This window comes from Rhipicephalus microplus, chromosome 4, assembly GCF_043290135.1.
Source record: "Rhipicephalus microplus isolate Deutch F79 chromosome 4, USDA_Rmic, whole genome shotgun sequence".
Classification (NCBI taxonomy): Eukaryota; Metazoa; Arthropoda; class Arachnida; order Ixodida; family Ixodidae; genus Rhipicephalus; species Rhipicephalus microplus.
This window is the reverse complement of record NC_134703.1, coordinates 118,095,404-118,167,492: the sequence shown is the minus strand read 5'-3', so window position 1 is coordinate 118,167,492 and position 72,089 is coordinate 118,095,404. Positions and strand designations below refer to the sequence as shown.

The following is a 72,089-nucleotide window of genomic DNA, read 5'->3' as shown; positions in this document are numbered from 1 at the left end:
AGCTGTTGCTAACAGTTGCCGATGCCGAAGCGTGACACGGCGGGGGCTGCGGTTGCTGGGGACGCACGTGCCCGCAGCTGTTGCTATGGGAGATGGTGGTTGACAAATCCCGATGAACGCCTGACATAGCCATACTAATAAATGCATTCGCATTTAAAAAATGTGCGTCGCTGGGCTTCAGACTTACGACACCCGGCTCGCAGCGCGGCGGGTGAAGCCACTCAGCCAGAAAACGTACGTTCTTGAGCGTACAAACAGAGAGATATTTATACACAATGTGTACCTTAGGCGGCATATAAACACCGAGTACCATTGTACTCGGCAACTACACTTCGTTTTCGTCATCATTAGAGAAGTGGCTTGAATGGCGTAGTGGGCGCGCTTTAGAGGTCGTCGCCCCACGCGTTGCGATGTGCGCACCTTCACAGGGCGTGGTCAATCGTGCGCGCTTGCTTATCTAGCATTTCGTGGTGCAAGGTACGCCTTGTATACACCCTAATTGGCCTTGAAGTTGAAGGGGTTAACGAGTGCACAAAGGTCGCTTGCTTGCTGCTTCGCTAACAAATGTGACACCAGCGACTCCACTTATTCGCACTCGTCCCTCTCGTTCTGTGCATTCGTTAGTTTCGTGCCCTCGCACCGCCGCGGAGGTCCACTGGCTAAGGTACTTATGGCTGCTGAACCACACATCGCGGAGTCGAGTTCCGGCTGCGTTTCCGATGGATGCGAAAATGCTGTAGGCACGTGCGCCCAGATTTGGCTGCGCGTTAATGAAACCTAGGGGGTGGAAATTTCCGGAGCCCTCCACTACGGTGTCTTTCGTAATCATATATGGTGGTTTGGGGACGTTAAACCCCTCATGTCCACTAGCAACGTTTTGTACCGTTTTCTTTGTGTTTGAGCAGCCCTTTTTAGGTGTCGATCTGTGACAGTGGTTAAGCCACGCTCATCTTGTGTATGGTCATATTGTGTGTTTTTTCTGCTTGAGGTCACGCTGCGAGTTTCGAGCTTTTGCTGTTCCTAGCGTGACATTGCCATTTGTGGCTGTTGCATTCATTTTTTCATCCCTGTGGTGAAACAATGCACAACAAACACCTAAATACACCTTTGAGTGCACGCGTCGATTTCGTGTTATACGAATTCCTAAAAAAGATCAATTCGCCTCTTTGCTTTGCCCAAGTTTTTGTGCTGTTCAATTTTTTGTGCTTGCTTTGTGTACCCCGCGCTTTTTAAGCACTAAATCTCAGTCAATCAAGTTTTAGCCTTCACAGCATAGCTGTTACGGTTAAAGTATGCTGTTTGTTTCAGATTATTATCATTACGAACTGTAACATGCTTGATAACCACCCAATCACTTGGTGCAGATGGTTAACAAAATAAGTTCAAACATGCCACCACTCAGCGTTCGGCACACGTGCGTTCTTTGAACTTTGAGTCCACCGGTGCGATTTGCGAGGCTTGCCCAATTTTGTAACAAACACGTGTGATATTGATGTAGTGCGATCATCATTATCATTAGTAATCATGGTCATCATCATCGTTTTTTAGCCCAACGCGCTTCTGGTGCAGCCTATGCCTTGCTCGACGCGCGATCAGGCAAAACGAGTTCACAGGCCTGTCGGCGCGAACTCTGGCAGCCGTCGCCACTCTGCTTAAACCGAAGAAAAGCCGCTACATATTCACGGCTGCATAGGCCGCCTTCACACCGTCGCCTCACGTTTTATCTCTGCCTCGCTACAGGGAGAGCGAGCGTAGATATGTACAGCATAGTATTTCAAAGTAAAACTTTGTATGGCATACTGAACATACCAAGGAGTGAGAAGGAGGCAGGGAAGCCGGTACTAACCTATTCAAGCCAAGGCCAGTACCCGCTACGGTGTTCTTCTGTCTAAGCCACTAAGATGCTGCCCTGCAGGTTGCAGGGCTCGAATCAGAGCCGCATTTTTGAAGGAGACACAAACTTGCGGCCTGCAGTGTGCCTAGATTTATGTGCACGTTGAAGAACACCAGGTGGTAGAAACTTCCACAGCCTTTCACTACGACGTCTCTCATAATCATATGGTAGTTTTGGGACGTTCGACCCCAAAAACTATTATTATTCAACCGGGACCTGCTATAGGCGCCTTGCAGCTCTGCTGTAACGCAGCCTCGTGTGACTTACCGCAAGCTGCGTGATTGTTTTGGTCTTTTGGTTCTTTCACCACTTGTTTCCGCGCTATGTTTTCCAGAAGTTTCGGGTGACCCCACCTATTTTCTCTGTCTTTCTCTAGTTTTCTTTTTTAGCCATTGGAAGAGGCTAACAGGAACACCTCGTGACGACACCCTTTGAAAGCTAACATACCGAGGATTGCGAGGGGGCTTTGCCGAAGATAGGTCCTGCTATCAATACGTTGGCGAGCCTCTGCGAAGCACTTATTTGTGTTTGAGCAACTTATGTGCAAAAACACAGAACGACTATAAGGTATCATTTCATTCATTTACATTAATGAATAAAGATTTATTCATTATAAATTAATAAAAAAGTGTTTCAGCTTCGCACTAGCCGCACCAAGAATGGCAGACGAGGTCAGCTGAGTGGCATTTCTTCCATCTCGTGATTTTCTCTGATTCTTTTCATTCTCCGTTTCTGTTTCTCATATCATTTTTTTCTGTATGTTTATCGTGTCTGCTCGTTTTCTTGTGTTTCATGTGTTTTGCATTTATAGATTTTTATGTGTTTATTTTTTTTTCTCTATTTCTCTCTTTCTTTCTCTTTCTATCGCTTTCTTTGCCTCAATTTTTCTCTCGTTCGTTTTCTTTTTTTATTTTCTTTTACTTTTCATTTTCATCTCTTTTATTATCTTCTTTCTTCACGTATTTCACGTTCTACTCTTTCCAGACCATAGTTTTCGCTGAACGCTACCACATGGCTGCATTTGGTAGAGAAACATTTGCCCATTCTCTCGGGCGTTACCCAAATAAGAAGTTTCGCTTGACAGAGCACAAGTTAGCGATAACTTGAAAACATTCGCTGGTAAGAATGCTTACAAACTTCGAATAGAACTCCATCCGTAGTTGGCATAGATTCGTCATAACGGGTAAAACAACCGGCATTTGTCTTTCCTTTCTTGTGTCTCTGTTTGCATGCGCTACGCTCTATATTCAATCGCAGATTTATTTGGAGTGTGGTCACGCCTACGTTCTTTGCGCCTTGTGCAGTGTGACGTTCAGTAAATAAAGTGCATTTGCGTGCAACGATGGCTGAGTGGCGTTTCAGCGGGTGCGGGCACACGTTAATTTTTACCCAAGCACCAGCGATGACAGACTGTGGCTAGCACTTGAGCGGCCTTGCGACATGCGGGGTCACGCGAGAGCTGCGTGCTTGGCGGCTTTGCGTAACGGGGGCGAGTGAACGATGCTGACGTGCACTTACTCGGCGCTCGCCGAAACGCGCGAAGGAGCTTTACCGGGAGGATTTGCGGGGAGTGCAAGTAATTGTGGAACGAGTGCGCCTTTGTTCCCTCGAGCGTGGCGAATGCGCCGGGGAGGAAGCGGTTACGAAACGCGGGGCTGAACTGCAAGTTGGTTGCGACTATGAAATGAGGATGTAAGGGAAATAATGCAAAAGCCTGGCGCGCTCCTCTCGACGCACGATAGGGTGTTATTGTATCCGCTTAGTTCGAGTGAACTTGGTGCCATGCGTCGTTTCGTAACGTATAGGAAGGCACCCCGAGTGTCACTGTACAGCTTAATGCTCAAGGCAGACTACGGAGCTGCATCGGGGCATAGTACGTCGGAGCTCTGTTGTGTGTCCCAGGGCACTCATTAGTGGCTTCCTCTCACGTAAACGAAGAGAAGAGAAAAAGAACTGCCTTGGTAAACCAACATATTACATTATATGGTGTCTTCGGTTTCGGCACCTAATTAGTGAGTATTAAACGTCGGCTGGCGGTAGGAGCAATATTGTTTCCGTTAAGTCCAGAAAAGTGTGCGCAAATTGAAGGATGATATTTTTTTGTCGTGTTCGAAAATATTCTGGATCACAGCGGATAGATGGGCAAAACCTTATAATAGTGGGGATGCATTTTAAGCGTGAAAGAAGCGCGAACAAAGAACAAGGGCAAGTAAAAAACGACCAATATGGGCGTTGACTAGCAACTCTATGTATCTTGATAGTTAACAATGGTTAAGAGTATATTTTGGCAGATACCATGAATTGTGGAAATAGGCTTCACAAGACCGGTCAGTCACTTTTCTTTTTGAATTTCAGTGAAGCATTATGACGTGAACTGACATTATTCTGTAAACTGAATAACTGTGTGCCCAATGTTAACTTACAAGAAACTTGACTACACTGACATGTGAAAGTGTATCCAGTGCTCTACTATATCTTCAGAACTCACGCTAGAGTACAGGCATATCTTTTTGCCAAACAAAGTACGCCTTACGGTGCGAAGATAAGTAGCATTTCCTAAATACCATACGTAGTAAACGTTAGCGCATTTCTGCTGTGTAATTGAGTGCCTAAATATGTGTTGCTGAGTAACACGAGTACCCATGTAATGTTTATTCGACTCCTATAGAATAGGAGCCGACACAGGAACCAAATTGATGTTACGCAACACGACGCCTACATCATAAGAGTACACCCGTAAAGTGTATTGCCCTGTTATTTAATTCGACAGCCAGGACTGCAGCATCACTACGCTTTTTTCCATGTCAAGCCACCAGCGACAGTGAGAACAGCCGAAATAAAAACTGCGGTCTGTGCCCTCAGAAGTCTGTCGTCGCGTGCCATTCGTCAATATCAGACGCCTTGTATAGAGGGATATTTTTTAAACCTGTCACTCCACGTGTGGCTGAGTTCGCTCCTATTCTCCTGTAACCACAAAACAAACACGGCTGTAACCCTCAAATACACGCGTTACAGGCTCTAGAACCTTACAAGTAAGAATAAAGATGAAATATTTAATGAATGACACCACTGTCACCTACCCACATGACTTCCACGTGACGCTAACAAAGGGGTTCATGACGTAGCCTACATGTTCGCATTATTCTGGTCATGATCATGTGGTCATGCTTGTGATGCCTTTGTATGTCACTCTTGGTCTACAATAAGTTAAGGAGGCGACTACTACAGTATTCAGACGTAAGCGGCAAGATACGTAGACATTAATGCTGAAAGCTTTTGGTTCGCTCAGAAACGCTTCGCATTAGAAAAAAACATTCTCACGTGTACAGTGAGCAAAAGAGCAAGTCAGTGGCAAACAACGCTGAAAGACGTGGTGACTACTCGTTCACAAATCCGCAAACTGATTGGAAAGGACGATTTTTCTAGATATGGCAAAGCTTACGGAAACTCACAATTAAGCTTTTTACTCTCCACAGACATCAACAACAACAAAAGAAACTTCCTTTGCTTCAGTTTTTTTTTGCGAAGTGCCAATGCAGGTTTGCAGCTTGTCACATGGCAATGTACCGTCAAACAAGAATAGTTTTGTTAGTAAAGTTCGGCACCAGCTGCTGAATTTTGATGAGAAAACATCGACTTGTTTGCCTATGCAGATTTCATAACAAGAGCGTGAGATTCTTTACATAGCATGTGATCTACGATATACGTACTTTGTTTCATGTTTCATGTCTAACAACGCATCCTAACTTTTTAGCATACGTGATGCAATTTACCTTTTTCTCGATGGGTGAAAAAATTAAGACTAAGCTTGTAGTGAATACTTACGACTAAATCAGATCTGCATCTACTTACCACGTCTTGTATACGCGTTGGTATACGGTACACACCTGCGTTTGATGATCGACCACTATTTGATGGTTGGTAATACTGCACGAACGCGACGTGCACTTTGATCCAACTTTAAAGAGAAGAAAGTTTACGCGAAGTAGTTTCTCTTGTTGGTAGACATTTTGACTTTCCGTCCTCGAGGCATAGCCCATACGACCAAAGGTTGCGACGTTACAGATATTGCCACGCTCCCTTTTTAGAACGTTAAAAAATATCCCCAACCCAGGGTTCCGCCCCTCGGGTCACTGTGGTTTCGGCCCTGCAGCGCTGTTTGCACGCCTGAGCACCACCGACGGGCTATTCCTTCGATCAATCTCGCAGACAGCGAATCAATACTCCACAGCACGCCACGCCACCACGCCGACGACGTGCCCAGAATCGGCAGCACCATGTTTTGAATTCGGCGCCATGGTTTTCTTTTTTATTCAGGCATAGGTTGCATCATAGCCTTTCAGTAAAATGTAAAGATTTGTAAAAAATGCTGCAGAGCAACTTTAATTAGAAGTTGCTTTTACCTTCTGAACTATTGGGATATCAAATGGCATGATATCTCTCCTCTGGTAATGGAAGAAACGTTACTAAAAGTGAGAGAGATTAAAATGGCTGCAATAATTAGCACTGCCTAATTACCAGCAGGGACTGATTGGCATACAGACAGCAATCATCACCTTCTAGCTCTTAACTCAAACGCTTTTCAAAAGGAAAAAAACCGACATGGTACCTGCGTAATCACCTCAGTAAGAGTGGTTTACACGGGAACAATTTTTTTCCATTGATGCCATAATTTTCTCGAGGAAACATCTAGTTAACATAACGCTTGTCTGTCGTACATACGTCACTCGCGCGATTGTTATTGATGAACTGCCCTTCTAGTGTTTCAAATATCTCTTTCTCGCGTATGCAATAAATCTATCTATCTATCTATCTATCTATCTATCTATCTATCTATCTATCAAGCATTAGCACCCCTCATAGATTACGGGCACATCGTCGCGTGAGTAAGCATTCCATCACTCCAGGGTCTTCTCGTAACCACCATTGACTTTTTAGTTCCCAAGTACTCCCTCATTTTACGTGTTAGGGGTAAGAGAGAACTTGTTGTTGGGCTAGTTGGTAGATAATTTCGAAAAGTTAATTAGAGCGCGAAAACTTGACACAATCACTCACACACGCACACACCCATGTATCAAACACACAGCGCTCACTTCCAACTGATTTATTCATAGCTCGAAGGCTTGAATATATACAGGACACATTGTGCGCACACACACCAAAGAAGGCGCTCGCGGCCATTTCGCTAGCTTCACGTGTACCGAACTCGGTATTACGTGACGCAAACGGACAACATAGGTAAATGATACATGTAAACATGATAATCACGACATGCATGTCATATAACATGACTAAATGCCCCACTCATGATGCGCTCGTGGTCGTTTCGCTAGCTTCACATACGCCAAATTTGGTATCACAGGACGACAATGGATGCTGAAGGCATGTGACTGGTAAGCACTTAATAATCATTATATGCGTGTCATGTGAGAACATGGCTACATGCCACAGTCAAGGCGCTAATACATTTCGACATGATGCGGTGCGCGTGCTCATCGGTGTTCATTTCATCACGTCACGCCGGCGTTGCCACGCCGGCGTTGCCACTCGCAGGCGCATGCCGCGCTGCGTTGCTTCGACGCATGCACGTTTCAGCGCGTCCGGCGTCCCTTCGTTACGTAAAGCCGGTGACGCAGTGTTGTCTGAGTAACGCATCGGCATAGAGTAATATGGCATCGGCGCGAAATGCAGCATGTCACATTTCGTGCCGGTTGCCGTCGGGACGCGTCGACGGACGCCGGTCACCCCTGGCGTCGAATATAGAGTGCTCGCGTTTTGCCAACGTAGCGTCGCTGTGGCGAGCGTGCGCGCGCGTCAACGGTAGATTGGAGTATACTGGGCTCTTTATGATGCATTCGCGGCCGTTTTGCTAGCTCCACATACACCAAGTTTGATGTTACGTGACGTCAATAAATTACGAAATATATGACTGGTGCACACATAATAATCGTGACGCGCTTGTCATGTAGGAACATGACAACATACCACGCTCATAGCATGCTCGCGGCCGTCTCGCCAGCTCCAGATATACTGAATTTGGCATCACATGACATGAATAGACGACGAAGGTATCTAAACATGATAATCATGACACTAATGTCATGTATGGCATTATTTACCTCCATCTCGTAACGTTGTGCTGATTTTAAAGTGACATCTCAACATTTCTCATTCATGCTTCGCATATCACCGATTCCTAATGTACGTGGGATGTGCCATTTTTTTTTCTTATATCGTTCATAAATCCTTCGGTAATTTTTTTTTCTAGTCGTTCAAAGCGCTGTTAATGATGTACTTATACCTGTTTATTTCTTGGTGTTTGGGCTTTGGGTAACATTTATGTAAAACTTTGTTCAAGCAGTGAAACATTGTAGGAATCTACATGTACATAAAGCACATTTTCTGACAGAAGGCCCCCTTGAGCCAAGGGCTTTTAGACGCCATTCGCTGTACACTTGTGTAAGCATGCGTGTTTTATAATAAATAAACAATTAAACTGAAAACCTAAACTCAGACTTAATATGCAAGTTTCCAAAGGATGTTGACAAATAATTGGATATATATGTCTTCGGAAATCTTATGACTGGATTGCCTTGACAGAACATGATCGAGTACCTGCTTTTGCCTTCTACTTTGGTTCTAATATTTTAAGGAAACTGAAGTGTCGCTGTCTTCAAGATAGCTGACATGTTTACGTATTACAGCAAGGCTGTGTATTGCTGGCCTTTCACGTATTTTTACTTTGTGTATTCTAAAACTAACTTGTTAGACTAATTGTATGACTCCATCTACTCAAGACTGGTACGCCAAAACTGAAGAAAGGATCACACGGGCGGTAGAACACAACACATGCGCATTTCCAAAGCCACTCAACACTACGCACGCGGCATAATGAACAATTCGATAAAAAAGTGCACGTACCATGCTCCTGAATTAAAAGTGTCTGTAATATCAGGTATTGCGAATTCAGTTGAGGGTTTGCGATTGGCTATGGCTTAAAACTGTGTCACTGATTCAAAATCACAGAGAAAAACGGAGCGTAACAAAAGCCTCAAAAAGCTGAGGCATTTAATTGGGGGGTCCTCACCACCTTCTTTTGTCGGTGTTTGTATTTTACTTTCTGTTTCTTTTAGAATGAGTCGTATGCCTGTCAAGGGCCTAAATGGCTCTCCTGGGGGTCATAAATGTTATGAAACTGGAATGGCTTACAATTTTTGTGTCGGTGAATAACTTGGATTTCAGTTCCCAAACGATAACACATCTTTATTTGCACTGATCATCTGGAATAAAGTCTTTTGTGCAGTGTATGCCAATTTGTCAACTATTACTTTTTGTATTTACTCAGATTTTCATATTTACTGCTAGGTTTAAAAAATGGTGTCCCACTTTTGATCTATTTATATTTCTATATTATATTCTATGACATAGCTTTCCCGGCCCAGTTGATAGTTCAAGTGCCTCTATGTTTGTGGTATCACAGCATATAACGTTGACGTTATAGTTCCCCCAATCCAGCTGAGCTGTGCGAAAAAAAGATGTGGTTGTACGGCATTGCGTGATTTCTTCAAGTAGTGGCAAAACCTTGGTATGTGTGGTCAACTCCGCTTTCGAGCCGATTGTACTGCCTGGTGGAATGAAGCTTGCCGTGTTTAAATTTGACGTCAGGAGCAACGTTAATATTGCAGTCATTAGCAACGACAAGAAAAAGGAAAATACATCTGATGTGGCTTGTCGTAGTGAACACATACTCATGGATATGGTGAATAAATCACTATCGCCAGAGAAGAGACAAGTGTTAGTTCGAATTCTCTCCAACCATGCATCCGTTTTTGATTTCGCACTCAATAACCGCGGAATTTCTGCACCACCGTCACGCACTCGTCATGCGATTGATACTGATTCCACCCATCCCATTCGTCAGAGACCATACAGAGTATCTCTGTCGGAGCGTAAAGTTCTTGCTGAGCAGATGGGAGAAATGCTGTCTAAGAAAGTTATAAAAGAGTCGTCTAGCCACTGGTCAACACCAGTTATACTTGTAAAAACGAAGGATGGGTCTTTGAAATACTGTGTAGATTACCGGCAGCTCAACTCAAACACAAAAAAAGACGTATATCCGCCTCACTTCATTGACAACGTTATCTATTGTTTGCACTCTGCTTCATACAATTCAACGCACAGGGAAGCCGCTGCTACTGTCAGGCGACGTCGGCGTCACCACAGAAGATCATCACGCAACGTGACATCTCCCGATAGAGACCCGTCATCTCAAGCAAGAAGAACTGGCCCCCTATCGTCAAGCTCTGTGAAGACGGATACACCAAAAACAGAATCAGGGTCAAGACTCCCACCTCGTGAAAAGTGGCCATTTTTCCACGAAAACAACCTGTTTCAGAGGTGCATCGATCCCCGCCAACCTCGATGCCATCACGAACCACTGATGAAAAGACAACTGAGGATCGCCAGGTCATCAACATGTTGCAGACCCTTATAAGCGCAATGCGCATGCTCCTAAGCAACATGAACACCCCATCAGAGCAGAGCGCACTCCAAGTGCTGGACACATTGAGTCCGGTGCTTGCAGCTCTAAGGTAAAACGATGGCCCGCAACATGTTATCCTTTCGAGAGGAGGTCAAGAACGCATCTGTCCTTCAGTGGAATGCCAGAGGACTTAGGGCGCGTATGTCCGAGTTCCGGCAATATGCATTCACGAACCAGTTCTCCATAATTGTGATTTGTGAACCGAACCTGTCAGCTCAGATGAGACTGTCTGGATATGAGTGCTTTATGTCTTCTACCCACGGAGAGCGCAGCAAGGTCGTTGTGTTCATACGGCACGACTTAACTTATGTTCATCACCCTGTACCCCCTGACGAAGAAAACCAGTACGTTTGCCTAACAGTAACAAACAAGAAGACTACATTCACCATCATCGGAGCCTACTTACATCCATCAAGTCGTCTAGACCGTGAGCGCTTGCGCGGAGTTTTGAATTCAACTTTCCAGCCATGGGTGATAACTGGTGACTTCAATGCCCACCACTACTTATGGGGAAGTTCCAAGGTCAACACTAGAGGTAGACAGTTAGCGTCTTTTGCTTCTGAATGTGAACTTATCCTCGTGAATGACGGCAGCCCTACTTATCTGCGCGGATCGGCCTATAGCAGTTGACTGGACCTCACTTTCGTCTCACGCTCGTTTACACGCAGAGTGCACTGGTTTTCGGATTTGTAAACAAGGGGTAGTGACCACATCCCAACTTACCTGAAGATTGACGGCTTTCCAGATCTCAAGTCCTCCAGAGCCGTCCAGTGCACCGATTGGCAAAAATACAAGTTAATCATGGAAGACTATGTTGGCGCCTCACCTTTCAACCTAGATGACGCAATAGAGTGTGCCATACAGTCAACGAAGCGTTCGCTTCCGGTGAGTTCATCTCGCACTGATATGGACATTGATCTCGAGAAACTCCGAGCGATTCATCGTCGTGCAGAACGACGTTATAGACGCACGAGGTCACTTGATGATCTGAGAGTGGCCAGACGCACACAAAAGAAAATACAGCGTCACATGGAGAAGTTGGACAAGCAACGATGGGTATCTTTTTGCGAGTCTTTGGATCCCAGAAAGCCTCTGTCACTAATCTGGAGAACTGTCCGGGGTCTTCGTACAACCATTACTCAGCGCTACCCATTAAAATCTCTGGCACTTCACTTACGCTGCGAAGAGATTGATGTCGCAGATTCTTTCTGTCGAAGGATTGCCTGCGGCTCAAATTCAACTAGGACAAAGACGCCCGACTTTTCTGTATCCTCACGTAATCCCAAAATGGAAATTTCGTTTTCAATGGACGAACTAAATGCTGCGCTTGCTTTGTGTAGACGTTCTTCAGCGCCAGGACCTGACGGCATCACTTACCGCGCTCTGTGTCACCTAGGAGATCAAGCTCGGCAGGCACTCTTGTGGCTGTACAACGACTCCTGGCAAACTGGCATGGTTCCACAGGAATGGAAGTCAAGTCGCCTGATTCCACTTCTCAAAGCCGGTAAGTCACCCTTGGACATTTCCTCTTACCGCCCGATTGCCCTCGCGAGCTGTGTGGGAAAAGTTATGGAAAGGATGATTTTAACGGGTCTGGAATGGTACTTAGAGTTCTACGAAATATATCCAGATGCCATGTCCGGGTTCCGACGAGGCCGCTCGTCAATGGACAATGTAGTTGACTTGGTGACATATGTAGAACACCAGAAGGCTTGGAAACGGTTATCTGCTGCTCTGTTTCTTGACGTTAAAGAGGCATACGACAATGTCACCCACGAAGCCATTCTCAGCGCACTAGAAGGAGTGGGACTCGATGGAAGGATATATACGTGGGTTCAGAGTTACCTACAGAATAGATCATTTCACGTGCAGACAGAGAATGGCCCGACACCCGAGTATTACTGCAGCCGAGGAGTCCCACAAGGCGGAGTGCTAAGCCCGACGCTGTTTAACCTAACACTCATTGAACTAGTTGGCAAGCAACCAAGCAGTGTACGACTTTCCATTTATGCTGATGACATCTGTGTGTGGACATCAGGTGTGACTCGACTTCAACTTCGCGCTCGACTTCAGAGGGCAGCATTAGTGACATCGTACCACTTACGCAAACGAGGGCTTGAAATCGCAAGTGAGAAGTGTGCAGTCGTGGCTTTCACCAGAAAACCAATGTCCGCTTACGGCATATCAATTAACGGGCAGTTGGTGTCATGCAGTCGGAGTCACGGGTTCTTGGGAGTAGTAATCGACCGAAACCTGTCTTGGACACCCCACGTAAACTACGTGAAAAAGCGGCTGACTGCCATTTGTCACTTATTCAGGTTTCTTGCTGGGAAAAGTTGGGGAATGTCTGTCGAGTCTATGTTACAGCTGTACAAGGTATTATTTAATGGATTCCTGCGGTATAGCCTACCTGTTATATCTAACACGTGCAAAACGAACCTGCTCACAATCCAAAATATTCAAGCCCAAGCGCTTAGGATATGCCTTGGTTTACCCCGCTGCACATCGACAGCTGAAACAATTGCCATTGCACAGGACTACTCCATCATGACACACATCACCATTGAAACGATGCGTACGTACCTCAGGCAACATGCTAGGAATCCTTCCCACCACTTGGCACCCCTCGCTACTGAGAGGCCCCGCATGAAATTTAGTGCAATTGTCTGTGCTCATCGTGCGTCGTTAACGTCAGGTTTTACGCCTGCTGAGAAACTGGTGTATCCTCCGTGGTGCCTGACACTTCCACAAGTACGTGTTTCAATTCCAGGAATACAGAAAAAATTAAATTTGCCTTCATCAGCCCTAAAACAATTGAGCTTGAGCCATCCGCATGAAATGTACAACAACCACGTGCACATATACACTGATGGTTCAACCACAGCGTCTGGTTCTGGTGGTGCGGTGGTGATTCCAGCTAGAGGAATCACTCTGCGAATCGAACTGTCACATGTCACTACGTCCAAAACAGCAGAACTTGCGGCTTTGTGTGGCGCCCTAGAGCACATCAAATCCCAAAGACCGAGTAAATGGGCTGTGTTTTTCGACTCAAAACAAGCCCTACAGAGCATGCAGTCAGTCCTTCGATGAGGTTGCCATGAACAATTAACTTACGAAGTTGTTAAGCTTGTTCACCACGTCACTGAAACAGGCCACGAGGTCAAGTTTCAGTGGCTTCCTGGCCATTGTGGGATCAGTGGCAATGATTCCGCAGACAACGCGGCTCGCATATCACACCAAGAAGAACACACTCTTCTGATTCTTTTGTCAAGGACTGACCCTGCAAAGCAACTTCGTCACCTGACACGTAGTCTGAGTCTGCAGGAGTGGAACACCCCAAGTATAAGACATACGAGACAATACCAAATATACCCTCGACTGGAACTTTGACCTCCATCCGGACTTCGTCGACGTGAAGCTTCACTTCTTTGTCGCCTTTGGTTGGGGGTTGCCTTCACAAAAGCATATAGAACCCTCATCGAATTGACCAACAATGCGGAATGCGACGTCTGCTGCACCAAAGAAGACATCGACCATCTGATATGCCATTGCCCACGATTTGCCTCTGAAAGACAGAAGCTTTCGGACGCATTGCGACAATTTGACGATCGGCCACTCTGTGTGCAGATGCTACTGGAACACCGTCATCGCCTTTCGTCGGCTCAAAAAGCAGTCAAAGCTGTCTTGTGCTTTTTGAGGACTACAGGCCTGTGTGACCGCCTTTAACTTTTGTGTAGTGCCACCGCTGCATACGCGCCAGCCGATTGACTGACAATCCTCCTTTTTTTCTCTCTCTCTCTTTCTCTTCTCTTTCCTCTCTCTCATCTTTATGCCCCTTTCCTATTCCCCCAGCGTAGGGTAGCAAACCGAGCATGTGCCTGGTTAACCTCCCTGCCTTCCCTCTTGTTGTTTATCCCCCCCCTGCTTCATACTTTTCTTCCGTAGACTCAAGATCTGGATATTGGCAAATCCTCATGCACCCTGCTGATAAATAAAAAAATGGCTTTTATAACCCCAGATGTCTGGCAGCTGTCTTCACCGTGCACAAGTTTCGCCCGTACATATTTGGCCGCCGATTCTCCATTGTCACAAACCACCACTCACTTTGTTGGCTCACTGGTCTCCGAGCTCCAACCGGTTGTCTTGCACGATGGGTGCTCCGTTTGCAAAAATATTACTTTGATGTTTGCCTCCAGAGTGGCCACCGTCACGCGGACGCTGAATGCCTATCGCGACTTCCCCTTTCCACGATTGAATGCAACGCCAACAATTTAGACGACTGTCTGGCCACTCTTGACTCACGGTTTCCAGATTTGGAAGCGTACCGTACAGAACAACGTCAAGACCGTAGTCTAGCTCCATTTTTTCTCATCTGCCGTCGATAAGCCCCATCAGAGCCCATTCGTCATGCAGGATGGCATTGTTTACAAGCGAGATTTTGCTGCAAAGGGGGCCCGCCTACTTTTGGTTGTCTTCAAATCCTTGCAACCCAACGTGCTGCAAGCTATGCACGACGATCCAACATCTGGGTATATGGGGTGTGCCAAGACCTATCACCGCACACTGAAACGTTGCTACTGGCCCGGCATGCGTCAGGCTACAGCTAAATACGTGACCAGCTGTGAGCATCGTCAACGGTACAAGAGTCCAGCAAGTGTTCCGCCAGGATTTCTCCATCCCATACCACCTCCATGTTTTCCCTTCGAGGTCGTCGTAATTGATTTGACAGGCCCTTTCCCACGATCTATCACTGGGAACCGCTGGATTATAGTTTGTGTAGACCACCTCGCTCGGTATGCTGAAACCGCAGTGATCTCTGCCGCAACAGCCAATTACGTTTGTGACTTCCTGCTACGCTACATCATCCTCCGGCATAGGTCCCTTCGTGCCATCATCAGCGACCGTGGCCGGCAGTTTGCAGCCGAGGTAGTGGAAAAGTTGATTCGCCGGTCTGCTTCCCAGTTTCGTCACGCCACTTCATACCATCGATAGACCAACGGTTTGACTGAGCGTGTCAACACGACGCACATTAACATGCTCGCTATGTACGTTGATTCCAAGCATAAAAACTGGGACAAAGTTACAAGAGACCTCCAGCTTTAGCCCGCTTTACCTTCTTTATATCCGTGAGCCACGTACTACCCTCGACACGATTCTCCTGCCCATCACTTGCAGAGACAGTCTGTCGCGCAGAGGAGGCATGGCGCATCGTGCGTCTCCTGACTTTCGCTGCCCAAGACCGTTCAAAGGCTCGCTACGATAAGCGACATCGACATATGTCGTATATTGAAGGTGATATAGTGTGGCTGTGGACCCGATACCACAAGATTGGCTTGTATCAAACGTTTCTGGCCCGCTATACAGGCCCCTTCGTCGTTTTGTTGCGCCCTAGCGATGTTACGTACGTTACATCACGCCTAACATCTTCTGGCCATCACTCCAGAAAAACTGACGTCCTACATGTCGCCCGATTGAAGCCATACCACGCGCGACACTGACTAACTTACCCTGTGGGCATCGTCTGCAAGGGGGAAATGATACGCGACATTTGTTGAAGTGTGATAGAAGAAAATGAAGTGAACGTGTGCTGTGCCAGGTCTGACTTCTGCAACCATTTGTCATCCGGCCTGTACAATAAACTTGTTTCATCTGTAACACTATTTTTTCGATGGATTTTTTTATTGAAATACCTATTGTTCAATCGTAAATAACGTGTGGTCATAACGCAGACAATAATCTCTTAATTCGTGCCTCATTGTGTGTAAGTCCTTTCAAGCTGTCAGCTGCTCTTTTTTTCTTTCAGGCTATGAGAAATTTGGCGAAGCGGGGTATTTCTGCGATATACGTGATATTGCGGAAGAAAAAAAAATGTTAGTATTCGTATGAGCTTTTACATCATACACATGTTATATGGGAAGAGGAATACATTCGTGACGCTTGCTTTTCGTTTTTTGTTACGAGTATAGATTCTTGATTTTCGGCAGATTCACAAGTAACAAACGATGTAAAGCCGAGTCTTCCCAAAGCGTGCGCCCCTAGTGGTCCCAAAGGGCAACACAGAACCGTCACTCGTTATGGAGCTATTTCGAGTACAATGAATTTTCTTCTCTTCTTGGGCGCTTTCCGTGAGGCCATGCGAATAGTCATCGCGTCCTCAGGTTGTTCACAGATTTTGATTTTTAATAACGTCCAGTGAAAAGGTACACCACCCGCAAGCGTTACTTAAAGGCCATTATTTCCTGCAACTGCACCACAAGAATGGAGTTCCTCTTTTTAATGTGGCTTATAATTTTAACGCGAATATTTGTGGCAGGATGTTCGAGCTTATTTGTGTAAACATCGTCTTTAGCTTTTAAATTTAGGACTTGAAGTTACTCTCAGCATTATGTATTTATGGTAGATCACTTTGCGTCAATCGTTGCCGCTTTTCAGTAGAGTGTCCGGACTAAAAATTTCAGAAAGATTTTGATAACCTAGCAACTTTCCGTATCGGAGCAACCATAGCACATTAAGTCTCTTGTGAGGTTATGTGGAGTGCTTCAATAGTTCAGTTGTTGACTGACAGGTGAGAGGGCTGTAGCTGTCGTATTTAATTTGCACTGTATTCATGCTAGTCCGTGTAATATTTCAAAAGGTAGTTGTTGTTTGTTCATATTATATCAGCACAGGCGACGCAACCTCCTATTCGACATTGATTCTTCACTCAAATCTAAAGATTATTATAATCTCAGAGAAACAGGGGCGCTGAAACTCCGATGCAGCAATAAGAAACGAGCATGATGTTGTAATGATGCTGCGTTTAACAAATGCAAGGTACTAGTTGTCGAAAGAACAAGGCGTACAAAATTAGGCAGCACATACTCCACCGATAAGTCTCACAAAGGTTCCTCACTCGACGCCATCTTTACTTCTCCTGCTTTTTGTCCTACCCTCTGCTAACACAATGGTGTCGACTTAGAAACACAATGAACGTCGCTGGACGTGCAAAGAACGGGCGCTCCGGATCACTATCTCGCCACATTGTGTTGTGCGAGAACAAGTGCGACTTCCGAAATGAAAGGACGTCTGTAGTGCGCCTGCAGACCGCTAATTGTATTGCCCCAAGCTATAGAAGTGGATGTTCCCGACGACACTTCTACATAGAGAAGCGGAAGCAGTCAGCATTAAGGTACGCGTGCCGATTAACAAAAGCTCTGATTTTTTTTTCCGTTTTTAGGTACATCGTTTGCTTAGTATTATGAACAGTCATAAGTTATCAGCCTCACGGCGTCGTTTTACTACGTTGAATGCAGAGCCACAGTATAAAAACAGGAATTTGAAGGCAACATGATCATTTTCATGCTGATATGAGCACTAATTACACCGATGCAGACGGTGTTTTCTATTCTATGCCAGCATTCTTACCTTTGGGAAAGCAACATGGCACGCTGCGAGTAAAACATTTACGTAAGAACGGCCCAGTCTAGCCTAATACGCTCAGTACCACGGTGCACTTGCCTTTCGCCTCTCAAATAGCCTTACCAGCGGGGTTTCGCTTATAGCTCAAATGCTTCTTCTCTACCAATTTATACACGCCCCATAACTAAAGAATCACTCAATTAAAAAGGACAGATTCTTTTCTTAAGATAGAAAACATTCCGTGACATTGTGGTTTTCTGTTGAAACCAGTGACAGAAACACACACACACACACACACACACACACACACACACACACACACACACACACACACACACACACACACACACACACACACACACACACACACACAAAATTGGGGGACCCTTAAGCTTCGCCTTTCAGAGTTGAACGTGAAAGCGAAATGTGGTCCCTAGTGCACCCTTCAACCGCTAATGGCATACGTATTCATATATGTTTTGTTACATACACATGCACGCACACAAACACGCACACAGATTGGACCAGCGTGCGCTATTATCGCCGAATGGGCTCATTTTTGTCATGACACCTCTAGAACAATATGCGTTAAAGGGGCCCTGAAATACGTTTTCAAGTAAACGTGGAATAAATTCACTAGAAAAGCTTATTGTCTCAAAAATTCAACGCCGCAAAGCTTTTGAGAATCTGTCCAGTGCGAGTGGTGTTTCAAAGGTTCGTCGCATGCTGCAATTGCCTTCTCTTCTCTCTTGCCGACGAAAGCACTGCAAGCTAAGCAGGGAGGGGTGGCCGGGCAAAGATTATGCCACGCCTCGTGACCTTCAGCCCTTATTTGTCTTCGAGTGCGTGGCTTTCCCAGTGTGATCGCGCGCTTACGTGTGGACAAGTAGTGGCCTCCCGCGGCTGTCACGATAACTTGATTTTTCGGTCAACACGCACAGACAATTTTTTGCTCACAACGAATGAGGCCGACGCCGGCAGTGGGTTTTCTGCAACATGAGCTTTTTAACGCTGTCGCGCTAAAGTTCCGACTTGTACAGCTCGTGCAGCACAGCTTCAGCGAAAACTGAAAGAGTGTCCTTTCATAGCCGTTTCTAAACACCCTTTGGGTAACACTGGCACTCGCTGACTGCCCACTACACCATATATAATCGTAATTGTAGGGGCGAAGCTCCTATAGCGGCACCCGTTCGTCCCTCCTAGTCGTAGTTGTAGTCGTAGTGTGTAACCAGTCTTACATTTTGACCTCCAAGGTGGTGCCGGTGAGAGATATCTTCTGTGCGCTGTTGAACAATAGAAAATTCGCAGCCTGCACGTTAACTAGAAGCCGCATTCTCCTGTCTCTCATTCCCCATTAGCAGCCATTCGCATGTACATTGAGCACTACTAACAAGAAAGGGTTGCTACGTTATACTCGCTGGGCATAACCTTCTTGGTTTTAGAAATGTTCAGCGAGCGTTGGGCCACAGTGTCATGAATACAGTGAACTAGTTTATACCTTGTACTCGAGGTGATTAAAGGTCGAAAGTAGACGCGAAGTGCAAGCCGTAAGAAAGTGTGCGTGTGCCACCTCTCGTTTAGTCCTTGGAATGGGAGCTGGATGGCGGTGCATATGCGGAATATACTATAAAAATATACGAGATGGTGATACTTGGAGTGTTGAATAGATGGACAAACGGACACACAGACAGATGCATGAACGGACTCACAGATGGCTGCACCGACGGATGGACGCATGGAGGGACGCAGTGGCAGGTGCATGGACGAACGCTGGGACGGACGTACATATGGACGTGCGGACGCACGAACAGATGCACGCACGGACGGGCGAATGGACGCATAGACTGCCACACAAACGGACGCATGGACGGACGGATGCTTCGCCCCACTCTCCATCATTCACTTCGTGGATATGCTGCCATTTTTTCCTGTAGTAGGCCAGCATTCACTATGCTATCCTTCGTCATTCTTCGGAGAAGTGCGGTATTCTCTGCACACTTGCAAGGAATTTCGTGCAGTTTTTTATGCAGTGGCTGATGAAGATGAACAATTATGGCTGAAGTGCGAATGCGCCCCAGTTTATCGGTGATCAAGAACAAGTTTTTAATAGGTTTTTAAAGAAATCAACCGAAGAAAGGTGCTGAGCAGGAGCACCTTATATAGGCAGTTAATAAGCCCCTACCACGCAAAAAGTTCAGTAAGGCTTTACTACTTTCCGGTTGGATGAACTTTTTGTTGGTGTTCCAGCGCTGACTGTTTCGACATGGATGTTTCGTCAAGGTGGGCCCTTATGGCAGCTAGTGGCAATGTGAGTGCGTTTTAGCGAGGGCAGCCACAAAAGAACATGGTCTGTCACTTTGCCGCTACATTGGCCGAAAGAAAAACTGTCTTCTATGCCAGCAAGGATATACGCATGCACGCACGCACACACACGCACACACACACACACACACACGCACGCACACACACACACCCACACACACACACACAAACACACACACACACACACACAAAACAACCTCGCGCCGTTACTTAGACAAAGCGTTCATTCTAGTAACTATTACAGGGGATAAATGTAACAAAGAACGGTGTTCTTCTACTTCTAATTCCATTAGTGCAAAATGTGTACCGAAAGCAAGCATGATTGGCTCTAGGTGTGTGCTGTTTTCATGTCCTAAGGCCTCCAAGTGCTCAGTAGAATTTTTATGATACACATGGATACCCATGTTATACTGGCTTTAAATTGAACGAAAAGCTTTCAGTGAAGCCTATATCAGAGTTCTGAAATCTCTGCTTTACTTATCATGTCATCGTCATCTTTGCGCTTATTTGTCACCTCTCCAGAGGCTAAGAATATAATCACTGGGCTGTGTAAGCACCTTTCGGGAATATGAATACAATCTGAACCAAGCTTGTGCTTTTTAACCACAATGCAAAATAAAGAGAAAGGGAACAATTTTCATGAAAACATGAGTGAATATCCAGGAGTGCAATAAGCCCTGGTTAAAACCTAATTTTAGGTCATTATGTAAGTTTTTGATATCACGAAAACACAGACATATTGCGAAAACCTAATGCGAAACCAGCGTTTGAATAGTAAAAAAAAAAACTCTCCTTCCCTGACGTCACTCTAGGCACTGATAAATGCCAGAAAGACAGAAAATGTAGTGTAATTGTCACGTGAACGCAGTTTTCATCAAATGGTGTAACCAAAAAGGAGCTGGCTGAAAATTGACTTGAGCAGCAGCCACAAAAAAAAAAGAACAATTCTATGCACACGCGTGTTTTTTTTCTTTGACACATTGCCCCCTATAGACAGTTTCGCTAAACCTCGCACATATCTTTCGCATACTTATAATTTTTTATTATTCCTTAGCCCATTGATAACATTTGAATGCAACAAATTACATCTCTGTTGCAACTATGTGATAAAATATATCTCTAGAAACGAACCACGCTCAACTACCAACTATCGGCCATTCGTGTTTTATAGGCATGTGTAATGTATTAAAGTAATACTGTTATATTCATTATTTTTGTGAAGTCATTAACTCTTTCCAGCACACTGGTAACTATACAGGTAATCACCTTTTCTTCATTTTTTTTCATCTTGATACACGTGAGCAACGCGTGTCCGATTTTATATGGCGCGTATTTTAGAGCTCTCGGCAATGTGTTAGGATGTAGTAGCGTCGTTTGTGCTTCAATGTGACATGGTACGTTCTTTCGTCCGGCTGCCGTCGTCCTCAAGGCGCGCTAGACCATGGACACGAGGTATATCTCATGATGAAAAAGTAAGTAAGGTATGCGCTGTTCTAATTATGTTGACAAGGCTGGAGAGCACGTTGTATGAGTAGCTAACGCAAAGGACGATAGAAAAAAAGGAATGTACTTTCACCAATAATGACTAGTAGAGCTTACCGCACAGTGGTCTCCTCAGTTGACCACCTCATAATTTTCGAACTGAAATTAATAATTTGTTGTTTCTTGCTACAAAACCTTTTATATCCAAAATATTTTGCCATTTTCAAAGAAATTTATATTTCCCGTAAAAAATGCAGTTCTGTGCATGAAAAAGTTAGTGATTCGCTTTACAGCCTTCGTTCAATCAATAGAGCGCGAAGCTGGTCTGCTGAGTAGTCAGCAGCCGAACTTAAACATTATATAGGTCTATGATTTCTTCGTAACTAAGTTGAAACACGCTGTAACATCCCGCCCGGCGTATTTCATATTACTCGCACGTATGGGTAGCATCAGTTTCCCTGTATGCGCGGCACCCGGTGAGCAAAAAGAAAGCAAAGCACTGAAAAATGCTGTCAGCCTCTGCGCCGTGACATGTTGCATGCTATATTGGTTGAATGAAACAAGAACTAAGGCAGGAACACACAAGTTAAAACGAGCGAAGCATAATGCGAATCACAGACATGGGCGATGCTTCCCAGAGACTTAGGAACAACTTTGTACGGTTTTCCGGTGGCGCAGCTTCCGGTGGCTCGTCTTATAGCACTGGCACGCTACAGCGCCATTCATCTCTGCAAAGTGACGTTCCGAGTTCCGCCCTCCAGCCGTATGCAAGGCTGCATTGTACTCGGGGAAACGCAGCAGAAGATAACACGGAACACCACTTTCCAAAGTAGCTGGGCGTTTCCGCGTGCAGGAATTACCAGACATAGCACTGGGAGTCAGCAATACAACGCGAAAGAGAAAATGTTCTCATGCCCCAGTGTGAGCGCGTCTTTACTTTCCTGTGAGGTACAATGAAGACATAAAACGGATCCTCCAGAATACGTTTTTTTAGCGTGCGCGTCTCTTTTTGGCTGTGGCCATTTTTTATTCGACGAGAATGAGAATAAGAAGGGCGAGGAAAGAAAGAAAAAAAGGAGAGATCTCAGCCAGACGCTGGTCCGCTTAGTCATTCTGTGCGGGAGGGAAAGGAATGAAAGAAAGAGAGGAGGAGAAGACAGGTGCTCTTTGGGAAGGTGCTTTCACATGCCAACAATCTACCACTAAGGGCGAACATCTATTATGGCGAACGTTGAAATTCTCGCATGCACCCATTTGTATTGCGAGAGAGAGAGAATTATTCTAATGGAGAGCTGAAGAGGTCTGTCTGGTTTTTCACCTGACAGGCCTCTAGGTGGCTGAGCTCTAGGTGCCGGGTGATGACTATGATTGCAATATACCTATTACTGCACGCGCATTGCACCGATACACTGTTGTAGTGCAAACGCCTTAGCTGCTTAATCAAACACGTATTTCATCTGCCGTGTGCTTCTCTTTCTTTCCTTTCTTCTCTATTTTACTCTTGTATTCTCCTCCCCATGTTTATGTTAGCAAGCTGGACATGCCGTAGTTATTTTCACTACCTTTCCTGTATTTCTTCTTTTTCCTCTCCCTGAATTTCTTTTGGGGCTGAATAAGCGTTGACACGACGTGAAGTGGCAGGATGGTAGCCTCACAGGTCACCAGTTTGGAACGGTATGATGAGGTCATCATGACGTTACTGTGCCTTCACATAACTCAACGTCATATGGTGGCTCCATCACACGACAGAGAGTGTCTTGGTCAAAATGGGGTCATCACGGAGGCAATGCTGCTGACTTATATAAGGTGTAGGCAGCTTTTTGTGCATCCTAGTTGGGAGGCAATGCAAACCAGCGTTATGTCTAGAAGATTCTCTGGTAAGAGAGACGGATGAGTCCATCAACCTTAAAGATCAAGAAAAAAATGGACTTTCCCATTTGAGTCGCGTTGGTCCTACGTGTGAGAGCTTGTACTGTTTACACAGGAGCTTGTCCTCTGTATATGGCTGCTTTCGTTTCGAGTGCCCATATTTGTGTTTCAACAGCGCACTGCAAGGATCAAGCTGCAAGTTTTATAATTTGAAATTGCAATTTTTTGCTATCGAGCACTCCTTGATTAGGCCTTGTGGGGAAACGAACCTTTCTTTTCAAATATCCTCTTCAGTCACGAAATATAATAAACTGTCAGAAACACGTCGATTTTGCATGGAACAATTAAAAGGGAGTCAGTATTACACTACAAAAAAAAGAAAATGAGATCTTTCGTGTGAGTTTAAATAGTGCAGAATATTGAATATGTAACTAATTATTTAGATATTTTGCCATGAGTGAGCTTCAGTACTTACATAAAAAGAATGAGCTATTTTACCCAAAATTAATGCACAGTTTTTATTGTATTCGTTTTCAGCGCAAGAAAAAAGTTTTTTTTTCACATTGGTGATGGAACGCATCACGTCGAACGATCGTCCTGCTGCGGTGGTCTAGTGGCTAAGGTACTCCGCTGCTGACCCGCAGGTCGCGGGATCGAATGTCGGCTACGGTGGCTGCATTTTCAATGGAGGCGAAAATACTGTAGGCCCGTTTGCTCAGATTTGGGTGCAGGTTAAAAAACCCCGGGTGGTCCAAATTTCCGCAGTCCTCCACTACGGCGTCGCTCATGGTCACATGGTGGTTTTGGGACGTTAAACCCCAGATATCAAACATCAATCAACGTCAAATGATCGCGGAGCATGGTAGTGTCTCTCGCATCGTGATACTCTGCAGCAAATACGCAGCAAATTGAAACAAATGACCACCAGCTGTCCACTAAAAAAGCTTCAGGATTGTGCACACTGAGTTTCGGGTCATTCAAGAAACATAGGTTGTGTGACACACCTTGAAAATTCGCGAACATCACTGTGTACGCCGTGAAAGGTGATATTTTTGGAGGCTGTAGGACGGAGCTCTGTCTAGGCATAAAAGTCGTCTCATGCGATCGCTGTGACATCTCCTGCAGAGCTTTATTGTTGTCGCTTTCGCTAGGTTATTTGTAGAGTTCGTCTCATCATTTCGTTTCGTTATTGATCTGTGCACTGCGCGCTGACCTTGCATGCTGTATCAATGTACTGTAATGTTGAGCTAAAAACTTGAAGACGTCCTTCAAAAGTAAGACGTGATCGCACAGCTGAGGCCCGTTCATGCCGCCATCAATCATATTGCTTCTAAATTGTCACATCAATTAATAGCAACAACATAGTATCGGAGTTTTTTTACGTCTAGAAGCCACGATATGCTTATGAAGAATGCAGCTGAGGGCTTTGGAAGTTTTGATTATCTGGTGTTTTCTACAGAGCCTTGACATCTTTCATACTCGGGCCTCGTTCGCAAGTGAAGGAAGGTTTGTTCGCACAAAATGGGCGATTTTAAACTACCTTGAAACTGACCTAAATGTAGCTATTTAGGACGAAATTGAAAAGTGACATTCTGAAAGAAACAGATTGGATGTGGTGCTAAACTTTCACTTACAATATGCTGTAAAACCTTGGTGACGCGAATTTAGTGGAGTAGCGATATATATTCGTATCATCCAAAACTTGTATTAAATAAAAACACGGTGTACTAGCATTCGACAGAAGGAAGCTGCCGTAGGTTAACATTCACTGCGAACGTGACAACCTGTTCTGAATGATTGCCATTAAAGTTTTTAGATGTCAACGACCACACTTTCATTCGTAAATATGGGGTGTGCTCACGCATGTTTAATGAATGAATCAGGTGTTCTGAGACCTTCGATAACTTATTACCGGTTTCTAATATTTCTACAATTTTTAGCATGAAGCCACAGTCCTGGGGCGAAAGTGCCCTAAAGAGCACTTTGCACGCGATAGATGAAGGCGTCACAGTGTAATAACTGCTGTCCTTTGGGGATAATTTTTTCTTCGAGATATTGTTGGGGGTGTGGTTCGGGAGAATAGCGGTAATGCCTAGACAATCAGAGAGTTGGCAATCAGTGATTGTCACAAATGAATACACATGACGTTGTGAATCCTAGCTCTTTTGCTGAGACCCTCCGCTACCACTTGCGGTTCTCGTACGCTTTTCATGGAATGCCTAATGCGGGAGACATGGCTTTCATCAACGGAGAAGCCACGTTTAAACACACTACAACGACAGCAGCATGCGTTGGTGTGTAAAAAACAAATGGGTGTGCCGCCGACGCTTTCGATCATCTAAACGTGAAGACGCACAAGACACACTAACCCCCTTATTCTAGAACGTCCCTTTTCTCAACGCTTCACATTCACTCGAGAAAGCCGATGGGAGCGCTGTCTGCAGGCACGGCAAGTCACTGCATATCACCGATAATCTGCTGTGATTCTTGAGTAGCGCAGCGTCATTTTCAGCCGAGCGGTGGCGCAGTGCTCAACTCTGTTAAGTGAAGGGTGGAAGTCGAGTCGAGGAGCGTTTTTGAATACGGGGGTACGGCTTCCAATATTTGCGTGCACAATATCGGAGGCTATGACGTGTCACTGAAGGTTACCGTGGCCACGGTGTTGAAAAGCTTATTCAGTGCCGTGATTTCGACGCACTGGAGGAACAGCGAGCTTGTCCGGGTTTGAGCTTTCGCATACTCGCATGCTTATCATGTTTTGCACGACCGCGCGGCCAACGCATATCGGACCCTTCACTATAAGTTTATGTTCGTATGAAACGTCGGGGGATAAAAATTGGTTTAAAAACACCGTAATCTATTTTTTTTACGTTGCAGGCCATTGCGCCTTGCAGAGACCGAAGAAAATTTCGCATAACCCCAAAGTTTATGCGAGCCGTCAACATATCACGTACCATTGTTTTCCTGCATTCGTCCACGAAACATGCAATTGACAAGGTACGCTTCAAGCTACACAATGCCAAAAGAGGTTCCTCCTCAAGTACACCCTACAATCAAAACTAACTTTTCGATCAACTCTTCAATCTACGGATGCCACATATAACAAAATAATTATATATGCACGCTCCCTTTAAAGTATGTACATTCCTTACTAAAGAGAGAAAGCGGCACTGCGTGGAACCCTCTCGACATTGATGTAATCAATTACACCACCCCATATTATTTCTTTTAGAACCTAGAAAACAAAACAAAACTTGCTCATTCTTGAAAAAAAATATTTCTCCAAAACAAAAATCAAACATGGTTGTGTGATTTTTGTGGAGCTTGGAGCCGTCGAGAAAAAGAACCTTGACAGAGGCCATGATTGACCAAGGAAGCTTTATTTAAACATTCTTGAGGGTGACGACAAGGAAGGCATTAGATGCGGTTATGCAGCGGTTTCGTGATGAACTCGGGAAGTTGTTTTAAGACATTCCGCACTGTCAAATCCTACATAGGCTCCATTGTTGCGTACTCTAGGTCACAGCAGGAATATTTTTGTCATTTTTATCATTTCATGGCTACAAGGCCATAATGTCCTTATTTTATGTCATCTCCGTAAATCCATAAATGCTTACACCACTGAATATTGTTTTGTTCGTGGCTTTCTGAGGCACTAACTCTTAGTAAAATGCATACCTAAAAATGTCTCTTGTCCAAAATAAAACTTCCAGGGTTGAAAGTAATAAACACCTGTCAAACGTCATCTGGTGTGCGGCATGACCATCCTTATTGCACATGCGCAACGGCTATCACAAGTGATGCTAGACGCGCTCACTCGCTATCGCTTTCCGGCCTGCGGAAGTGGCTGTGTAAGAGGCCACATCCTCTTACACAGCGGGCGCCATCACACGATGACATCGGGTAACTAGATTCTACAGACGCGCGATAAACCCACGGGCATCCGCGTGCCACGGCGAAGAACCAACGTGGCAAGCTCCACGAAGAGTTTGGTATGAGTGAGGAACTACAGTGAATCCGTAGTGTACTCCACTTTTGAAGATGTGATAACGTCGGGCTAGGTACCCGTGATGAACAGAACTTTAAGGCGATGCATGACTTCAACTTCTACTCATGGTTTCCTTTAGGTGGATGTAGCGTAGGTTTTTCTTATTAGAAATGCTCCAAGTTATTCTCGGTTTGACCATCTTCGTAGCTGTAACTGGCTGAGCCCACGAATGCAATGAAGCTGCCCTGTGAACAAGCCCTATCGGCAATGGTTAGCCAGATTGTCACAAACTGTTACAGTGCTGACCACTGACCCCAGTTTGGCCTCAAATGGCGGAGAAACAAAAACTCTTATAACTATTGTAACATTCATCATCACAGTAAAATCAAATGAACCGCTTCAACAAAACATTCAACACCGACCTTGAATACCTCTTCTTTCACAGGCTCGAGCACTATTCAAGGCACTCACCATGCGGTACTTCCAGAACATTTTTCTTGGGCTCTGTGAAAAGTGCTCAAACACCAGATATAAGCGCTGCCACTGTGAGATGATGGCACACTTTCCCATGACTGCGCTGCTCACAGAGCCAATTGGTCGGCAATGCATTTTTCACTTCGAAAATGATACTTCCTGTCACAGACGTGAACTTGCCGTCAGGGACTCTTGCACGTGGCATTCTATCTACCTGGTTCATTAACTTGCAGTCTACCGAATTCGTGCCAGATTGCATGGAGCTACTGCCCATAAATTCATTGTTAAGCCTTGCAGAGTTACATAGATGCAATATTGCGTACTACAAGAGAAGGTACGAAATGTTTTGCTAGAATTCCGTAGTAGAGGCACAGCTTCAAAATATAGAATACAATATATGCCAACGGTGCTCTGTGTTATCCCTCTTTGCCTTCTGTTCTTCGCTTTGCGTAGGCTTTTCTTCTAGACTTTTCGTGCTTGTGCTGTACCCCTATTCACATAAAATTCAACCAACTATCCCGAATAGCTGCTGTTCTTCTGTGAAGTAGAACTTAGGATTTTAAAACGAACCCCTGAAGAACTGTTGCGGATTGAGAGCATCATGGATGTTCAACGCACCGCACAAAATGGATATAGAATGGGAGCGTGAAGGAGTCTGGGAGAACAACACAATAAAACATCTAGCTGATATTACTGTTTATGTACATCGAAAACCTTTTTAAAAGATGAACAAAAAAACTTGAATAACCAGCAAACTAGCAGAGCCACTATAGGAACAACATCACTTTTATCCTTCAGATACATCCTTTCAAATTTAGCATCAAGGGGCCGCCTTCGTTCTCATATTGTATTTTTGAACACGTCACTGGCCTCTCCGTGCGGTATATTACAATGAATAAAAACCTTGTATATCGCCTGTTTTGCAATTATCATCGCTAAGATGGCTCGCGAAAGTGCCATGACGCACGACTTTTCTCAAAAGGACCATGTGATGTAATTTTTTATAGCTTTGGTTTATAATAAGGCCTCTTAGCCAAGCTATTTCGTGTTTAGTATTGCCGGGAACGAGTTGGCTCGGCTACATGGTCTCAATTTCTTTTTTGCAAGGAGGTATATGAGCGACGCCAGGTAATAGGCAGACAGCCGGTAAGGAAACAAATGCTCGAGCAGTCCAGCGTCTACAGCTCGTGTACCCGCTCGCGCTTCGCACTCAGCGATGGTCCCACTAGTCATTGCCTTGCAAATTCCCCACTACACTTCAAACGTCTAGTTTAAGTGATATCAAGTAAATATAGGCTGCTTTCTACTCACAAAAGTTTTGTCGCTGCAGTTTCAAAATTGTTGAGTCCCTATTGTAACAGTGTCACTTAAATACAGTTGAAGGAATAAATGCTCCTGAAAACTATTACAGAGATTGTCGATAGAGCCAACGTTGTGAACAATGAACTTTTCCTTGTCAAGGCAATGCTGTTGGCGTGACGAAGACAAGTCAACTTGCCGAAGCACTGTTTCCAGCGACGTGTTCGAAAACTTCTTATCGCTTCAAGCCTCTCTGTGCTTCTGAACTTCAGTCTCGTTTGGTACTAAATTTCTGTAAGAAAGCTATGCGTGCCGTCATAGAAAACGTGATCTAGTCAAATACAACCTGTCCTGCTCACGATTGTTGATAATTTTTGCATTGATTCGCATATTCTGGGTTCAACGTTTGCTCGTTATGTCCATATGTCAGTTGCAAGTTAAAGCTGCTTTTATAGATTCACACTTTCACTCCACGTGTGTCTGTTTTTTTATGCAACACGTGCAATGAATGAAGGAATGAATAAAACTTATTTAAAGACTGCCAGTTTCCTTCGGGTGAGGTGGGGGAAGAGGGGATCAACGCCTGCCCCTTCCCGCCCTCCATCGATTAAGAAAGTGGTGCCTCAGGTGACCACTCGAAGTCCTTGGACCCACGCGGCATCTTCATCTTTAAAAGTTTTATTCGTGCCAATCGAGTTTCACCTTACTGAAAAATCAGTCAGCTTAACTTTCACCTCTTAAGAAAACACAACAAAATTTAAAAAAGAACTAAATTTTACGAAAGGCCGCGTTGTCAAAGTGAACAGAACACCTGAAAGAAGGCACGAGTGCATTCCTTTTGCATGCTGAGTAGGAAAGAGAGGCTTCCGTTAGCCCTCCTACTCTCTACTTCTCGTCCTTGCCCTCTATTTAGGAACGTCACCAGTTACGTGATGAAAGAAATTTTGTGTTCGTGATTCAATTTTTTTTCTAGTAGAACGCCCAGCGACCGCCAGTAGCAAAAAGAGCGCTGCCGCTGCTGACAGCGATACATAGGTAAAAGGAGCTTCCGCTCCCTGGCATTATATACACGTGAGCTTGAATATTCTTCCCCTATGATTAATAATCTAGCACACGAACAATACACACAAGCAACAGCCCGTCCTCCTCGATATTCACATTTCTTGTTTTGTGCGAGCACTAACTACTCAAATGCTATATATTTCACATTTTCAGCCATCGCTTGAAATTTCGAACGTTTCCGCTGCACCCACGTCATTTGTGCACCGGGTGTAGTTGTACGAGCAGCATTCTCTGCGTGTACGTCATACTCTTGCTGTACGCGCTCGACGTTGATATCAACTTCTAAGAGCCTTTCACAAGAGAAGATAAATAAACTTGACCTGAGCATTACTTCAGTTTGCAGAGTTTTTAGAATCTTTTTTGTTATTCTTTTTTTCTCAAAGTTGGTCTTATATAGTCCAGGTACTCAAGGGTAGCTGTTTGTGTCAATCACTTTGCGGATCTGTCTGATGCGAATTTGGTGTCCAAGGCAGTTGTCTGGAGACAGACCACGCGTCACATTGTACACGGTCCATCCGACGACGTATGTAGAAGTTCTTGAGTATTCTATGTAGTTGTAGGTCGCAAACATCTGCATAAAAGGAACGCATACACTTTTATCTACAAAACATTCGCGCAGTCGCAGCATGTCAGTTAAGGAACATTGAACGGTCGTTCGAAGTGCCCTGCAGTACTTCCATTACACTATTCGTATTACATAAGCATCGGAAACTACTATCTCGCGTACATCATGTGCTCACGCCGTTCGCATAACATAATATTGGGTACGAACGCATGCATGTACGTGTTCAGGTACGAGACAGACGGGGCCCCGCCGCGGTGGTCTAGTGGCTAAGGTACTCGGCTGCTGACCCGCCGGTCGCGGGATCTAATCCCGGCTTCGGCGGCTGCATTTCCGATGAAGGCGGAAATGTTCTATGCCCGTGTGCTCAGATTTGGGTACACGTCGAAGAACCCCCGGTGGTCGAAATTTCCAGAGCCCTCCACTACGGCGTCTCTTATAATCATGTGGTGGTTTTGGGACGTTAAACCCCACATATCAATCAGAGAGACAAACGGTGGTGATGAGCCAGTGCGGAGGTCACAGCTTTTATTTGGGACGCAGGCGTAGGCGTACTCGCCGCTGCAGCGTCAAGTCAGGTCAGCAGCTTGGCCGTTCTGAAAATAGTCGCGGCTCGCGCATCACGAGCGATGTGGCTCACTTCTTCTTTGCCGCGGGAGCTGCCCAAGACTGGCGTGGCGCTACATACGTTTTATATGACCTTACGAATGCTTACCAATTACGCATATTGCATATATCGAAAGGTTCTCATATCGCACTGGTAAACGGAAGCATGTATAGAGTTAATAAACGCCTTGAATTATGCCTGTGAAACATTTCCTTCAACTGTGTTTTCAAAGTGTCTTTAATTATTAACAAATGCCAAACATGTCGTGGCAGATGCCAGAAGTTTTAGCGTTTTTATCTACATATCTAAACGTGTACGTCTGATTGCTTTCGTGATCGCCTTCTGAAGTAGAGGTAGACCAAGAATATTGCTGAAGGGTACAAAATTTCTGGCTGGCTATGACACGAAAAACGTGAAGACCTACTCGGATATCTAATAAATGATTTCCTTTAGACGCGTGGTGGACATATACCTAACCCACAGGCTGTGGTATGCGGAACAGAGCCACAGTTGTGTGAAAACCTATTTATACTCAGGAAGAGCGAGGACAAACATGGGTAATTCGTTTGCGAGAGCGCGTTAAGCAAAGAAATGGGCAGATCCCACGTACAGTGGGAATCGACTATATGCGAAGCACGAATGAGAAAGGTTGGTATGTTACTTTAAAATTTAAACGAGGGGGAGGTAAATGATGCCGCACATGACTTCCGTATCATGATTATCATGTTTGCAGGTGTCACTTCTTTTCGTAGTCTATTGACGTCACGTGATACCAAATTTATTATATGTGGAGCTAGCGAAACGGCCGTGAGCACGCTGTTAGCGTGGTATGTTGTCATGTTCTTACATGACACGCTTTTCAGGATTATCATGTTTGCACCAGTCAAATATTTTGTCATCCATTAAAGTCACGTAACACCAAATTTGGTATACGTGGAGCCGGAAAAATGGCCGCGAGTGCATCATAAAGGGTCCAATATACTCCAATGTAGCGTTGACGCGTGCGCACGCTAGGCACAGCGACGCTACCTTAGTGAAACGCGAGCAGTCTATAGTCTGATGCCAGCCGTGACCAGCGTCCGTCAGCGTGGCCAGACGGCAATCGGCGCGAAATGCGAAATGCGGCATTTTGTGCCAATTCATTGCCCAGACAACACTGCGTCTGCCGCTTTTCATGACGGAGAGACGCCGGACACGCTGAAACGTGCATGCGCCAAAGCTACGCAGCGCAGCACGCGTCTGCCAGTATATGCCAGGACCGGCGCCTGGTGTGGCAACGCTGGCGGGACGCAGCGATATGAACGCCGGCGAGCAAGTGCACCACGTCATGACAAAACGTATTGGCGCCTTGACTTTGGCATGCAGTCATGTTCCCACAAGACACGCATCTCATGATTATCATGTTTACACCAATCACATACCTTCGTCATTCATTGACGTCACGTAATACCAAATTTGGCATATGTGAAGCTGTCGAAACGGCCGCGAGCGCATAATCAATGTGGCATGTAGTCATGTTGTTACATGACATGCGTGTCGTGATTATTGTCGCGGTTCAACGTAAGCAGTGCACCGAGACGTTGAGTCCGAGAACCGACGGCATGTGTTTTTATGCAGGAGCTAAGAGCAGGCGAGCAAAAAGATTGCCCGCAGCTTCCCTCGGGGGAACACTGAGGAGGATGCGGAGCATATAATTTGTTAACGGGGTGTTAAAGTGCGACTTACTTGGGTCGATGGCTAAATTGGTTAACGTGGTTGTGAAATGGGGTGTTAAATTGAGACTTACTTGGGTCGATGGCTAAATTGGTAAACGTGGTTGTAGGAGGGGGTGTTAAATGAGTGAACACGTACACACGTATGCGAAAGGGCGGCGCTGGTCGAAGGGACGTCGATCATTGTGTTTGTGGATTCGTTGGAATTCATTTCACCGCGACCTTGGACGTCGACGCGCCGTACAAACCAACCGACGAGCGGCAACTGAGCGAGCGAGCGCCGACCTTGAGTATATATACAGCGCGACGGCGCATGCACTGTCAGCTGTTGAATGTTCTCGAAGCGCGACGGCGCATGCGCGTCCCCTTGAGAATCAGGAGAATTGTAGAATGTTCTCGAAAGGGAGAAGCGCGCGCGGCACAGATGGTGGGTGACGGTGCATGCGCGCGTCAGCTGTCGAATGTTCGAGAAGGGGAAGAAGCGCAACGGCGCATGCACGCGCGTCAGCTGCCGATGTTCTCGAAGCGCGACGGCGCATGCGCGCTACATTATACAGCTAGCGAATGTTCGTGAAGAGGAGAAGCGCACGCGGTGTGTAGAGGAGGAAGAGTGCACAGATGGTGGAGGAGTGAAGCGCGCGCGGTGTGTAGAGGAGGAAGGGATGCACAGATGGTGGAAGAAGGAGGAGGAAGCTTGCGGACGGCGCCGCACTACAAGCCTCGAGTATTAGATGCTCCGCATCTAAAACAAAAGCACGTCGTCTTTTTCAGTCCCCCTTTTCACGAGCTGTTGGCGCGCACATCGTCTTCGTTCTTTGTTTCGGGCGCGGCATTTGCTTCCCCTTAACAGAGCATCGCCCCGATGCTATAGCTGAGACAGTAATTCCCGCATGAAGTCACTTCGTAGAAGCGACGGTGCGTCCCAGAGTCACTCGCTGACGTATGGCTTAATGCGCCCTACGTGCACAAGCTCAGGTCGGTGCTGGCGACGCCTTGAAGAGTTTGGGCTATCCGGGACGACTTCATAGGTAACGTCACTTAGTTGTCGCAGCACTCGATAAGGTCCGAAGTACCTTCTGCTCAATTTTTCGGATAGTCCCCGTCTTCGTACAGGCGTCCACACCCGTACCCTGTCCCCGGTTTTGTACGTTACAGGTGTATGACGTTGGAGATAGCGGCCTGCGTTGTACTCTTGCTTTTGGTATATTCGCAGACGTGCGAGCTGCCTGGCTTCCTCTGCGCGTTGACTAAACGCGTCAGCACTCGTTTCGTTGTTATCGCATTCGTGTGGCAGCATTGTGTCTAACATCTTTCTTACTTTTCGTCCGTGAACAAGGCTGAATGGAGTCATCCGTGTGGTTTCTTGTTTCGCAGTATTGTATGCGAACGTTATGTAAGGGAGAATCTCGTCCCAGTTTTTGTGTTCGATGTGCACATACATTGAAAACATGTCTTCCAGAGTTTTGTTAAGTCGCTCGGTCAACCTGTTTGTTTGTGGATGGTAAGCTGTCGACTTTCGATGAATAGTACCGCTGAGCACCAACACATAATCTAAAAGCGCGGCCGTGAATGCGGTTCCGCAAGCTGTTATAACAATCGATGGCGCACCATGTCTCAGCACAATGTTCTCCATGAAGAACCGGGCTACCTCCTCTGCTGTGCCTCTCTGGATGGCTTTTGTCTCAGCGTAGCGAGTAAGGTAGTCGGTCACCACTATAACCCAGCGCTTACCAACACCAGAGGTGGGAAGTGGGCCCAAAAGGTCCATTCCGATCTGGTAAAATGGCGTTGTCGGGATCTGTACAGGGTGTATCAAACCGGCTCGTTTAGTTGGAGGTGACTTGCACCGCTGGCAATCGAGGCAGGTCCGAACATGAAGCTTCACGGCAGCGGTGAGTCTAGGCCAGTAATATTTCCCTCGAACTCTGCTCAGTGTGCGCATGTAGCCTAAATGTCCGCATGTTACCTCGTTCTGGCACGCTTGCAACACCTCAGAACGAAGAGTGGTAGGGACGACAAGCAGGTAGGTGGACCCGTCTGACGAGAAGTTCATTTTGTAAAGGACATTGTTTCGCAGACAGAACGATGATATTCCTCTTGTAAAGGCTCTGGGTGCATTCTGGCTTCGTCCTTCTAAATAATTATTCAAGCCAAGTGGCTCAGGAACGTCATGCTGGTGATCTCCGATGGTTGACGTGTCGAGGATTCCGAGGAACGCTGTCTCTTTATCAAAAGCAGCAGCCAACTCTATTGGTTATCGAGATAGGCAGTCGGCGTCCGTGTGTCAATTTCCCAACTTATACACCATCGTTACATCAAACTCCTGTAGTCTAAGGCTCCAGCGTGCCAATCGCCCGGAAGTATCTTTCAGACTTGTTAACCAACATAACGAATGGTGGTCACTGATAACCTGAATGGGCGGCCGTACAGGTATGGGCGAAATTTCATAACTGCCCACACCACGGCGAGGCATTCCTTTTCAGTGGTCGAGTAATTTGCTTCTGTGCGTGACAGAGTTCTGCTTGCGTAAATGATCACTCTTTCCTCGTCGTCCTGGCGCTGCACAAGCACAACTCCGAGGCCAACATTGCTGGCGTCAGTATGCAGCACTGTAGGGGTTGTGTCATCAAAGTGGGCAAGCATGGGGGTCGTCTGTAGACGTTGCCGCAAGTCATTGAAAGCATCTTCCTGTTCGTCGCCCCAAACAAATTCAACGTCATCCCTCGTGAGACGAGTTAAAGGTGACGCAATCTGGAATAAGCCGCCGATAATATGCACAGAGACCCGGAAAATGCCTCACTGCCTTTTTATCTGATGGTGTGGGAAACTGTGCGACGGCGGCGACTTTTTCGGGGTCTGAACGAACTTTTGCGTTACTGATGACATGGCCAAGAAACTGCAGTTTCTCAAAGCAGAAGTGACGTTCCTCCGGCTTGAACGCCATGCCTGAGGCCCGTATGGCCTGCAAGACCATTTGCAATCGTTCAAGGTGTTCGTCAAATGTTGTAGAAAACACAATGACGTCGTCAAGGTATACTAGGCAGGTTCTCCATTTAAGCCCAGAGAGAACAGTATCCATGAGACGCTGGAAAGTAGCAGGTGCGGAGCACAAGCGAAATGGTAAAACCTTAAATTCGTACAGTCCGTCTGGCGTCACGAAAGCGGTTTTTTCACGACTCTGGGCTCTACTTCAGTTTGCTAATATCCGCTATTTAAGTCCATGGAAGAGAAGTAACGCGCGTTTCGAAGCCTGTTAATCGAATCATCTATGCGGGGAAGCGGGTACACATCCTTTTTTGTAACCTGATTTAGCTTTTGATAGTCCACACAGAAACGCAGGCTGCCGTCCTTCTTTTTCACTAGAACAACAGATGATGCCCAGGGGCTTTTCGACGGTTGAATAACGTCGTCTTCAAGCATTTTTGTTACCAGCTGTTCTATCGCTTCTCGTTCTTTTGAAGCCACACGGTACGGATTTTGATAGATTGGTCTAGCCGTGTCCTCTGTGATGATTCGGTGCTTGGTCAAGGACGTCCGGCCAACTTTCGAGGTCGACGCAAAACAGTCGTGGAACTCGTCTAGCAGCACAAGCAGGCGTTCCCGCTGTTGCTGAGTTAAAGCAGGGCTGACGTCAAGGTTAGGTTCTAGGTCACGTGGGTCTTGTGCAGGTGTTGCTTCAAGTGCTGAAAAGCAGTCATGAACATCTGTGATCTCTTCGAAATGTGCCAACGTTGTGCCTTTTGGAAGGTGCCGTCGCTCGGAGGTGAAATTGGTCAACAGCAAGTTCGTTCGGCCGTTGGTGACATTGACTATTCCTCGTGCTACGGAAACCCCGTGAGTGAAAAGCAGCGAAGTTAGTTGGTCGGCGACTCCTTCCCCGTCGAACGGTATGTCACATGCTACTAAAACGAAGATACATGATCGAGGCGGCACGACTATATTGTGGTCTTTGAGACGAAAGGATTTGTGGTCTGGTGATGTAGGATCAGTCAGACGAGCACTCTCGTAAAATAAAACCACGCGGTCCGGGATGTTGATTATTGCGCCATGCTCCCTGAGAAAGCCCATTCCTATAATTAAATCTTTGCAGCACTCTGGGAGAACAATGAAAGTCACGACGAAAGAAGAATCTCCTATGCTGATTCTTGCAGTGCATCTTTCAGTAGGGAGCAGCAATTGACCACCCGCTGTTCTTATATGTGGTCCTGTCCATGGCGTTTTTACTTTTTAAGATGATCAGCCAGCTTGTGACTCATTATGGAAAAATCAGCACCCGTATCGACTAAGGCCGTCACTTGCTCCCCATCAATAATTACATTGAGGTCGGCGCTCACCATTTCGTTGTTGTTAATATTCGTCGGCTTCGAGTCGTTCTGTAGCGGCAGTACTGGGGACTTTTTATCGTCTTGTGGTCGGGCTGCGACCTTACCCCGAGAGGTCACCACCTTTAGTTTCCCCGGTAAGTGTTGGGCGACCTTGTTCCCCGAAGGTCAGCAAAAGTACGTCGATTCGGTGACGATGTCTGAGCGGGAGATGGAGAGCGTGACCTGTGGGCGGAATCGGGCTGGCGATTAGGAGGCGACTCGGGATAAGGAGACCACGTTGTTGAAGATCCTCGAAAACCAGGGTCGTCATGGCGAACAATGTAGTCGTCGTTGGCACGGCGACCGTCATACCCTGGCCGACACGGGCGAAGCGATGTGTCGCGGTACCAACAATAGCGAGCTATATGGCCGGCACCACCACAGTTGAAGCAGAGAGGGCGTCGATCGACGGTGCGCCACGAGTCCGTTCTGCGAAATTGTGGGCGTGTTATGTCCTCTCGTGATGGTGAGTAAGGCGTGGCAAGTGGTGGCTGGTGGCATGGAGACATCGGAGACATGGGCCGTCGTCTGAAAGCCTCCTGCAATGGTTGCGACGAAGGTGAGGCTGTAGGTGGCTGGTAGTATGATGTAATAGGCGGGACGGGTGATGGACGGCGGACAGCGTCGGCGTAACTCAGTTGACGCTGATCGCGACCGAGATCAGCTGCTGAAAAAGCGTGCCTAAGTTCGTCACGAACGACTGCGGCAACGTCGGTCACTGGTGTATCCGCTGGAGGGGTCCAAGGTTTGTGAATTTCTTCTCGGACAATATCTCTGATCAGGTAACGTAGGGAGCCTTGATTGTCCAGAGTCACTGAAGCGGCGTTGATTGGGGTGGTAGTGGACGAGCGATCATGTTGTCTCGATCTTTGGTGCAGAGCACGCTCAGAGGCAGTGGCTTCTCTTATAAAATCGGCCACGGTAGTTGGGACATTGCGCACAAGTCCAGCGAACAGTTGTTCTTTCACGCCGCGCATAAGTTAGCGCAACTTCTTCTCCTCGGACATGTTGGGATCAGCCCGACGACAGAGGAGCGTCACGTCTTCAGCAAACGTTGCCACAGTTTCGTTAGGTTTTTGAAGCCTTAGCTCAAGCAACTGCTGGGCCCGCTCTCGACGGTGTACGCTAGCAATGGTGTCAATCAGCTGCTGATGAAACTCATCCCATGTGAATATACGGCCTTCTCGACTCTCAAGCCACGTGTGAGCGCCGTCATCGAGAGTGAAGTATGTGCGGGCGAGCTTCTGTTGACCATTCCACTGGTTAATGTCGGCAACGCGTTCGTAATGCTCAAGCCAATCTTCAACATTTTCATGTGGGGCACCACTGAAGCGATCAGGCACAAGCGGCTGAAGAAGAGTTACCTGGGCTGGATTGGAAACGAGGCTGCCTTGTATCCCTTGGACCAACTGTGGCTGGCTAGCGGAGGCCATCGGTAGAGGTACGTAATGCCTGGTAGAATGTTCGTCGAAGAAGGTCAGCTCAAGAGATAGGCCTAGCAACCGCCGATTGAAGCGGTGCACTGGTGTCGTAACAGGTGGCGGCGTGTCGGGACTTGATGAACGGCTCCCAGATGGGGTGTTGAGCGTCAGCAGGCTTGCAACCCAGCACTTCCACCAGTTTCGGTGTTCAACGTAAGCAGTGCACCAAGACGTTGAGTCCGAGAACCGACGGCGTGTGTTTTTATGCAGGAGCCAAGAGCAGGCGAGCAAAAACAAAGGCACGTCGTCTTCTTCAGTCCCCCTTTTCACGAGCTGTTGGCGCGCACATCGTCTTCGTTCTTTGTTTCAGGCGCGGCATTATCATGTTTGGATGTGTCATTTACCTATGTCGTCCGTTCGCGTCGCATAATACTGAGTTTGGTACATGTAAAGCAAGCGAAACGGCCGCGAGCGCATCAAGAGCGTAGCATGTATTCAAGTTGTTACATGAAACCCATCTGATGTTTATCATGTTTGCACCAGTATCGTACCTTCGTCATTCATCCGCGTCCCATAATACCAAAATTGGTATAATTGAAGCTAACGAAACGGCCCCCAGTGCATCATGAGCGTGGAATGTGGTCATGTTGATACATGACACGCATATCATATTTATCATGTTTGCAGCAGTCACAAACCTTCCTCATTCAGTCACGTACTGTAATACCAAATTTGGTATATGTGACACAAGCGAAACGGCTTCGAATGTGCCATGAGCGTGGCATATAGTCAAGTTGTTACGTGACATGCATGTCATAAATTTCATTTTAGGGTCTGTCGCTTGTGTTTGCTATGCAATCATGCCATACCTAACCAATTTTGCAACAAGCCATGTGAACAAAACCACCCCAAGAGCTGCAGGACCGCGAAATGTAAATCACGACATTTGTCACATACATGTCTTGATTTTCAAGTTATGACTAGTCAACTATGTTCTCAATGCAGTCATGTTATGCCATATCAAGTTTGTTGTCGATAACATTATGCAAACGGCCAGGAGCTCTAAATATCGCAGGCGGCTAGATAGATAGATATATAGATAGATAGATAGATAGATAAATAGATAGATAGATAGATAGATGTAGATTAGATAGATAGATAGATAGATAGATAGATAGATAGATAGATAGATGAACGGATGGACGGACAGACGGACGGACGGATGGATGAATGGATGGATAATTAGATATAGAACAAGTAAGACATTGTACTCAGAGTTCCATACAATGTGGTATGAATCGTATTATTTGCTATAGTTCGGTGTTCGTACTTCACTGTTAATTTTGAAACTGGAAGCAATCATTTTTAAACCATAACCGGCTGCACGTCTACACTTTAGTTAGAATTTCAGCTGCTTCATCGAGGTAACGGCTCGTAGTTTTCATGCATGTTTGTGTCTGAGTTACCAATCATTCCATACTTCGAGCTAAAAATACGTGTTTCTTTTCAAGTTATCTTTATTATTTTTATGCACATCTTTAAAGGCCCTACTTGAGCCCAAGGAGTAGTGGGACCAATATTTTATATACAGTACCACCATCAATACATGCGACAAATATTGTGTTGTTGATTGACACGAACAAACTGAAAGTCCTTCAAATTCAAATCGCAAACAGTAAAAGAAGCACATAATACTTTTGTAACTTGATGCTATGAACATCATATACACGAACTAAAAAAAATGACAGAATATGTGAGCGCTCTAACTGCAACAGAACATAGCATAAAAAGAAAGATGCTTACTCCAGACTGGTAAGTGTAATTTATCTCGTGATGCTCGCTTTTTTTACAGAAGTAGGTTGACCCAGCGCCGGCTCGATATATTTTAGTCTTGCCTAGTCGAGCTATGAGCGGAGCCCCGAAACTAATCATGAATTATTACCGCGCTGATTGGCAACCTTTATTGTCAGCCTGTGCAAACTATCAACATTTAGTAAAAAAACTCATCAACATTAATGAGATCGTGGCCTTGACGTAATGTAATATATCATGCCAGCTGTCATGCTGCTAGTTCTTTGATAGAGTGAAGCCACCCACCTTTTGTCTTATTGTTGCTGGCGTTTCGAAGCTTATAACTGATCTCGGAGCTGCGCCATCGGCGAATGCGCAATGATCACGGTTTACATAATGTATAGAAGAAGTCTTTGAGCGTCCATTGAGCTCTTGTTCACATAACTGCAAACAGCGTCAAAAAAAAAGAAAATGACGCGCATGCGACGTTGCAGCAAAGGGACAAATAGACACGCTAGAGTCACTCCGGGTAGAATTTATTAGGCGCAACGCTATTACTGCCATGTTGGGCCATCGCAATTACAACTAAGATGACGGTGTGGCGCACTGCTTTTATGTTGCATTCCCCTCTCTAGAACATGGTTTTATAGGTATAGTGTATATCAAGTAGGCGACAGTCGCTCTCTACACTCTGCAAGCGGTGTTCCTTCACTTTGGTTTACAAGTATTCGGGACTGGAGAGACTCCTGTTTTTATTTCTCGGTTTTTTTATTACCGACTGCGTTTGCTCGGGCAGCACTTGAGATGTGAGCAAACATATCGAACAAACCTATGAAATATTAGGTACATATAGCACATGTTACAAACACGTCGTGATTATTGTAGAAGTGAAAACACTTTATTTAAATTTCGGCGAATGAGAGGCCTGGGCCTGGGGCTGCCTAGATGGCCGCTTGGACTGTCGCTTGCGTGCTGCCTTAAGGGCTAGCTTAGCGGCGTATAGTTGGTCGGTCATTTATGAGCTTTGAAACGTGGGCTACCAACACGTCCGCAGCACTTCCGAAGAGACAACCAAACGACCTTTGTGTACTGCACATTCCCGTAACATGCTGTCCAAGCTATATAAACAATCAAGCTTCTCAGCGCTCTTCGTTCGCAGCGTAAATAGGTTAAGCACTGCTGAAAACTCACAGAGTGCCTGACCGCACTAGTTTCGATTCGACTGCAGAGTACCTGAAGTTGTTGTGTACGGCTGAAGCCAAATTAATCTGCCATTGTGCTTAAAGGCACATCACCTACTTTCAGTTTTCAAGTCGGAAGCAGAAAGTTCCTGATTGGAACATATATAATTATTTATATTAGCTGATTTCTCACCACGATCTCTGTCTTTACTATCTTACCTTTCTGTGCAAGCCCCATTCCCACCTGCGCGAAAACCACCGCTTTCGCATCGTCAAAGGAACCATATTTTACGCGACTACACTTGTTTCTAACGTTGTAAAAAAGCTTCGAAAAAAAGCAAGCAAAATTTAGATTTTACAAGAGTTTTTTTAATTGTACTCACGTCTGAAAAACTGCGGGCTCCGTGGGACGAAACACTTTGTATGGGCAGTCGGTGGCTGTTAGGACTGGGGAGCGACGCGCCGTAAAAAATATCCAGCCGTAGAGTTACCGACAGTGTGTAGTTGACGCTCGGGTTGGGAAACCGTAATATTGCATCAAGAGCGTCAACCTGAACAAAATATAGAAAAGGAATTGCATTACATTGATACCATCAACAAGCTCTCCCCAAAGGCAGAGGCAATATATACGTAAGGCAAAAACGACACCTATGCCTCTTAAGAAATCGCTTCTGACAGACTTATGGCCTATAAAGGTACGTGTGTTCGAGTCGCAATGAGCACAATGTGCAGACAAGATGGTTGCTGGGTATTTTTTTGTAAATGTTATTTTGCCTGTCGGATAATCAAGATATTTAATAGTATCATGGGAAAACTGCTTTAAAGTTTTGATGTTTGAAGACTATAGTAGTTCCGTAAGATACTGGATTGTAGTAAATCAGGTCAGTCGGCCCGTCTGTTAGGCTGTCGCATAATTCAGCCACCTTGTGATTTGGCTCTTGCTCACTACCTAGCAATCTTCATCTGGTGGCTGCGTTCATACTTGTTAACATTACCGATCATAATGAAATATTATGCTTATGTGAGATGCAGCATCCATACGCTAATAATCAGGATTTGTTTGACCACAAGAAGAAGCATAGATACGTAATTCTAAAGATTCTAGTGTCTGTTACGCTGATCTGACAATGCGACGCCATGCACGAAAAAGTGGTTGTTTTTTACGCTACGTTTAGCCGATATGGAGCTGCCACCTACTGGTATTATACACAAGCTTCTATTTTCGAACATTACTGCCAGATAACATCCATGTATCACGCAACGCCTCCAGACAGAACACTATTGTCTTATGATGGCACTTGCAGCGAAGCACACAGGTAGCAGTCATTTTTGTTCCAGTTTTTACCACACATTTACCAATATTTACTTTTCCTGTGTTCTAAAACGTGATCGGCCAATGGTTCGTACCCCACACGCCCAACTCCACGTTTGGCATACGTTTCAGGTGCGATTGCAGCTAGGAATACACTATTTTCATGAGTGCCGTAAAAAAGGCAAATTTTTCCAGCCCCCTTTTGTGTTGTTCTCGAAGATTTAGTCTTAGCTTATCTGTCCACGACATTTTTATGATGTCTTTATAATATCCACTCGTCTGCCAAATTTTATTGAAGATTAGGGGTAAATTTCTGGTTTGGCTAGAATAGTTGATTATCTCGTTATCACGCGTAGTGTATACGTTTCACTCCGCTAAAAACAACTGCAACGCATCACAAGAATGACGCGTCATGCCAAGGAAAACGTATAAACTAAGGGCTCCCTTGTTTGTTCGAATACTCTGAAGGAAGTCAAAAGGCACTGAGGCCCGGGAGACCAGGAACTAATAAGAAGCTATATTTGCTTTTTTTTAAACTGCGTTGTAGCACTTATGACCAAAATGAAGAGTAATCAAAGTGACCAAAATACAAGTTGCCGTCAGCAGGAACCGAGCACAGAACCTCCGGATAAGGTAACACAAGGTAAACCGATTCATCTACAACCCCCTCTGTGTCGTCACGATCACACAGAATTTTCGTGCGTGCAATGCTGGGCCCGCAAACCAGAGTCACTCTTGGGCATCGTGGCTAGTGTGTAACACTGGTGTTTACCAACTGGTGTAATGTACGTGAAAATTTTCAATGCAAAGAGCTATCCATATCCGCGAAGTGAATCCTGACGAGTGAGGGAGAACTAGAGATAACTATTACCGTAAATCACGCGTGGCATTGCCTCCCCGTGCATGTAAATGAGTGACAATGCGTGTGTATAGTACATGCAATATATATAGAAGGTGTGTCGTGTATATAGTACATACAATGTATAATAGAATGCGTTTTTGTCGATGAGACACGCCCTCAACTCCGGGTCAGCAGTTTGCTGTCGGCGTTGCCATTGTGCCACTGCTTTTCGAGTTCTCGTTTTCGGGGTAGAATGGCGCTCGCATGGACAGTGAGCCACCCCATGCCGCGCTCTCGTCTCCGGAACAGCAGCTTCTGGTGAACTTTACCGCTCTGTCGCTACTTCACAAGCTTTCGTCTGCGGGGTAACTCGTCAGCGTTGCTTTTCCGAAAGGTTGTTCACGTTCATCATTATCTATGACAAAAAGAAAATGTGTGCTCTGCAACGCGCTTATTGTGAATTCTCATCAGCATCATCGGGTATTGCCTATGTTAGCGTTCCCTTTTCCAGGCGAGAACACATTCGCGTTCATTTTCAATCATTGCTGTCGCTGCTGCCATTCCTTGCTTTTATCTCGTTTTATTTGTAGGAAATCGGCAGACAAAAACGTCAGGTGAGGCACTAACGATCTGTAGACTTTACCGGCAATTCCAAGTTATTGCTATTGCACTTATTACGTGTAAAAAAGCTTCCTCAGAACGAGAACAAAGTAGAAGTTTTTCACCTAGTCACAAGCCAATTGTGATTGAGAATGGCGTTTTGTGCTAGCTTATGAATTTTGTCCGTTTTTTTAGTGTAGTCTATGAAGCGTTATTACACAGCTAAATATTATGCATGCAGTTTGAATTTCGTTGTGAGCAGACCTTAGAACAGCATGAGTACGGGCAAAGTTCAAGATAGAAAAGTGTTCTTAACTTATATCAAGGCGTTTTTTATAATGGACAGCCGAAGCCGAAGCTATGTATTATGCACGTAATATTTATTGAAACACTATTCTACTTCCTTTTTTAACAAATCAATGTTTCGCTTGTTTAATCACTGACGTATTGTTTGTATAGCGTCACCACAAATCATAATGTACAAAAAATGTACAAAATCCTGCAACTGACGCGCGAATAAATGAACATAAAGGTGTTACTTGGTTCAAGAAGTTGGTGTTATAGAGCAGCTATTTCATTGCACATACTGGCAACACGTGCTCGGAAATATGCAATTAGACAAGAGTATTCGCATTTATGTCCTCGTTGCCGAGACCGAGTGGTGCGTTTCAATAGAAACTCGCTGAGAAGGAAAGTTTTGCGTAACCTCATTGGGTAACCAACATTAACTCACCCGTGGTTAGATGTAACACACTTGTTGGAGCAACATTTTTTTTTCAATTTATGTCAAAAGTTCGCCCACGATATAGGTCTTTCATGGTGTACAAACAAAAAAAGCAAGTGGGGGCGCGGAGGTATCTGAGTTACGCCTCTGAATTTCGCAATTACAGGACAAGAAAGGCCTGAGAAATGCGTAGATTGAATGAATTTGCGCGCAAAGCAATCTTTGGAATTCTACCTTGCTGAATGACACGATAAAAAACTACAAACAAGACGCTCCAGCACATCAGTTCGTTTGGCGAGAATCAATGATACACAAAAGCTACTGGTTCCATGTAAATTTCTTATCGTTATGCAATACAAAAATGACTGTTGTGAATAACGGCGCAAGCATGCTCGATTACACTCGATGCAGCTTTAAAGATGGTACACAAAGCCGGTTTGTCTTCGCCTGCAAACACGTGATGCTGAAGTTTGAGGGATCCCTAAGCTTTACCTTTATCAGTTGAAAGTGATAGCGGTACCCTGTCCCTCATGTGCACCCTACATCTCCCTCAGGCTGAGCAAAATGGCACGCAGAAATGCGTCGGCATTGTCGGTCCTATGCTCCTGCACACATTGATACATACGTTGCGCTTCACACATGCGAAGTGTGTTTGTCTTCGACATGACGAAATTGTGAGATGACGGTTGCTATATGGCAGCGGATTGTGTACAGGGTCTACAGAGCGTGTGCGTCTTCATACAGTGGTGCGCATAGACTGTAAGCTCTGTTGAAAATCAGCGCCTGCATGGTTGGTGCACTCGTGGTTTGTCGCAAAATACAAATAAATTGATAATATGGTGCAGAGAAAGTGAGAGTTTGGCTACTTGGTTTGGTTTCATTTTGAAACAACGCAAAGAACGAAAGGAACAAGAATGTTGGACACATATGGCGCGCTAGCTGTCTTTTGCTGTGCCCAGAAAAATTTCACATCATGTCAGTGTAAAGTGCTACGTCATCCAAAGATCGGTTTTTAAAGTGCCTGTGGCGTAATGAATTTTCTCTGGGAAGACCAGAAAAAGTGACTGAAGGCACAGACCGAAATTACGTTATTAGAAGTACGCCACTTCTTTACTTCCATTTTGGTCATTGTTGTATTTCAATTTTAAGAGCAAGAAAGAAAGAGAGAGAGAATAGACATTTAATAATAACAAATGCACACACTGAGCCTTCTTTGGGTCGGGCCCTCAGTCCAGGGCTCCATTGCCTTGCGCGACCCTGCGGGCCCGCTTGACCAGCTACTGCTGTTCTTTCCGGCGTAAGCTGTGCAGTTCAGACTCCCAAGAGGAAGGGGTGGGGGTGGGAATAGGAGGAACGCCCCGTGGGGCGGAGCGTTCCCACGTGGAGTGTTACACCGTCAGTACAGATCCACAGAAGGGGCAGTAGGAGGGGCAGAGAGTCGGATGAAAGCGATTTAGCATACTGAAGACAATGAAATGAATTGGTATGTAGTTGCCACCAAGCGGCAGCATCTGCTCTGTTAAGTGAAGGTTGAGGGGGAGGATACGTAGAACGGCTTTGTCGGTAGTACTCCAGTGTAGCGTTGTAGTTTAGTGGTTTTGTCGGTGCGTCGTCTGGATTAGACAGCTATTCCAATGAAGCCCGGCCAATCAGCTCTCGGGGAACCGCATGAACGCGTTTATTACCATGGAGTGTGGCGTGTCCAAGAGTCCAAACGATACGCACAGGACGTAATGCGGACGGTGAGACAGAAGAGAGGATATTTTGTGCATCTGAAGCCACAAGTCCTTGAGCGAAAGCACGGCAAGTAGCTTGTGAATCTCTTACAATAGTGACAGGGGAGTCATGTGACAGTGTCGTACCGTGAACAATTGCCAGAGCAAGAGCTTCCTCCTCTGCCAGACCACTGTCTGTAGTGCGAAGTGTGGCAGACGCCACAAGGGCGTCTGTGTCGTCTGTCACGGCTAAACACATGGCTGACATCTCTGGGTAGCGTGCTGCATCAGTGTAAAGTACTTGCAAGTCTGAGGTACCATCACCAAAGATGCGCGTCATAGCCTGAATTCGGGCACATCGACGACCGGCGTGGCGGGAGGGATTCATATTGCGTGGAATCGGAGGCACTTTGATGAGTGCGCGGACAGTAGAAGCAAGTTTATGTCGCGGTACTTGTGCGTGTTTTTCGGGAATCGGGTAGCCAAGACGAGACAGGATGGCGCAGCCCTGATGGGTCTGACTGAGCCATTGGAGCTGACTGTTGTGCTGGGCCTCGATGAGTTCGGTTACGATGTTGTGGACTCCTAGTTGAAGGAGGCGTTGTGTAGATGCGTGTGGAGGAAAGTCGAGAGCCGCCTTCACAGCTGTCCGTAGAAGAATGTCCATCTTTTTGATTCGAGGTAGCGTGAGATTGTGAAAGGAAAGATGATAGGTGAGCCGACTAACTATGAGTGCTTGTACTAAGCGGAGAACATCCTTCTCACAGAGGCCTCTCCTGCGATTGGTGATGCGTTGGATCATGTGTGTAATTTGAGTTATCTGCTGAGCCAGAAGGTGTGTAGTGTGCGAGGCCTTGCCGTCGGACAGAAGGTGGAGGCCTAAAATGCGAATTCGTGGTACCAGAGGGATAGGACAGCCATCAAGTAACAGCGAAATGTCAGGAGAATCAGCGATTTTGCGGTGCCGCTTGTATACCAATAACACTCCGACTTATCCACCGAGCACGTAAGGCTGCTGGCAGCAGCTTAGTCTTGTATCACAGACACAGCTTCCTCTAGGGCGTCCTGAATGGTTCCGTCTGATCCTTTGGTTGCCCAAATTGTAAAGTCTTCTGCATAGATGGCATTCTGGATGTTGGGAACCTGTTGTAATAGGGAAGGGAGTTAAGCCGTAGCCACGTTGAACAAAGTGGGTGAGAGAACCGAGCCCTGTCGTCTTCCTCTGCCTGCGAGACGAATGACGTCCGAACGGAGGTCTCCAATCCCAACAGTGGCTGTGCGGTCAGAAAGAAAGGACTGAGGTAATTGTAGATACGGGAGCCACACTGATATGAAGCGAGATTGTCAAGAATAAGGTCGTGGGAGACGTTCTCAAAAGCACCCTTCAGATCCAGGGCCAGAACATCTCGGACCTGGTTTGAAGTGGGGCTATCCAACACGTCCTCCTTAAGCTGTAATACTACGTCCTGTGTAGAGATACCAGGACGGTAGCGGGATAGTGTATCAGGAAAAATGTGATTGTCTTCGAGAAATCGTTGTAGTCGACAGAGGACAACGTGTTCAAAGAGTTTAGCAACACGTGAAGTTAAGGATATGGGGCAAAGATTCTGGAGGGATAGCGGCTTGCCAGGCTTTGAAATAAGTATCATTTCTGCGTGTCACCACTGCTGCGGTAGCGTGCCGTTGTTGCTACGTTCGTTGTAAAAAGCGGGTAAATATTCGATGGACTGGTCATATAAATTACGCTGAAGGGTGTACGTAATCCCGTCTGTACCGGGTGCAGTCTTACACTTAATGCTTTGCAAAGCTGCCCTAACCTCTGCTTCTGTAATTTCCTCATCTAGAGGCGTATCACATACGTGTGGATAATCACGGTAAGCGGGACGGGGGCCTGTGGATACAGTGTTGCTTTAAGGTGTGCAGCATCGTCGAGCCTTGATTTGTGGAGAATGGTGCGGATTGCGTTAGCAGTGTGTGATTTTGTCTGCGTGGGATTTAAGAGAGCATGGAGTATATGCCACGTTCGAGGTGTACTCAGTGAGGCGTTGAGTCGATTGCAGAAGTTATGCAAATTGTTGATTGATATGTGGGGTTTAACGTCCCAAAACCACTCTATGATTATGAGAGACGCCGTAGTGGAGGGCTCCGGAAATTTAGACCACCTGGGGTTCTTTAACGTGCACCCAAATCTGAGCACACGGGCCTACAACATTTCCGCCTCCATCGGAAATGCAGCCGCCGCAGCCGGGATTCGAACCCGCGCCCTGCGGGTCAGCAGCCGAGTGCCTTAGCCACTAGACCACCACGGCGGGGCTATGCAAATTGTTGCTAGTGAGGATGTTCGCATAGTCATGTGCCTCAGTAGCCAGTTGGACGATTTGGAGACAAAGTTTTCGGTTGTGTTTCTGTCACCGCCACCGCCGTGTCAAGCCTCTGTGGGCATCCAAGAAATGCAGCAGATGCCGGTCCACATCTGGCATTTCTGTCGTCGCAGCGATGAGTTTGGTAGCTCTTTGAAAATTGGAATGAAGTTGCAATATCCAAGCCTCTAGGGAAGGAGAGTCCTGATGGGTAGTTGTACTATTACGCCAAAATGCATCCCAATTGGTTAGTTTGATGATGCGCTCTGGGGCACGCGTGACTGCTCCTTGGAGCTCTGTAGTTATTATATGGTGATCACTGCCTAGATTCACCGTGACGTTGCACCAGGAATGGTGACTAACCTCCTTGACTATCGTGAGGTCGGGGAATGTGTCCCTGCTCACACTATTACCTAGGCGAGTGGGTTGATCACGTTCTGTCAGCTGGGTCATGCGATGAAACGAGCGAACCTGTGCGAGTCATCGGCCTTTAGGCGTTTGTGTTGCGTAGCCCCAAGCCGGACGGGGGGCATTGAAATCTCCTACAATAACTATGTGTTTACCCAACTTGCATAGTTGTGCAAACAGATGAGCGAAGTCATCGTTCCTGGCGTTAGGTGCACTGTAAACGTTAAGCACGTACAGGCTGCTACTGGAATGAGAGCACGGGACCAATTCGAGAAGCACATGTGAGATGGAGGTGTTTTGAAGGGTGTATTCTATGACAGTGACATGCTTAGAAACTAGTGTAGCTTCTCGATGTGCTGTACTGTTCGTTACGTCCGTGTATGTGGTGTAACCCGGAAGCGTAGGGGTACATGGTACTTCTTGTAACGCTATGACATCGAGGTAATCCGCTGCGTCGCAATGAATTGCATTAGAGCTCCACGTTTCCTACGATACCCCCTGCAATTCCACTGCCACACACGTAGGTGTAGAGGGGTGTCACGCGTTGACCTACGGTATCTCGCCATCATCACGCAATAGCGGGGCGTCGGTAGTACATGGAGGCATTTCAGACTGTGCTGAATCTTGGTGGAGGGTGGTGAGAAGTGGGACTGCAGCAGCTGCGGCTGTTGGGACGGTTTTTCGGGACGGTGATAGGAAACGGGAGGGGCGTATGTAAGGATGCGGTCGCTGTGTTTTACGTGTCGGAGACGTGGTGCGTTTTGGTGCAGATGGGGCAATATTGAGATCCCTGCTGGCCAGCGAACCGCTCCACGATGACGAGTTTCCTCGCTTGGGCCCCGACTTATCCCTGGAACGGCTCCTTCGCCTGGCTGCACTCCCGGACGCACTGCTTTGCCGTCCGGGGCTGAGAGATGGTGGGTGACTGGGCCTTCTTGGTGGGAGTAGCTGACCGGGGTGGTTTGCGTCGGTTGACTGGTTGCAAAACCGCTTTGGGCATGGTTTGGCAGCCGTTGGGTGGTCGCCACCACAAAGCACGCAAGAAGAACGGCACTCGCGGTTGTTAGGTGATAGCGAATCCCCGCACACTCAAAATTTCGGTGTGTCAGGAGGCTGTGGGCACACAACCTCGTGGTGTCCTGTTTTGTTGCACTTTCTACAGTGGGGAATAGTCCGTTTGTAGAGGTAGCAGCGAAGACACTGTCCGTACGCGTTGACGAAGAAAGGGACTCGCTTGCCACAAAATGTGAGCACCATTGCTCCGGAGTTGCCGAGGCGTCTGCACGTAAGGACCTCGTAGCCCGGTACTTCAACTTCTGACAGGAAGTCGTCTGGTGTGATTTCATGGCCTATTCTGTTGACCACGCCTTTAAGAATTATGAGGCACAATACCATGAGAGGTGATGTCGTAGGCTGCTGCGTGCACTGTAATTTTGGTGATTTGTCCAAGTGCAGTGGTGATGTGTTTAGATGAGGCTTACTGTTAGGACATTTTGATTTTCGTCAACACGAAGCTTGATATCAGGATGGGGTTGCAGCTGTCGGCGTTTGTTCTCTCTCTTGCTAACAGTGATTCTAAGAGCAAGAACTCAAAAGCGTCAAAGTGACCTACCATTTTTGTCTGGTTAGATTGAGGTAGGCAAGATTTGTCCCACGATGACGATGGCATGAGTTCTTTCATGTCTTCGTCAGTTATTGTCAGGATTATCACAATGCTCAGGTGCCCGATTCTGCAAAAAATAAAATCACTGCATAACCACAAAGTGAATGATGAGGAGTGGGTGAAGCTTCGAGGGAACATTAACCTTCGCACATTCACTCTTTGTTTCTTTCCTAACGAAGTTCCCTCCATGACCATGAGAGAGAGAGAGAACCGTGATACGAGCGCGTTTTATGGCTCTTGGGGTGCCGCAGCGAAAGAAACAGCCCGCCATGAGCGCACCCGCGATCGTCTTTCTCCTCTTCTACCTACGTTTGTTGCACACGTGGCTAGTGCTCCCAGCGCGTGCAAGCCAGGAGAACGGACAAAAGACATTGGAGGGACAAAGCTCGACCATGAAATGCTTCGCCCCGAACCGTAGTACCCTTACGTCAAATCATGTGGTGCTACATTTCTAAGGCCCTGATATTTAACGTTATATGAATGCTGAACTGCACATTCTTAATACCTAAATGTTCGATTAACATAGGATATACGTGATTTCTTCCCCCTGCCCACAAACACAACATGCTGTGTACTACCCCTTGCTGTGGAACGAAACGCGCCGTGTATCGCACCACCGGGGAATGTCCACACCAACGTAGCCAAGCTCATTATTTTCACCCTCCCATTCCTCTCCGCAGACTGCAATAAACGGCTCGGACTCGTAGGTAGTGTTGAGCTGGCACAACGAAGTGCGTGAGTCAATGGGGTCCTGAACCAAACGAAGAAGAGCACTTTGATTTCTCCACACAAATGTTTAAGGAGCCAAGCTCCTCTTGCTCGAGGCAAGCCCCTCGGTGCTTCATGCCCGCTATTTCTCCAGGTGAGCGCGAGCGTTTTTGGCACGCTCCCTTTTATTGCGAGAGCAATTATATGAACACTCATGGTAATAAGGGCTACAGCGCGAGCACGAAAGTGCTATAAGAAACGTGAAACGAAAGGCGAGGCAAGGAAAGCAAAGAGGAGAACACGAGCGCTGACTACTAACTGAATTTTATTATTTGCAGCACACATGATAATATATAGAACAGGCAATCTAGCTGAGGCATATTTTATTAGAAAACATGGTGACGGATGCGTGAGCTAACCTTCGGTGGCCTTGCATGACAAAGAGTTCACGCTTTTAGATAAGGGTTAGCCATTTTATCATTGTACCTTTTTTATACCCTTCCCCAGAATATGTCACCTTGCTCACGTTTGCTGTTAATAGATTGCCTGCTGTATATATTATCATGTGTGCTGCGAATAATAAAGTTCAGTTGGTAGTGAGCGCTCGTGTTGTCCTCTTTGCTTTCCTTGCCTCGCCTTTCGTTTCACGTTTCTTCTAGCACCTTCGTGCTCACGCTGCAGCCCTCATTACCATGAATTCCAAACAACTAGCCCAAATAGCCGTTCTTCTTCAATATATGAACACTATCGGCTGTATTTCGCCGCCGGCATCAGCGTGGGCGTCGGCGTCGATGTCATGCACCGTATATGTATAGGTTTCTATATATACAAAAACGCAAGAATGAAAACAAATCTCGTATGGTATAATATGACAGCGTGGCGAGCATAAGTGACAGACCCTAACGTGGAAATCATGACATGCATGTCATGTCATGACTACACACCACGCTCTTGGTGCGCTCGTGGTCGTTTGCCTGGTCTCATAAACACCTAATTTGGTATTACGGGACGTAAAGGGATGTGATCAGGTATATGACTTGAGAAAACATGATAATCATGAGATGCGTGCCATGTAATAACATGACTACAGGTCACGCTCACGATCTGCTCGCGGCTTCATATATACCAAGTTTGGTATGAAGTGACGCGAACAAATTACGAAGATAAATGACACATTTAAAGATGATAATCATGTCTGGCGTGTCATGTTAAACTTGACAACATGCTACGCTCACGCTCGCAGCCGCTTCACTAGCTTCCCAGATGCCACATTTGGTGTTAGGTAACGTGAGTGAATGGCGAACCTACATGAATTGTGCAAACATGATAATCAGGGCATTCGTGTCGCGTAAGAACATGACCATATACCACGCTCATGATGCGCTCGCAGCTTTTTCGGAAGCTTCTAATGACATATACTAATTCTAATGACATGTACAAACATGACAATCATAACGTGTGTGTCAGGTGAAACATGACTTCATGCTCACTCCGTTTGGCTAGCTCTACACATACAAAATTTGGTATCACGTCACTTGAATAGATGACGAAGGTAAATGACACGTTCTAACAAGCTGAATATGACACGGAAGTCATATACGGCGTAATTTACGTCTGCCTAGTAACGTTCTGACATATCAACCTTCCTCATTGGTGTTTCGCATATGATCACTTGCCGCTGCACGTGGGGTCGGCCACTTTGTTTTTCTGCTTGCTTTGACGCCACTACTTATATATCAGTTTCATTCATCAGCCTTCAAGGAGCGCATGCCGGTCGGAAAGTACAGAGATATTTTCGGACAATACGCCTTTTATTAGTAGTAACCTCCGGATCTTAGAAGGCCTGCAATGCATACCTGTTGAGCAGTGTGAGGTAGTCCATATACTTCCGTGTAGCTTCCTCGTTCGGTTTGAACGCAAAGAAATTTCTGACATCGTCGCCGCTCACACCAGTGTTTAGAACTGTATAATAGAAAATCTGTAGAAAATGAAAAGCAGCGCCATTAATTCCTGGGACTTTGAACAATTTGCGTGATGTTCGAAAAGATAGAATAGGTAGAACACTTGCTTTGATGTAAACATTTTATATATTATATACCCGTAACCCTTCCTTCTTTGTGGTGTGTTAAAAACAACTATTTACTTCGTAATTTAAAGTATTCTATAGCTCTCAACCTTAAAGGTGCTGCAAAAGCCTCTTGCTGACAAAGGAGCACAAGAAATCTGCAGGTAGTATGCATAACTTCTACAACAAAAACCTCAAATATATATAGCTTACACTCTAGTGCTCTTACTTGAAAGGTATTAGTACCACTTCAAAAGCTTCCGAGCTATCAGAAAATTTTATTTCTACGGACAACTTGCACTCTCGAATGGTAGGCTACACACTACTGTCAATTGTACATCATTTTATTATAAACACACTTTCCACTCAATTTCTAGCTGACTCGGAAAAGAAGAGGTAGTTTATTGACTTTGTACAGCATGTATGCATCAAGTCTAACTCCCAGAAGAGTCGGACTTGTCTGAAATTTCTCAAAGCTCGAAAATTCAGGCACTTCGGCGTAGATCACATATTTCCCTTCATCAAATAAATCATTTTACTAGGATGCAGTTGCTTCTGTTTCTTTAGATCAGAGAGCATTAGATCCGCATATAATACCATTTCAAGGGTTGAATAGTGTTCTCAAAAAAGGCTCGCGAAATTAGTGACAATACCTAGCAGACGAGCTTTACTATAGCCTAACTTTACACCAGACAGGCTGAAGTCACTTCGAAAGTAAGGCCACTTCTACATGTAGAGGCTTCATGACAACTGCACATTATGCGTAGTCTTAGACAATACCAAAAGCACGGGTTGCTGCATACTATTTGTTATAGACACTCTGGTATTATTAAACGTCCTAAATGCCTGAGCCGCATTACATTTTGAATATGTGCGACCATGGTCTAAAGTTTACACAGATTACCACTGGAAATAAGTTCCACTGAAACTTTTGGAATCGACTTTTTGGGAAGACTTCAATACTGGTTCAGAAAAACAAAACAAAAGATGTTCAAAGGACAAGGTTTCTTACACTGTAGTAATAATCACATGTAATTCTGTTGTAGATGAATTTTAAAGCTTTACTTTACTGTTTCTGTAGTCTTATATATCTCATAAACATAGAGCTGTATAGCAAAGCGATTATGGCAATCTTTTATGATGGTTGTGCCGCTTGTAAAATGTTGTTCGCTTTCTACATTATGAATGTTTATATATTGCAGTTGTCTCACATACACAAGGCTGAATCAAATGCTATTTCATTGCATCAAAGAGGCCACTCCAACACTGAGCACTCCATACGACGTTAAGTTACAGCTGGTGGCCGAAAAAACTCACGGAGTAGATGCTATTCAAATTTTCTTCCGTCATCGATACTCCGGCCCACTTTTCCAGGATTGGCAGACCTTTCATTAATCCCAATTCATAGATCTTGCTTTGATCAAGAGAGTTCTGTGCCGTGCTCACACTCGTCTGGAAAGTTTTAGATGATGCCACCGACAGAATCCCTCTTGGTTTCAACCATTCAAGACCGACATTGAAGAGAAGACGATGTCCTGCACGGCTGATGAAGCCGTATGAATTCCCTGTAAAGTTGCGCAAGGCGCAGTTGTGATAGAAATCAATTCATTTATTAGGTGGACGTTTGAAAACTTCACACTTCTGCGAAATGGTCGCGTGTAAAAAATTATGACAGTTCAAGATGCAACAGACTTACTGAAAGTTTCAAAATGTGATTTTTAATGTGTTTTACAATTAAACTGTTAAGAAAATTGTGGCTGATCCACCAAAACAAATAACTTTCTTAGGTACGTGCTAGAGGAATTATGAGGTCCCAGTGCTGAATGAAAACAAAACATTTATTCTTCGCTAGGAACTCAGGTAGTCATTTAAAAATTATGATCATGAGCGCACTAACGCATCCAGCTTTAAATCTGTTCATCTTTTTCAACGAAAGCTGTTATGAGATCACAACTCGGGTCACGCGCAGTTATCCACCGCCACCACCACCACCACCGCCATCGCTGGTGTCCTTAACGACATCGCGCGAAATTATTAAAAAAAAATCTAGCATCAAAAACACAGTGGGGCTCAAAACCCGGGTCTGCTGGGTGCCAGCCCCGTATTAAACCACTGAACTACGCCGGTGCTTGTGACGTGTTTGCAAATTTAGCACCAAAGACACAGTGGGGCTTAAACCCGGGTCCATTCGGTGCCAGCCCAGTATTAAACCACTGAGTTACGCTGGTGCTTGTGACTTGTTGGCAAACTTACCTTAGCCAGGCTTGGTGTCGGGAAAGCAATCGCGTTAATACGACTTATAAAGCGTTTTAAAACAGCGAAAGAACAACCAGTCATCGCACAAAGCGAACGAGTGGGCCGTCCAAAGCTCTAACACATTACAAAAGCTGGTTCTTGTTTTACTAGAGACTGTGGAGCATATCCGCTTCAGCTATAATTGCTCATCGTAGTAAGCCTCTGCATGAACAATTGGCACGTAATTCCTTGGAAGTGTTTAGTGGATACCGTGATTCTCCGAATACTGACGAAAAATAGCATAGCGAATGCCAGCCTACTACCCAGATGTTTATTGATAATGCCCCAGTGGGTATCGAGCAAGTGCGCTTGCAGTATTGCTACCCAATGAGTGTTTTGAAAAGGCTGTGAAAGGCTTCTCTTCTAGCTTTCGCTGTGACTGTGCGGCGCCTTCCGCGATGGTCTGGCGGTTTTTTTTATTGTTCTGTATGGCTCTAAGTACAAGTGCACCTGTTTCTCAGCCAGCGATGCACTAAGTTGAGTAACAGAACGGGAATTAAGCAAAAAAAGGAAAAAAGAAAGAACCAGTACTACATGGCAGGTTTCGTGACAAAAAGATATTTTACATCACAGCCAGTTACTTGCGATGCTAACGCAAAAACTTCAGCAGCATATTACCTCCACAGGTGTGTGGCGCCACAGTTCTTGTGACCCATTCTCGCCGAAAGAGACGCCACTGATCATGTGGCATCACTTGTCATCTGACTAAAATAAACTCGTGGTGCACCGTACCATCTGCATGTCAACCACCTCCAATCACGCCCCTACCAGCTGTACAGAGCGAGAACGTCGTGTCAGCATTTTAGAATCGCACAGAAATGCACGGGAAACGTGCCACTGTCACATGTCAAAATACGGTTATAAAAAAAGCGTGCCTGAACACAGTTCGTGTTGAACCATTTGCAGTCATAGGCAGCCCTAAGCTAAATGGCACTTCCGTCGAAGAAGCCATTAAGAAAGAAGCTATGGTTTATTTCTAAAATCTTTGTGCTTCGACTCTGCAGAGAGTCCAGGCGCACCATGAATGGCCAAAGTTAAAGCTTAGCAATGTCCTAAAGGCAACTTATAGCCTGCCTCACCTAGCCAAAGCCCATAAACAGCTACTACTAGCAACTAATTTAGCCTTCAAAGTTTATCAGTCTCACAGTTTGAAGCCCTGCGAAGCTCAGCCCTAGCAACGCAAATTTTTACGTTGTAGCGTTAATTAGCTCGTTTCGCAGACATTCGGGCATTAGCGTTAGCGTCGGTGGTTGTGAGCGAAACATGGCAATGTCTACGAAAAAAAGAACGAGAAAGAATATGCGAACAAATAAAGAATTTTCAGTTCCGAGTGGTCATCAAACCCAAGTGGACTGCGTGGCAAATCAGGTTTGATACTACAGAGGCACGGCATCGTTAGAGCTACCTTGGAAGAAAGCAACATTATATGAAAGTCATGTATTGAAATATAGTGAAATAACACCCCTTAATCGGTAATATATCGCATGGCAGAAGCGTGCAATTGCGCATGGCGTCAAAACACGTGAATTCAGCAGTGGTAAGACATTTTAAAGGTCCACCTATTGCGAAGCGCTATGACTTAGTTAATCATCACAGGCCAAGGAATCATCAACAAAAGGAACCGGCACGTATTTGCGCTTTAATTTTGACGTAGGTTATTAACAAGTGGGCCTGCAGCAGAAATTCAAGTGACTGCCTATATATATATATATATATATATATATATATATATATATATATATATATATATATATATATATATATATATATATATATATATATATATATATATATATAGTGAAGGTATGGGATATGGCACAACGGGAGCGTTGGTTGTCAACAAGGATAAATATATTTATTTCCCAATAGTTTCGGGAGAAATCCTCCCTTCAACAGGGGATAAGTAATACTAACATGAACTTCCAAACTTCGTTGCTGCCGCGTCTCTCTCGCCTTGAAAGATCTTTCAAGGCGAGAGGGACGCGGCAGCAAGGAAGTTTGGAAGTTCATGTTAGTATACCTCATACCCTGATGAAGGGAGGACCCCTCCCGAAACTGTTGGGAAATAAATATATTTATCCTTGTTGACAACACTCCCGTTGTGCCATATCCCTTACCATCACGATGACGGTGACTAACTGGCCCATTGAATTATATATATATATATATATATATATATATATATACAACTTAGAGAAAACACTACCGATGTGTTTGAAATGCTCCTCCGAAAATGAGAAAGAGAGAAACAACAATATTTATCCTAGTATAAAAATAGCGAATGTGAGAAGACAAGGGATCCTACTCACAGTAGGCCTCCTCTACCACCTCAGCCCACCTCAGGATAGCCTTCAGAAGTTCGGGGTTGTTGCTGCGCGTAGAAGCCTCCCACAGCTACTGACTACTTAGCTGTTCAAAAAGGCTCGAAGGAGGCGAGTGATATGGACACTGCACATATTGTGGTTAAGGTGTGCTTTCCTGACAGTACGGGGATTGTAGTGCGAATCAGGATAAGATCCGGAGTTAATGCTGTGGCGTAAGGCAGGGGAGAGAGCAGTTCGCGTTTGTAGTTCACGCCATAGGACCATACGCCGCGGGAGGACTGGCGCAGTAAAGACTGTAGGGTTCGGCGACTGAAGTGATAGTGCCATCAGATCTAGTTGTATGTAAGTAATTGCTTTCTTATGTGTACTTGCATTAGAGAAATTATTTCTTTCAGAAGCATTGGCTAGGCGAGCTTGCGCTCGGAGCGTGGAAACAAGCTTTTCTAGCGTGGGCCGCTTCATTACGAATTGGGTCTGAGTAAGCAGGCGTCCAAACTATTGCCACAAATTGTAATGAAAGATCACAGTATAAAATGGCTATGACAGTTCTTAAATCACCCACAAAGACAGAAGAATGAGCAATTGTAGCGGCGAGTGCAACCGCTGCCTCCTTCACGTCTTCAGAAGAGGATGCTCGAATGAATGCTGCCCTTGTAACACTTCCGGTAGAGTTAACAACTGATAGCGTGGATTTCTGCTGACATGGATATCCTGCGGCATAGGCGTAGACAATATCATTGCAGTTCAACAACTTTTTCAGAAGGGATTCAGCTCGTTCTTGCCTTCTATGCTTGTTGTGAACAGGATGCATATTTTAAGGGTTAGGAGGGATATGAAATATCTTATGAAGCTGGTGAGTAATGTTAAATTTCTCCTTAGTTATCGGTGCAGGTGTTACATTTATGAATCTTAAAATGCGCCTACCAGTAGGGGCGTTTGAAAAGCATTGGTAGTGAGCTGTAAGGTGAGCTTCTGCGAGCTCATCAAAGGTATTCGAGGTGCCTGTAGTGAAAAGTTTTTTGTGGGGGCTGTACTTGGCATTCCAAGAGCAAGCTTGTGTAGCTTGCGTGTCAGTAAATCCGCCTTGTCTTTCTCAGGCCTTGTTAAGTGAAGATATTGAAAGGATAAGTTAATTTCACTGATGGCAAGTGCCTGTACAAGTCTTAATGAATCTGCCTCGGGAAGACATCCGTGCTTATTGGATACTCTTCCTATAAATCTGGTTGTGTGGTCTAGGCTGGTAGCATTCGCCTGAAGTTTGTAACTATTGAATTTTTTAGACCGAAAGGTGATGCCTAGTACACGTATTTTGGCTACGACAGAAACTTGCTTTTCAACCAGGTTTATCTAAATGCTGGGTTTGTCGCGCTTATTAGCTGAGACAAGTAACAGCTTAGATCTAGTTGGCGAGCTCTCGAGGTTCATACGCCAACTGTCGCCGCCACCGCATCTGCAGCGTCTTGTAGGGTATCTTGAATGTAGCCATCAGATCCATCCTTCTTCATCTCTATGGTAATGTTATCGCCAAATTAAGATTACTGGATATCTGCTATGTTATCTAGCGGCTCAGAAAGAGACCTCATGGCTAGGTTAAAAACGACAACCGATGTGTGCCAAAGCTACCTAGGGCTATAGGGGCAGTATTTTTATCATTCAGACTAATATTAACCGTGTGGTTGGTAAGGAATTCGCTGATATAGTCATACATTTTCTTACCACAATTCAGGTGAACCACTTTGCGTAGGAGATAAGACACGATCTATGTTGTTAAACGCGCCACGCAGGTCATGACCTAGCATGGTTTTGGTGCCTTTACTACCACTTGGAGTAAGGATGTGACCTTTGAGCCTCAGCATGGCATCCAGGCAAGATATTGATTGGCGAAAGCCAATCATGGATTGAATAATGGACTCGTGTGAATTACCAGTTGTCTTCTCTGTACTTTTTTGGGCGATTAAGACTCACATGTTCGAGAGTTCTGTCCAATCATGACATAAAAACAGTAGGTCTAAGGTGAGCTATGTTCGAGTGCTCATTAGGTTTAGGAAAAAAAGATGACTCTAGAGGTTTTTCATGAGTTACAAAGGGAGTTATTATTAGAACAGTGTTTGTAGTAATCTGTAAGAGCGGAGGTCGATTTGTCGTCGAGATTTCAAAGTGATTTTTAGTTAAGATAAGCTATACTCGGAGCCAATGTAGTTTTAAGAGAAAATAGGACAAGTCGAAGTTAAATTTCTGTTATTGAGGTGCCAAGATGTTCATTGATCTTGATGTTCAATGGCATAGTCTAAATGCGCGTGCACTGAAGTGAGGGAGAAGTGCAATCGTGTAAGCTCCCCAAAAAGGTACGGGATCATACCACTGTGTTCGTGCAATAACCGGGTGATGTAATGATTGTGATGCGCGCGCAATATTGATGAGTTGAACAAATGCCTCAAGTCTTCTTACTACTGAGATTAGCGTGCTCGCTCCCGCACATTTCACGTCTTGTTGATTGACTAGCTGTATGCGTGCACGTCGTAATCGACCCTAGCTATGCGGATTCGAAGCGTGCGGTTTATGTGGTGTTGTTTTCATCCTTTTCATAGTGATTCCTTCGCTTCTCACATATGCAGTAGCTTCGCATCGTATGTGTGGAATGAAGTGTTTGGAGGCATAGTTCTAGTATGTTCGTAAACATCCACTTAGTGTTGGCTGATCCACTATTCTGCATTATGTATGGAAACGGGAGAATTATTCGCTCGAGTCTGTCAAAATTAGTCCCAATCTCTTAGTTTGAGGGGTTTAGTGGTGAATGGCTCATAATAAAAACCAGGAGAGGTCCCAATGATGTACTGGTCACTACCAAAATTGATGTGAAGGTTTTCCCATTTAGCAAAGATAACCCGAGAGGTGATAGTGAGATCTCGTTACGTGTGTTTCGAGACGCTCTTTCCTAAGAAGGTAGGCTTGTTGTAGTCATTGGGCAGGGTAAGTTGATGATCTTGTAGGAGGGTCTATATAAGGCTCCTCATTTGTGTGGGGATGTTGTGTGACCCCTTAGCTAGTTTGGAGAATTGAAGTCCCCAACAATGTGGATCAAATTTTTTTTACAATTCTGGTTTAGTAAGAGCAAAAAGGGTGATAAATTTGTGAAGTTTAGAGTTGAGACAGCTGGAAATTTTAACGATGTAATTAGGAGGTGACACTTTCTTTTTAGGAGGTATTTCTGCGAAGTCATGATCAATGTCGATACCACCAAAAAATAGGAGCAAATAAAGGTAAATAAGCAGTTATGACCAAAAATTGGGGTAATATAGCGTTCGCATCTTGTGCACTGAAATGTATTGTAACCAACGAAGTTAATTTGACGACACGTTTCTTGTAAATCGATGAGTTCGGAAGCTAGTGGGAGATTTGCTATGCATTGTTGCAGACTAGCCTTTTTTTATCCCCTGCACTTCCACTGCCACAAAACAATTTTGGGGGACTTAGAGGACACGGCTGGCTCTCGGTAGCTTCCCACGGTTAAGGCTGAAAATCCCGATGTTTCCATCTGTGCCTTCTTACAACAGATGATTGAAGAAAGTTGTGCTCTTCGTAAGCAGATTCACGGCTTCTCCTTCTCCTTCTCTCTCCATAAATGTTTCCCTTTGCACAACCGTTCCTGCTCTTCAACTCGCAACTGTTAAACAATTTCCTCACCCCCCGCGAACGATGGTCCGATTACAACCATGGACACCTTTCCTCCTTCCACTACTGGAACCTACACAAAGCATGAATCTTGTGATGATCGATGAGACGCTTGGGAACAACATGATAAGCGTAGTCATAAACTGGCAGATCACATTCGAAACTCTAACAATCGCTTTGAGTGTCCTAAAAAACACATGGATTTTGTAAAATCTCAGCTTCAAGTCCTTACCACTAGCGGTCGTGGACTCAACAATCATATAAGTGCTAAACTTAGCCAATTAGGCTAAGAGTTGAACAACCTCGATGTTCAAAAGTAGGAACCTAATCGGTCTTCTTCACAGTCAAGGACCACATTCAGGTTTTCTCCTGGATTTCTTGAAAATGTTTTTCTTTCAATAATTGGAATCGGATATTTCTTCTGTTTGTTTATGTTGAGTATATTTGAATGCGTTATTGCTGCTGGTGGTGCGGTATTTCCCCAATTTCTTCTAGTGACTTTATAGGTAAGGCGACAAACACACATGCACGCACCCCTTCTATTTCTCGCACGCTCTCTCGCGTAGGCTTCTGGATACGCTGGAACGAATTTTTGGCGCGCTCGCACTTTGACTACCCCCCTCCCTCCCTGACTGACTACATCACTGCCTCACATCATCCTCCCACTCACTGGCACCACCATTCGAAAGCTGACCAACGTGGCGAACATGACCCACCCTAACCGAACCTGATGCAACCCGGTCAATCAACCGAGTGTTTGATCGACCTTAAAACCATCAGAATAGCCCAGAAAGACAAAGTCAGTTGGTCGGTCGGTTGGCAGGCTATGCGGCCAGTAAGTTCGTAAGGTCGATATGTCTGTTAGAGAGATGCTAAGTCATAATATAAAGGGCATCGTAAAATAATGTCAATGTTTCTTCTAGACACGAAGGAGCCTATGGCGAAGTTTACTTCGGTGTGTGGCGTGACCCTCCTTACAACACATTCGCCAACTCTCCCCTTCTCTTCGCCTGAGCGCAAGGAGGTGAGAGGTGTTCGGTTGGAGCGCACAGCTCTCCGCCACAGCTGTGCGCTCGCATATAATGCTCAACGCGCTCGTACCGTTGAACGCGCCTAGCTGCACTGTGTGTTCACGTTGCGGCACGCACACGGTAATACACACAAACGGGAGGACGGCATTATAAACGGTAAACAACATATGCACAACTACACGCCCAGACGAAACATACACGGAAGCATACAAAGGGAAACAACGAATGGAAACACAAGCGAACAGCAGCGCTGCTTCGGATTCCCACATGGTTCCCATTGGTCGGAGACGGTGTATATTCTGCGGCGAAATTGCGAATTCAATAGTGATGATGCCTTGGCTCGGAATATTGCACGCGAAAAAAAGAACGCAACCCTAAAGGTGATCTTACCTTCCCTTGTGCTTTCTTGAATGCGTATAAAAGCGCAAAGGGTTCGATGGCGTCCGCACCCACTAGAGGCGACATTTAGATTGACTGATGAGAATGTGAGCTATACACGCACCGTCATAAGTAAAGTTAGGTAGCAGTGGCAGGTCGAGTAGGGTGTAGTCACAGATGTTGGCCGAGGGTAGTTCTTGATTTCTGATCGCGTATCGTTGGGTTCCGGGGCCAAAGTAGCCTGGTGACATCAACTGGCATATGAGAAGTGGCTTCTCTGAGAAAAAAAAAAGTTGAGATAGCATGGAGTTTATTTTAGTTCCTCGGAACTGGTGAAACTAACTCTATTAACCCAATGCATGAACAATAGAAATCTGGCGAAGATAATAGTGAAAACCCATAAAATAGTAAAAAAGATACGACTCCACAATAGGTAAAAAAGGCGAAGTTATTTACTTTGATTACTGCTAACCATCTTCAAGACATGCTGTCAAAAAAGGTGGTGAATACCATGAAGAGGCAAGCATATATCGTTTCTGTGCTTCCATGAGTTAGGAATGACCTGATCCACACATACGATATAGCCGTCTTTGCATCTATTACAAAGTGAGAAACCACCTCACTAAAAACTTTGGTCGTTACATATGTGATGAAAAGAACAAAAAAACACGCCTTTCTCATACCATCTACTTTTATATACCATACGCTTTAGGTACAAACGAGAAAAATTTTGCCACTATATAAATTGTAAACTGCATAACATAACTACAACATACACTTGCAGGATTAAGTGTTGGGTGCCTAATGAAAGATTAAGATTGAAATGAACTAATAATATAGTGTTATGTTTTGACAACACTCATCAAGTAGAACTTGAAGGATGACACTTTGCACCAGCCAAGAGTGTTTATCGCGAGCGTAGCAGTGGAGGAGAGAAAGCATCAATATATGTCTACACTGCCTCGTATTACATTGGTTATTATTCATTTTAGTTCATGGAATCTTTGCAATTCACTTCATATTACTCGAAAGAAATTGTGAATATATATATTTGTTACTTTCTTTGTCATAACGACAATATATAGCTTTTACAGTCACATTTCATGCTTCCTAGTGAAAGAAAAGTACGTCATTCGCAAATAAATGTTAGTGCTTATTTTGAGTGTATTTAAATGGAAAGCTTTTATTAGCTCCTACATTACCTCAATAGTAGCAACGCTGATGCTGCACGAACATCTATTCTTATCTCAAAAAATCATTTAAGAAGTATTCATATTCACCTCGTCTATTCATATTCACCTCGTCAGGCGATAATGCTTGCAGAATAATACGCGAGAAAATGAGGTGTTATATTTATTTTCTTAAATGTGCTGCTAAACTTTTTGCAGTTGGAGGCTTCATGACTATTGGAAGCATTTTGGTGATCTCCAGGCTGTTTTTTATGTGCATGGGCAGCTAAGAGACAGTTTCGTAAAGAAAGTACGGTAGAACTAGTACTACATTTCTGTTTAGAAAAGTTTAAATTTAAATACCTTGTGTAAGACACCAAGCGGCACTTATATCTTGGCAAGAATTTTGTGCACACATTGGTTGTTCATTTGCAACTTAAGAATACTTTTTTTACTTTATTGCCGTAAAAGTAGCCATTTTTTGTATTCTGTGGTGGAATTGCAGCATATTTCAAAGTATCAATGCAAATATTTTATCAATTATTCACTAGGTCAAAGTTCACATCTTTATATTGAAACAACGTTTTTTTTAACTGAGAAGAACTATACCCTAGAAGACAACACAATTATTTTGTGAATTTTCATGACATTTCTTGCGATTAAAAGAACCTTGCTGTATAATGGATCTCAAGTTGGTTAGGTAAGCCCTTTGAGTCCAACATTTCTTTTATCAGTTTATATGCTTGCGGTTGCAGCTGGAATCACAACCACAGAAAACCACAAATCAACTCAATCTAGGAATTTAGCAGTGTCAGAAAAAATAGTAGTGTCAAATTCCGTCGCCCCGCCACGGTGGTCTAGTGGCTAAGGTACTCGGCTGCTGACCCGCAGGTCGCGGGATCAAATCCCGGCTGTGACGGCTGCATTTCCGATGGAGGCGTAAATGTTGTAGGCCCGTGTACTCAGATTTGGGTGCACGTTAAAGAACCCCAGGTGGTCGAAATTTTCGGAGCCCTTCACTACGGCGTCTCTCATAATCATGTAGTGGTTTTGGGACGTTAAACCCCACAAATCAATCAATCAAATTCTGTAATCGGTAGCTGGACTCCCAGTGGTTGTAAAATGCAGAACCATATAATTGGAGAATCAATAATAATTTCTATCATTAACACAAATATAAATATTGTAAGTGTGCCACACATCGGAAAGAATAAATCAAGAAAGAAACAGGAAACAGGCGAAACGCAGGGGTGTTAACCAGTCTAGAAGGGCTGAATGAATGCTTTGCTGCACTACATTGAGGGTAGGGATGAGGGAGTTTTAAAGATGTAGAAACAGATAGGAAAGATATTCAAGCGTGTAATGAATTGGTAAAGCACACATCATGTAATCCCACTTGAAAAGCTTCTGTCTATTGCATCGGTGCAAAAGATCAAGAGTGTAACATAATGTGAAATCCATCACTTTAGTAAGAAAAGTATTGGCGCTCAAGTCTGAACACATATTGACGAACAAATTCATCCCAGGTTTATGGCTGTACTGTTATTGTTATTGGGTCATTTCAAGTGAAACGTCCCAGCCTAGTGATTCCACTGACAAAAATTGAGGTGAAATGTAACTATGTGAGAGTAATTTCAGGGGAGTATTTTAGTTCAGAAAGCCCCAACGTGGTTGTCTAGTGGCTAAGGTACTCGGCTGCTGACCTGCAGGTGGCGGGATTGAATCCCGGCTGCGGCGGCTGCATTTCCGATGGAGGCGGAAACGCTGTATGCCCGTGTGCTCAGTTTGGGGTCAAGTTAAAGAACCCCAGTTGGTCGAAATTTCTCGAGCCCTCCGTACGGCGTCTCTCGTAATCATATGATGATTGTGGGACTTCAAACCTTATATATCTAACAATTTTTGTCCAGCGAAAAAATTGTGAGTTCACGTGACCTTCCTTCAAATGTGCCGGTGAATAAGTAAAGTTAGGCGTGAATAAATTATGCGTGTGCAACCTTCAAACGGGGTAAGGCAACACTTTTGGTTTCAAAGAATTATGTTGTCATTGTTTTTTCATGTGGCGTCAACTAAAACAATATATTACTTCTATGGCGAAAAGAAGCTTAGCATAAAAGCATGTGAGTATTGTGAAACGGCGGCAGTTTGAGCCGCAAAACTTTTTGGGATTGTTTTTCTGTTGACGTACCATTTTCTTATAATAGTTTAAACGTCTACAAACAACCATTCATTGAGAAACATCTTTGCGAAATTCATACAAGTGGCTTTTGGGGAGAATAAATATTAAACTAAGCATCAAAGACTTTGTTTAAAAATGCGTCAATTAGTTCATTTTGTAATCCAAAGCCTTTTCTTTTAATGTGGAAAATTTTATTCCTGTAAGTTTGTTTAAAACGACAAAAAAAATCGCACTTCCCATGTGCAGTGGGAATCAATGATATGCGAAGCACGAATAAGGAACGTTGATATTTCCCTTTAAATTAAGCCCAACGTTTTGAGGTGGAGGCAAATTATGCCATACATAACTTTCATGTCATGATTATTATGTTTGCTCCAGTCACATTGTGCCGTCCCCTCTCGAAGAGAGCGGCCAGGAGCCGTGTTTGCCTTTCAAGTGCCGCCAAAGGAAGTTGGGGGAGACGCTTAATCCCTTAATAGGGGCTACTTCCACGTCTTGAAACCCCTTTTTCCTTTGTTATGGCCACTTTAAACGGGCGCCGCAAACGACCTTCAGAGCGTCATTTGTCATCTTCTCTGTCAGCTCACGGAGAGAGTGAAAACACCGGTCGTCGACGGAAGAAGAAATGCCAAGCGGCGGGCAGACTCACCCTACCTGCCCGAGCAACAGCACCGCTTTTTTACGGGGGGACTTACTGAGTGCTTGTGAATGTTTGTTGAAATGTGACCCCAATTCCTGTAAATTAAAGTTACTTTTGTTTAAATGTTCACGAGTGTTCGACCGTTAACTGGCTGGATAGCGGACGCTTTGACCCGTCAAATGCGAGCTGTGAGACCAGCATAGTAAAAAAGCGCTTCAACTGCCATCGGCCGCCAACTCAACGTCCGCCGGCAATGGGATACGTCGCCACGGCAAGACCCCCGGTTGAACCCAGACACACGCCCATTGCAAGGATATCATCGCCAAGGAGTTGAGCAGCTGACAGCAGAAGGGCAGCAACAAGGTGGGTTCATTTCATCTTTCAACGCTCAACGCGCAGCTTAGCACCATCGTTTCACATACGTCCGCTTCGAGACAAAACGTGCAAGCAAGAATGGACCAGGACGAGCTGACGCATGAGTGTCCAAATGTCACACCACAAGATGAAGCTTCCGCATCAAACGTTCGGCCGCAAAGAAAAACAACCCCATCGACGAGGGCTAAAGAAATGTACCAAACGAGCCGCGAAGAGCACTGCCGCAAACTAGATTCTGTTTGGAAAAACGTGGAGAGCGCTCTTCAGGCACTGTCACGCGCTAAGGGGGAACAGTTTACCGGCGCCAAAACGCACCTTCGTGCAAGTTACGAGCGCTACGAACGTGCTACCGCAAGATACTCAGCCTTTCTCGAGAAGGCGAAGACGTTTGAAGCCAGACACGAATTACGGCTTCGACAGGTAATCGATGAAGACCGTGAGGCGATCGTGAGCGAAAAGTTACGAGAGGCTACGCCACAAGAACGCGACAAGGCACATAAAACAGCATCGCAGTTCTCTCTATCGGTTCACTCAAGAGCTTCCTCGCGATCACGACGATCGGGCTCCTCCACGATTAGCCTGGCTGCTGTGCAGGCCCGCGCGCATGCAGAGGCCGTCAAAGTAAGAGCTGAGTTTGGTCGTAAAGAGGCCGCAATGCGCTTAGAAAAGGCAAGAATTGAGGCCGAGCTTGAGGTACTACAACATGAAAAAGAGGTAGCTGCTGCAGACGCTCAGGCAAGTGCACTCGAGGCAGCTGTGGAACAGGATGGCGGGGAGTGTGTGCGCCCACACCCACCTTTAGACCGGACACTACGGGTTTCGAGCTACATCACTGAGCAAGCCGCCATACGTGATGCCGAGCTTGCGTCTCTTCGGGCGCCTGTTGTTCATCCGAGAAGCCAGAGCTTGAAGCATGCCAAAGTGACCAACCACCTCATGGACTTGCGTGACTATCATCAGCTGCCTGCGTACACGCCGGCACCTAACCTGTTCGAGACAACGCGAGAAGAAAACGAGCGTTCCCTGTCTATAGAAGATAGAGCCTTCCTCAATATCATGGATAGGGAATTATACAAAGACAGGTCAAACAACTGGGTTGCCCCTCTGCCTTTCTGCTCACCAAGACGGCGGCTTCCGAATAACCAAGAACAGGCTCTCTCTCGCCTGTACTCGCTGCGACGCACGTTGCGAAAAAACCCTGAGACAAAAGAGCACTTTGTGCACTTCAGGAAAGAATATAAAAGAAGGCGACGTCGTGCTCATCCGGGACAAAGAAGCAAATCGCAACGATTGGCCCATCGACGTTGTCACCCAAAGCCTGCCCAGTGCGGACGGAATGGTGCGCAAGGTGGAGGTGAAGATTGCAAGGAATGGTGCAATAAGGAAACTCTGCCGACCGATATCCGAAGTGGCGCCCTTGTTTTCGCCATCAACAAACTGTGGCGTCTAACAAGCAGACACCAGACGGGGAGTGTGCCGTCCCCTCTCGAAGAGAGCGGCCAGGAGCCGTGTTTGCCTTTCAAGTGCCGCCAAAGGAAGTTGGGGGAGACGCTTAATCCCTTAATAGGGGCTACTTCCACGTCTTGAAACCCCTTTTTCCTTTGTTATGGCCACTTTAAACGGGCGCCGCAAACGACCTTCAGAGCGTCATTTGTCATCTTCTCTGTCAGCTCACGGAGAGAGTGAAAACACCGGTCGTCGACGGAAGAAGAAATGCCAAGCGGCGGGCAGACTCACCCTACCTGCCCGAGCAACAGCACCGCTTTTTTACGGGGGGACTTACTGAGTGCTTGTGAATGTTTGTTGAAATGTGACCCCAATTCCTGTAAATTAAAGTTACTTTTGTTTAAATGTTCACGAGTGTTCGACCGTTAACTGGCTGGATAGCGGACGCTTTGACCCGTCAAATGCGAGCTGTGAGACCAGCATACGTTCAGTATACCAATTTTAGTATATGCGAAGCTAGCAAAACAGACGTGAGCGCATAAATAACGTGTTATGTAGTCATGTTGTTACATGACACGCATGTCAACATTTTCATGCTAAGGCTGTCACATGTGTTCGCCGTGCAATCATGTGAACGAAACCGCGGCAAGAGCGGCAGAACCATCAAATGTAAATCAAGACATTCACGTCATACATATCATGAATTTCATGTCAAGGCTATTCAGCCTATGCTCGTCATACAGTCATGTTATGCCTTAAAAGTCTTGATATTGATACCTTTATCAAAAAGGCCAAGAGATTTAAAAGTCATAGGCAGCTAGATAGATAGATAGATAGATAGATAGATAGATAGATAGATAGATAGATAGATAGATAGATAGATAGATAGATAGATCACAGGCCAAATACATGACTAGCAATGAATAAGCGGAGTTCGCTTCTCAATTCAAACCATTGTTCTCACACAAGGAAATTTTTCTGAAAGCTCTGCAGACATGTTCAATCAGCGGAAGGCACATCATTTTGCTATCAAGCAGCAGTCCAGGTACTTTTGAAATATTATGTCAAGTTTAAGTTCTCGGGAGTCTGTTGTGGTGATGGAGTTTGGCAAAAATAACACTTTTATACCTAGAAACGTGCCTTAGCCGTACCAGGCCATGGCGCACACTCCACAGTGCACCCTGTAGTTGTCTACTTTTTTGACCAAGAAAGCACCCGTAGAGGTGTTTCTGTTTGTGTCCAGGGCCAGCATCCTCGTGAGCATCAGCACTTTATAACTTCCGGTATTGCTGTGCGGTACTTTGCCGTTATTTCCGATTATTCAGATCACGATAAATTGGGAGTGCGCATATTTCCATGCGAAGTACTAGAGATAGTAAAACGAGATCTACCACAATTGAAAATGATGCATTATTTTTCTGGTGGTGCTTCCGCTCAATATAAAAACAAAAAGAACTTTTTGAACGTTTGCTACCACGAGGATGACCACAACGTTTCGGCATGATGAAACTTCTTTGCAACTTCACTTAGTAAATATACATGTGATCGTGTGGGCAGCAAAATAAAACTTTTGGCAGCAAAATCCTACAGAGGCCACACCCTATTGAAAAAACGTAGACCGTGGTACTGGTGGATTCCACCATCCAACATTTTGGTTGATTATAGGGCTGGAAATCTTGGTGGCACATGGTGTATGGGGGCGTATGGTGGAGCGGATGGTGGAATGCGCGCTGCATCCGGCAATGCTGGAGTGCGAAGCAGTGTCAGAACCACCGTGATGAGCTGTCACTAAAGAAATAATGAAAATAGTTGTATAAAAAACGATGTGGAAAGCACCCGTAAAAAAGTAAGAAAAAAATGGCATATCCCACGTACAGTGGCAATCGATGATATGCGAAGCAAGAATGAGGAAGGTTGATATGTCACTTTAAAACCAGCACAACGTTACGAGGTGAAGGTGAATTATGCCGTACGTGACTTCCGTGTCATGGTTCTCATGTTTGTAGTGGTCGTTTACCTTCATTATCTTATCACGACACGTGATACCAAGTTTAGTGTATATTCAGCTACATCGTCATCCATTCACAACTAATTTGGTGTAAGTGGAGCTAGCGAAACGGCCGCGAACGTGTCATGAAGGGCGCAATATACTCCAATGTAACGTTGACGCGCACGCACGCTGGGTACAGCGACGCTACGTTAGAAAAACGCGAGCACTC

At 45.4% G+C, this 72,089-nt stretch overlaps 1 protein-coding gene across 1 annotated transcript; it reads right to left on the bottom strand.

Moving 5' to 3' along the window:
• Positions 1 to 30,736: 30,736 nt before the first annotated feature.
• Positions 30,737 to 55,714, bottom strand: LOC142814411 (uncharacterized). Its single transcript, XM_075893166.1, has 5 exons — positions 55,682 to 55,714; positions 54,156 to 54,277; positions 51,541 to 51,658; positions 42,352 to 42,519; positions 30,737 to 30,901 (listed from the first exon to the last, which is right to left on the bottom strand). Exons 1-5 carry the CDS (start codon positions 55,712 to 55,714, stop codon positions 30,737 to 30,739), a joined length of 606 nt encoding a protein of 201 aa, XP_075749281.1.
• Between the last annotated feature and the right edge of the window lie 16,375 nt (positions 55,715 to 72,089).

Bases quoted from the DNA above. Each gene is read 5' to 3' on its own strand.
- LOC142814411 (XM_075893166.1), bottom strand. From the start codon at position 55,714: ATGACGGAAGAAAATTTGAATAGCATCTACTCC. The intron at 54,278-55,681 runs GTGAGTTTTTTC...CATTTTCTACAG, and splicing joins ATTTGAATAGCATCTACTCC to ATTTTCTATTATACAGTTCT. The intron at 42,520-51,540 runs GTAGGTCACTTT...TATTTTGTTCAG, and splicing joins AATCTAACCAGACAAAAATG to GTTGACGCTCTTGATGCAAT.